The sequence below is a fragment of the Camellia sinensis genome, chromosome 5, assembly GCF_055761805.1.
Source record: "Camellia sinensis isolate YWXY chromosome 5, ASM5576180v1, whole genome shotgun sequence".
NCBI lineage: Eukaryota > Viridiplantae > Streptophyta > Magnoliopsida > Ericales > Theaceae > Camellia > Camellia sinensis.
Window position 1 is genome coordinate 114,272,632 of NC_138965.1, and position 72,089 is coordinate 114,344,720.

The following is a 72,089-nucleotide window of genomic DNA, read 5'->3' on the forward strand; positions in this document are numbered from 1 at the left end:
AGGAATGCAGTGTTTAGCTTTTTTGAGTATCTTAATGACATGGCTCCTTTACCGCCTTGCAAACCAGAAATCAAGGTCATGTCATTGGTTGTAAAGATCAAGTTCTTTTTACCAATTGTGAATGCTTTCGTTTTTTCATTATAATGTTGGATTATTGCAACTACATCATCATTAGATTTCCTAGACTTCCTTGGGTCCATTCTTCCAGTTTAGAGCTTGGATCAAATACCATAATGGAGTCTTTTAAAGCTCTTCAAGTTGGTTTGAATTGAATTTAAGTGTTTGAAAAAATGAGACAATAGATGGAAGGTTAGATCGGTATTGAATGCTGTAATGAGCTCTCTTTCTTTAGAGTTTAACAGGTTTTTTTTCCCTTAAGCTTGAGTCTTTTGAAGTTGGGGTATTCATCTTGATGCTTGTTGCTTCATCACCTTGGAATTCTATTTTTTGGTGAGGAGTTTGTGGTGTTTTGCTGCTTTTTGATCTAAAATCATAAGACTTAGAGAGTTTATGTTTCTTTCTTGGTATTTCTAGTGTTTTGTTGCTTTTACGTTTCGCCATTTATAGACAATGAAAACATAAAGACGTCAACATTAAATTCCAAAGAAAATTAAACATACTAGAGAAAATTGAACGTGTCAAAGACAATTACACATAAGAAAGAAAACTAAGGTGGCCAAAGAAAATTATAAATGTCAAAAAAAATTAGACACTGAAAATTAAATGTCAGAGTACTAATAAACATGGCAAGCCAGAGAAAATTTTCATTCCACAATTAGCAAGATAAAAAAATAAAAAAAAAAAGCAACGTAAACATGCCACAAAAACTTACAGAATAGAGAAACCAAGAATTGAACAAAATAAACATACCAAAGAAAATTTCAAAAAAGAAACGCAAATCTAGCAAGCCACATATCAAAAAAGAAACGCAAATCTAGCAAGCCACATGATATTAAAATGCTAGAGAAATTTACAGATACAACCAGAGAAAATTAAAAATGGTAGACAGACACAAGGGAAAAAAGTAATGTGGAATACATGCAGCCATAGTTAATTTCCATTCCCAGAGAAAATAAACAAAGCAACATAAATATGACAAAGAAATTTTTAATAATTGCTAAAAATTACATATATATGTAAAATATAGCCAAAGAAAATTCAAGAAAGAAAAATAAATCTAGCAAGCACAGAAAATGAAAATGACAGAGAAAATTACACATTCCAGAGAAAATTAAACATGGCAAGCTAGAGAAATTGACAAACACAACCAGAGAAAATTAAACATGACAGACACACATAAGGGAGAAAAGTGATGTAGCTAGAGAAAATCATAAATGCCGGAGAAACATAAACACAGACAAGAGAGTAAAATTACATATAGATGTAAAATATAATCAGATAAAATTCAAAAAAAAAACATAAATTTAGCAAGCACATAAAATGAAAAAGCTTGAGAAAATTAAAATGCCAAAGAAATTTATAGAGCAAAGAAATTTGAATGAATTGAATTTGAAAATTACACAGAGATATACAGAGAAATTAACCATGCCAGAGAAAATGGTGGAATAAACATAAACAAATGGGGAATAAATATGCCAAAGAAAATTCAAAGAAGAAACATAGATCAAACAAATGTCAGAGAAATTCTAAAACCAGAAAAATTTACAAACAAAATCACACAACAATCTTCAAGAATAAGTTCAAAATACAAATAAATAACATTTTTCAAACTCACGTAGCTTTTATTACGAAATTGAAACCCTAATTAATGGAAGGCTAATATAAAATGCAATTGACTATGTTTCTAGAGAAAAACTTGTTGGATTATAGAAAAACTTACCAGAGTGAATGTGAAACCCTAATTACGAACTGATATGCCCTGAGATGAAGATACACTGTGATGAAGATGAATTGAGATGATGATGAACAGTGAAGACGGGTCAGAAAAATTTTTGAGGAAGGAATGGAAAAGATTTTCGCAGAAGATAATGAAACCCTAATGTCAATAGTGAAGATGATTCAGAAACCCTAATTCTACTCTTTTCTTGCTCGTGAAGATGGTTTGTTACGACCCAAACCTGCCCCTAAAAGTTTGGACATGATCAGCTTGACCTTAGGCCTCAACTTAGTTATCTTATCTTAAGTTTAATTCAACACTGGGGCCTAAACGGAAGCAAAATAATAGAAGAATGAAACATTCATTGAGCTATGTCTAAATGCCAGGATCTTGATACATCACAATACAAAAGTACATAACCTTATATTTACATACAGTGGAAGGGGTAGCAACCTAGAAGTTAAGTGTTGATAATATATATAGGTACATGCTTGTTTCTCCAATTTCCAACAATACTAGCCAATATACTAATTTCCCCAAAATATAAGCAAAAGAGTCACTTTGGGTGACTCAGTAAAACGGGTGCACCGAACCACTCCTGGGCTGACCTACAATTGTCCCATGGGCTGATTACCTACAAAACATTCATAAGAAGAAATAGAGTGAGCAATGCTCATTGAATGACAGTAACACAAACAGGTTAAGAGCATGAGCAAAATTTGATAGTACATATTCATAATCAGAGGTTAGTCTTGTTCATATTTCCTTTTTTGAATGGCCTTGGGCCCACATAAGACAGAACGACCTTAGGCCCAACGAAATACAAAACGGCCTCGGGCCCAATGAAATACAAAACGACCTCGAGCCCATCATATAAACAAATAGAACGACCTCAGGTCCATATCTCATGAGTTAAGTTCAAACATATATCAAACATCTTTTGTAGCATGAGTTGTTTACGAAAAGAGTAAACAAGATCTCGATTAACATGTATAAACACAAGACACAAATAATACATGATATTACACTACTATCACTCACCGTAATACGGGTGAACGACGGTCCCCTCTTGTGGATGCCCTACACGTAGCACACAACTTGTAACCACATCAAGTATATCATTTTTCCTAACTTTTCTTTTACTTCGCAAATGTCCGATTCACTAAGTTACATATAATTAAACGTATTAAAGAAACATCAAATGGACATTTTATCACATTCTGAGGGTCAAACAGAACAAAAGGAGGTTACAGGATTTTTCAACCTTAACCGCACGTGCGGGCCGCACGTGCCTTTTTAACAGTATAGGTCCATCATTCTCCCCTGTTTTCCGCACGTGCGGTCGTCTACCCTGCTTGGCAGTCTGAAGCTTCCATAGATCAAAACTTGCAAGGGTTAATCACAAGGCCAAAAGCAAATGAAATTTACCTTGAAACCATGCCATATAAACTCATGAACATAACATTCTATTTCATTAAAATTAAGGCTTGAGTTATTTGGCTTTTACATCCATAATTTCCATGACTCCCCTAATTTCATTATATAGATTTTTATACACATATATATGTAACCATTTTCACATGAGTCAAGCATAACAAAAGAATGAGGTTAGGCCCAATTCTCTCAATTCCAAGAAATTAAACATGATATAGGGAGATCAAGGTTCTTAATGCACACACATCCTTGAAACACATAATTATTTATGAGACTTGGTTATTCACAATAGTAACCCTAGGTTTTATGGATGAATATCTCTTTTCAAGGCTTAATTCCAACTAATTAAAAAGAAATTGAGAGCTTGCTAGTGATTTACTCACCTTAAGTGTGAACTCCTTAGTTTCCTCTAGCAAATTCTTGAATCTCCAAACTTGCTTGATCTCTTCTCCCTCTCTCTCTCTTTCTCTCTTCAAACTTCTCTACCAGGAAATGTGTAGAGTTCCTCCACTAAGTCCCCCAAGGTCACACACATAAATATCTTATACCACTAAGGCTCTTTATTTGAGTTAATGGGCCCGAACTACGTCACTAAATTCATTTCGAATCAGATTTTTACAAAAATTAATATTATGTCTTAAAAATTATGCTAATCATAAATCTAAAATCAATTCCAGGTTATCACATCTCTAAGGCTTCCAATTCCCAATCCAAATGCCTCAATTTTAACAGATTTCCAATAACCAACTGATATACTACCATAATTAAATAATTCACACGTGTAAACATAACTCTACATAGAATTTCACATTAAATAAGTAATTATTCAAATAACTAAAAGAAAAAAGTAATGCATATAAGAGGATTGGGTTATTACATGGTTAGATGTGAAGACTGGAACTGATCAGTGGTCGAAATCTAGTTCAGCTTCCTCGTTGATTGTGAATGGTATTTTGGTCCAAGAAGTAAATAAAAAGCGCGCGTTTTTAGTCAAGGGACCTGAGACATCATTCTTTTTTTTGATGTCTTTTATCCTCTAAATTACTATTATTAGGGACCTTAAAAAAAAATTCCTAAAATAAAACTATAAAATATAGAGAGAGGAGAAAGAGAAAAACAAAACTGAAACAAAAAAACCAAAAAAAAATGAACTCTCATTTTATTAGTCGAAATTGAACTCAAGGGAAAGTATGTCATCATTATTATTTTGAAGATCGCCATGTCAAATTTTATTTGTCCTGTTTGGTTATAGAATTTTTAAAACAGTTTTCAAATTTTTGATTCGTATTCTTTTTTTATCTTTTGTGAATTTTTAAAATATTTTAATAAAAAAATTATATCTTTTAAATTCACTTCATCTAGGTATATTTAAAAAGTACAAAATTTTAAAAAAAAAAATCTTTACAAAATTCACTAAATACAAAAAATATATATATATTATTATAAAAATATATTTTATTTTTATTGGTATTTATTGAATTCTTTTTATTTGTTTCTCAAATATTTTACTTTTTTCACAAACAAATGCTATGTACATAACATAATATTCATTATATAATAATAATAATAATAATAATAATAATAATAATAATAAAGGATAATTGGTGAAAAATCTAATTTAAAGAGAGTATAGGACATTAGATAGAAGGAAAAAATTTATTTGGTGATAAGGACATTTGTTGGTTAAAAGGATATTAACACTTATCTGTTGAAATTTTTATATATAACCTATTTGTTCAAAAAATCTCTGTTGAAATTCTATCTATTGAAATTATATGTTAAAAAAATCTTTCTATTGAAATTGTTCATATTTTCCTTATCTTTTGAATTTTTACTCCAAATCCACCTTCTCTCTCTTCTTCTTCTTCTTCTTCTTCTTCTTCTTCTTCTTCTTCTTCATCATCTCTTGTACCTGTAGAATTAGAATTGAAATATATATATATATATATATTTATATGTCCACACCTACTTGAAGTTAGAGAGAGAAACTCTATAAGAGAAAGGGAAGAGAGTCAATAAAGTAATTTGGATAATGATAATTTTGTGTAGTAATTCCATGGATATGAACTTCATAGAATTTCTCTCTCTAACTTCCATATATATGAACTTCAAAGTCATAGCGGTGACAGTGAGAGTCGTGGCCAGAGCGGTGGGGGAAGTAAGTGAAGAAGGGCGGTGGCTGCAATGAAGGAGGAGAAAAATGAGGAAATTGAGGAAGAGAGAAAAAATGATGTAAAAAGAGATAGAGGTTTTCACTAATTCCAAGGCTACTCTTACGTCTTCATCTCCTTCATTAACCAATTTTTTGGATTTCGTGAGAACCATTTCTACATCTCTTCGGTCTCCGCTCAGATGCCCATGCTCCCAATCAGCAAATTCATGACTAACACTCTTCTAAACAAGCAGATTGGGGTTTCATTCATGCGTGAGAGAGAGAGAGAAAGAGGGTACTGGTTTGGAGCTTTGTTTGCACAGATAAAGAGTGGTGTCCTTATGGACTTAAATGTGTCCTTTTGGACTTAATATTTTAGAGTGTGGACTCTTGGACAAAAGAAGTCCAAATTTGGATTTATGAAAAGAACGCCTTTATAATAATAAAAATAAAATGTCTCATTTTTTTGTAAACATAATGACTTGTACTTATACATAAGGTTTATTGCATATATACACCTAAAAATTCAAAAAATGAATTTTTTTATTCAGCTCCCTTAAAAAGATTTTGTATTAGTTGAAGTACAACTAAAATATACTTACTAATTTAAGGACACTAAACTTTTTTTGGACAAAACTACCCTTAGTGTACTTTTATTACCCTACCAACCTTTGAACATCTCTGCTACCGTCGATGATCACCTCAGGTCTCTATCTACGACTATTGGTGATGACCACCAGCAACAGTTTTTTGGCAAAGATCACTGATTGTCGGTGATTATTTTTCAGCCACTCTCCGATGAAAACTGACAATGTGAAATTTCACTAATTTAGCATAGTCAAATTTTATTTCTCCAAAGATTCACTGGAAATTATAATTGTTGCAGGAAAATTTTACTGTGATAGTGAAATTTTTCTAACTTTCTAAAATTTTAGTAAAGTTAGTCAGTGAAATTTCTCTAACCAAATCTACTGAATTGTAGAAAGTTGGAAAATTTATACTAACCAAATCTAATGAAATTGCAAAAATTAAGAGAACTCACATTGACCAAATCTATTGAATTGTAGAAAGTCATAAAAATTCCAATAACTAATTTCATTCGAACTTAAACAAAAATGTAAATATTTTTATATCATTACAACAAACAATATCTATTAAACAACAACACAACATAAAAATCAAATAGAAGAAAGGGATTGAACAATATCAAATAAAGAAAGGGATAAAAGATAAATGAATCATAGAAAACATAAAGAGAGAGAGAGAGAGAGAGAGAGAGATGTTGGTATATTTCATAATAATTGAAAAATAAATTAGATAAAATAAAATAGAGAAGATAAAACAATCTTGTTTTTATTATTAAATAAAATAAAATAACATATAGAATTGGAGAACAAACCATAAAACTAAATATACATAATTGAACTAGATTACAACATGGAATTCAAATAAACCAAATTACTAGAACCAACTAGTAACATGGATAAATAAAAATTCAGAACAAAATTAATTATGAAAAAATGAAGAACAAATGATAAGGAATGCAAATCAAGACCCGTGTTTCACACGATGTTCTTAAAACATATTCGCCGCCTTATTGATAATATTGGAGGTCTGCTATCATACATCTCTTAAGATACAACTGTTGAATATCTACTACAGTAGCACTTACTAAAACAGCTCCAGCAAACATGAACATTCGTAGTACTCTCTTTAACAGGAACCAAAGAAAATGAATAGCAAAGGGAATATATTTTTGGTGTAAAAATCCATACCTATTTTTCATCTAAACAAATCCTCTCCATTTTCTATCTCTCAAAACCCTCTACAAATCATCTCCAAAAGATGAAGGGAAAAAGCCCCTTTTATACTTGTAAGGGAGGGTCTTAGCCATGAAGGCCAACATTAACCCTAGCATCAAATCAATGGTCATCAACTCTAGCCATTAGGGCTAGAGTTACAAAGGTCTAAAACTCTCATGTGCATTATATAAAAAATAAACATATATAGATAGCCAAGCCCCATCTTTTAGACAGCCATAACTTCTTTCCTTTGGAAATTTGGATGCCCAAAGGGCCCAAACTATAGACAAATCCTTGGCTTTATATATTCGTTAATGTTTTCAACATTAACTAATATGGGATAGGTGGTTTTTCACCTTCCCAAAACCCCTTTCATTAATGCCCACTTTATGAGATAATTTCTCATTCAAAACTTAATGATTTTGGCACATCCTTTTTGCATTATAATCTTCTCATTTAAGAGAATACAAAATTACTTGAACCTATCTCAACAGATGATTGGGTCCCACTTTAATAGTATCGAAATTGTCGAAAAATCATATTTTCCAACAATAGAGAGGGGAAAAAAATCAATGAGTGGAGTCGACGGTGGTAAGATGATCAAAGTGTAAATAGTGATTGCAAACAACAGACAAAAGGTTTAGATCTCGGTGGTGGTTATAAACGGCAACACAGTTAAGATCTATATGAGATGACGATAGAAGACGTAAATGTAATTGAAGGAGGTGACAACAGTGGAGATGGATGTAGTTGAAACGATCGTCCATTATAAAGAGAGAATATAAGGAAAGAGCAAGAAAAATAGAGAGCGTGGGAAATCTTAAAAAAAAAAAAAAAACATCATAGAAAAATTAAGATTATAAGTTGTAAGATCATTTTTGACTATTTATCTCAAAACATTTATTTATTATTATAGAATTTAAAAACTTAGAGACTTTAACTAATAACTAAACTTTTAGTAGTCGTTTGGGAAGTTGGGTTGGAGTTAAAATAGTTACAAAAAAACAAAATAGGTTTTTAGTTCCAAGTTAAAAGTTATCACATTCAAACTATAATCATTTCATTTTTTCTCTCACGAAAGTCAAAAAAACTAAAAAACCATCACAAATGACGTTTTTTAGCCTCAAGTTAAAATAATTACAAAGTCAAAAAACCAAAAACCAACCCATATCCCAAATGAAATCTTAATATCCTTAAACTCTTGCATAAATATTAGGATCTATTCCTAATTTTTTCAAAGATAAAATTAATCTTTTAACAATTTCTTGCATAAATATTCACTGTGTTTTGTTTGAGTTTTCTAGATTAAGTTTTTTGAAAATTGGATTTTTTGGTTTTCGTATTCTTTTGTTTTTAGTGAATATTTTTTAAATTTTAAACATTTTTTTTACTTTTTTAGATGCACTTTAGTTAGATGTATCTAAAAAGTAAAAAATTTGTGAAAAAATATTTTAAAAAATTAATAAATACATAAAAATACAAAAAATGTACTGAATTCTTGTATTTTTTTTATATTTTTGGTATTTAGTGAATTTTTAAAAGATTTTTTTTATAATTTTTTTATTTTTTAGGTGTATTTATGTTAGGTGTGTCTAAAAGTAAAAAAAAAAATACTTAAAATATTAAAAAAAGTCAATAAAAATAAAAAAATATAAAAAATAAAAAAATAGAATTTTCTGAAAAGTATTAACTGAAAAGAGAAAACAAGCAAGCTCATTAGGATCAATTTCTTAATTTTTTTCCTCTTTCCTTTTTTCTTTTTAGGGAAGCTCGATAAACAGCTTTAAAATTCCCGCGCTAGCGATGCCACGTCATTATTCACATGACCCACCTGAATCATATATATATAAATTTTATATATATATATATCCATCTGCTAGGGTTTAACAAACCCAAGAGCTCCATCATCTAGGGTTTAAAGAGAACCTCTTATTTGATCATTTGAACTTCAATCCAAACCCTACAACATTTCGCTCCACGAATGGCTTTCTGGGGTTAGCGCTCTCTCTCTCTCTCTCTCTATATATAAATATATATATACGTGTATACGCTTCTTTTTTCTTTTGTTCTTTCAACAAGCAATCAAAATGGAATCTCTGAATTGTAGAATCTTTTGTTTGATGTAAATCTAGATTGGTATGTTCTCTACTTACAATTAAATTTCAATTGGGGTTTCACTTTCAGGGGTTGAGGTAAAACCTGGAAAACCATTCACTCATTCATTTGATCGGATCAGAGGAAGGCTTCGCATTTCTCAGGTATTGATTCCCCAACAAAACCTGTATTTTCTTTTCCAAATTCCATTATTGGGGGCAATTGAACTGAATTTGAGGTTACTATGTATGTAAACTTGTCATCTCCAGCCCTTACTCAAATTTTAGTCAAAGGTTTATTTGATATGAACCACTCTAATGGACAAACTGAGATTTATAAATAAAATTGAGTAAAAGCTTCACTGATGGCAAGTGATAAGCTTGAGAGCCACAAATTTTCCTTGAAAATCTCGAGTAAACATTTGTGTCTCTCTTGATTTGGGTAAAATTTTGAGTAAAACTTCATTTGGTATGAGTTTTGGTCAAGGAGTGGAGGGTGTTTTGAGTATTTTTATCCTAATTTAAATTTGATATAGATTTGAGTTGAGGATTGGAGATGCCCATATGTAGAACTTTCAAGACTAGGTTGTTTTTGGTAATGGCTCATCAATGTGTTGTGATTTCTTAGGCAACGTTGGGGATTGGCTCATCTACAAAGACTAGCTTAGTTCAGTGTAATGTAGGAGATAAGAGTCCGGTTTTTCTATGTGCTTTGTTGCCTGATAAAACAGAATCATGCCATTTGGAATTGGAATTTGAAGAGGCTGGTGAAGTTGTCTTCTCTGTTATTGGTCCTCGAAGCGTTTACCTCACCGGTTACTATTTGGGTAATGGCCGACACTCAAATCTAAATGACGACACGTATCCTTGTGTTTCTATGTCAAATTTTCCCTCACTTGATCTCATGTAGTAATGCTATACAAACATTTTGTGCTTGCAAGAGTTGTTCCTGTCATATTATGTTACTGGGTCTTGTTTTTTATTCCAAAGTTCTGTTAATGTTTCTACATCTATAATTAAGGAAAATTATAAATTTGATATTTTATATAGCATTTTTCATATTTCCTTCCTGTCAGTGAGACAAGCAGTGAATTGTCACCTATGAAGCATAGATACGGGTACTGATACAGGATATGGGGTATGTTACAATATGGATATGGCAACACAAAAAAAATTAAATAAATAGAATACAGGAACGTCTAGTCTAGGATACTTTAGTAAAAAAAAATTCTATTATTGTTTTATTTATAATAATTTTTAGTATTTTTTTGCACATTAGCTCAAAGAATGTCCAATGACAATCACTTTACCAAAAAAAAATTTAGTAGGTCCTATGAAAATTCCATTGCAATATCAACTCTAAATTGTGTTTATTGCCCTTGTACCTTTTCCTTTCACACTTAAATGTGTTATATGCAAATGTGTTTTACTCAAATATACTTGTTTATTTAATTGTCGAAATCCAATTTTAGTGTCATTATATTTTCTTATTTATTCTTACTTTTTAGAAAGTATGGATATGGAATTCATATACTTTAATGGTATGCAAGAATTATTACAATCTCACTTTCATAATAATTCGGATATGTGACTTGGAGTATCCAAAAAGTATCTAATACTTCTCAAAATCAAGGAAAATTAATATCAAGTATCAGATATGTTTGAGAAGTATCAAATATGTATCTACTCTTACCAAAATATATATATATATATATATGTATGTATGTGCGAGTATTCGAGTATCAGTATCCGATATGGATAGGACTCTCTTCTAGAAGTATCCGTGCTTCATAGATTGTCACACCTCCTCATTATCATGATTCATATGACTGCCATCTCTTATTTCAGTGTCAAATTAAAGTAATTAACTTATATCTCTTTTATTTATAGAAGTTCCTTACCACATCTGGTGTGGGGAGTTTTTTGGCAATCCCACTGCCAGAAATATTTTTATCCTAACCACTTGGACTGTTTTGGACAAAAGCTGCTTTATATTTTGTTAGTTTAGTAGCATGAATCTTTCTACTTTCCTTCACTATGATGACAAAGAGATTCCTATGGGGAGGATATTGCAAACTCAGAGACAGAACGATCAACTCACTGCAGCGATGAAGATGAATATGAGGATAGTTTTATTGATGATGGTAATGTTGAAGTTTTTCCAGCTTCTCCTATTTCGAATGACAGAGGTATCTTTCTCATTCCTTATGCTTCATTTCTCCCTGTGAAATTTGTGAATACAATTTTGAGTCAACTCTATTTTAGTGGCTGCACAGTGCCTTTTCAATTTTAAACATTACATATAATTCACCTATTTTTGGCAACATTAAATTTGTCAATCACATAATTTTGTTTGTTTTTGCCGGGACTTGGTAGTATTCTGTGCGACATGTTGCCAAGTTGTGCAATCTTTATTCAGATTCAATCGAAGTGAAGAACTTTTTTATCAAATTACTGTTGATCTGACGTGAAAGTTTGTGGATTTATTTTACGGTGTTCACTTGCTAATACATTTGGAAAAAATAGTTTATGCAATTTTTTAAGTGAAGTGTATTCTGTTTGAAATTTGGTGATCTTGACTCCAGAGGTTGATGAGGAGATGTTGGATATGAAGAAGCCAAGGAGGAAAAGTATCCGTAAACGACTTAAGAAGAATTACCAGTCAATTGAATCTGACGATGATGATGACAATAATTCCCACCAAAAACATATTATCAATGAATGCACGGGTGTATCAGGACTAGTAAGTGAAGATGAAGACAACTTCCCAATTTCATTTCTACATAAAAGTAGTAGAACTGAAGCGGGAGAAAAGATTGACATGGAAACAAGTAAAACAGGCAACAAGAAGACAGAAGATGATGGCACTTGCATTATTGATCCAAAAAGTAAAGCTGATGCTGTTGTTGTAGATGGTGAGCCAGAAAGGTGAGAGTGTTGTATGACTGCTTATTATGGTAGTTCACATATGCCTCGGATGATTTATGTTAGTATCTACCTGTTGTAATTTTTGTTTATCCCAGATTTTTTCTGTGTAGTTAAAAAAAAAAAATCGTAACCACCAGTTATATATGCTACTCTTCGCCATTTAAGATTAAGACAATAGAAAAAACAGATTTCATAATTACACAAACGGGGATAAACTTTGTGTGATGAAGGAATCACCCTACTGATGCTTGTCTAGACATCGTTTATGTGAGGGTTTCATTGATGATTCTTTTGTTCTTTGTGTTCATCTTATTGGTATACTCAAGCAGGGGAATGGACCTGCCATCTGGTTCCTTCCTTTGCTCTGATGGAGTGGGCTCTGAGAACAGCTTTGAACTGAAGAGGGAAAGGAAAGAAAGGTCCAGTGAGGGGAAGACTCTTAAAACTGTTACTGTTTATTGTTACAATGCCCACAATGAGGAGAAATTGCAGTACACAGGAGAAAAGACTCAAAAGCCAGACACTGATAAGTCAGTATTATTGTCTTCTTTTGAGCTGTTGATAATGTGTGCATGTGTGTTATATTCTTGAACATTGGATCTTATTGGTTATCTTTTTTGTTAATTTTAATTTATGCTTGTTTCATGCTTAAATGATGTGTTCAAGCAGGGAATCTGACCTGCCATATAATTCCTTACCCCCTTCTAATGAAGTGGGCTTTGAAAACCACATGAAGTCAAAGAAGAAAAGGAAAGAAAGAACAAAGGGAAAAACTCTCATGTCGGGCGTTGTTAACCATAGTAATTCCCTGAAAGATCATGAAGTCCTGCAAGACAAAGCAGAGGATCAGAAGCCAGCCACTGAAAAGTGAGGACTATAATTTTTCTTTCAAGTGTTGGATGTGATTCCTGCATGCATGCATATGCTTGTAAATATGCACATGTTTTGGTTGATAATTCTGTTTTTTGAGCCTTAATTGTGTTCACGTTGTATGGTTTACTTGAACAGGGAAACTGACTGGTGTCTGCCTTCTACTGAAGCTGGCTCAGAAAATGGTGCAAAGCCTAAGAAGAGAAGGAAAGAATGCGCTGCTGACAGAAAAGCTGTTGAAGGCAGTGCAAACTATAATAATGTCCTTAAAGAGGACAAAATGAAGCAAAATGGCGCTGCTAGAAAAAGTGTTAGAAGTGAACAAGATGAAAAGTTTGCCAGCGTTAAGTGAGTACTTTGCCCCTAATATGTTAAATAGAACTGTGAAGAGCATTTTTTTTTTCTCCTTCCTAACTACTTTTAATTGCAACCCCCTTCACTGGTCAAGGGTTCAAGTCTCACCATAGGCTAGACCCTCCCCTTACTAGGCTATGGTATCCGATGTACCAGAAAAAAAGGAAAATACAATAAAAAAAAATCAAAAATAACCCTAGGATTTGATCCCTGTACTATAACACATTAAACTGAGGTTTTAATTCTTTTCAAATAAAACCCTGAATTTTTAAAATGAGTACAACACAAGTCATCTGTCTAAAAGAGTAGGGACAATTTTGTAAATTCCTCATTTCATCTTCATCATTAAAAAATACATACATATAGATACAATATATATACAAACTCACCACTGCCACCTCCTCTTATTGCAGCCACCCACATCCACCACCTTCTCCTACCAAAGCCATCCACCTCCACTGCGCTCACCACCACCCCCTGCCCCCTTCCCTATCACACCATCACACCCAGCCCCTTCCCCCATCACACTGCCACACCTAACCCCCTTCTCTCACCGCACCCCCACCAAATGATCTCGAGGCATTGGAGCCAGGAATTTTTAATGGTTGGGGGAGCACCAATTCATCTTCTCCCAAATCCAATTGCTGTAAATGGATAGGCATCACATGCAATTTGTCCTCAATTTCTGTAACTGGATAAGCATCCAATTGTTGGAGTTCAGAATTATTAATGGTTGGGTTGGAGTCAAGTTGGAGCTTTCAAGGCAGAAATTGATGGGTGAATTCTCTGAACCCTTAACGTCTTTGACAATTTCCTCCAAGGCTCATTACCAACAGCACCGTTCCATATGCCAAATTTAAAAGTCCTGTACGTGAGAAACAACAACCTGTCCTGCTCAATTCCAATAAATATGAAGCTGCCTTCGCTCCAAATTTTTAACATTTTTGAGGTGGAGCAGGGGAGGGGAGACGCAGGAGCAGGAGCTGAGCAGGTGGCTGTAAATAGGAGAGAGTGGAAGGGTTTGATTCTTGATGCTCAACTTCATGGTATAGTTGATGAGGGATGGTTTTGATCATAGATGGTTGATAAAAATAGTGATGATGATTTGGTGTGATCAAGTTCAAACACATGTCAAAAAAACAAGTCTGTTAGATAAGTAAATGGGAATAGATGAAGAGTTGGAATTGTGTATAATTTAAAAATTCAAGGTTTCATTTGAAAAAATTAAAAAACTTAGGATCTAATAATAATAAGCTACATGGGTCAAACCCTGGGATTATTTTGTAATTTCCCCCTCAAAAAATAAAGCAGTAGCCTTGATCTTCCAGTTTGGTAATCAGCTTTCTCCACTACTTGTCTCCTAATATTGTCTTCTGATTTTGTAGAAAATTTTGCTTTAAATTATGTGCAGGAGTATTGACATTGATTCCAATCGAGTAGCTGATGGAGATCAATCTGTGGACAAGAAAACTAAAAAGAAAAAAAAGAAGAGTAAAATTCAGGAGAGTGAGGGAAATATGAATAAAGATGCACCTTCCTTGACAACAGAAGAAAAGAACGACTCCATTATGGGATTTGAGGACAAGAATGTGGAAGCCAAGTCATCTCAAGTGAGGACCTTATCAAATGGATTGGTCATTGAAGAGCTAGAAATGGGTAACCCTGATGGCAAAATAGCTGCTTTGGGGAAAAAGGCAAGTATTTTGTTTTTAATCGATCAATAAATGAATAATTGTTGGTGGATGTGATCATCCCAGCCAATTTCATGAACAGGAAGTAATTTGAATTATATTATTGTAGTCCTATATGTTGTAATAGGTGAATATATGTTGTCAATTGTATCATATTTTGTTTGGCTTAGGTCAAAGCCTGTGAGTTTCTATATGTTTTTGTGGTGTTGCCTTTGTTGATTGAATTAACTTTTGTTTGGCTTAGGTCAAAGTCCATTATATCGGCAAGTTAAGGGAGAATGGACAAATATTTGACACAAATATCGGCAAAACTCCCTTAAAGTTTCGTCTAGGTATTTATCCAGCAAATAACATATTTTTTGTTTTGTTTTGTTTATTTTATATTTAACCCTAATCTCACCCCACTATATTGCTTCATGTAGGTGCTGAAGATGTTATAGAGGGATGGAATATGGGTCTTAACGGTAATTACCTCATGGACAATTTTTTTTTTTTGCAAGTGTTAAAGTTGATAATTTTGTTGTTGTTTCATTATTATTTTTGCTACCATCTTAGGTTTATATTTTTGCTAATATCTCAGGTATGCGAGTTGGTAACAAAAGAAGGCTCACTATCCCACCATCAATGGGGTATAAGATAAAATCCTTTTATTTATTTATTTTTATGTGAATATGTATTAAATTCCGCTTCTGTTTCTCTGCTTGTTTTTTCACTCCCTCACATAAACTTATCTTATCTTTGTGATGCAGTTATGGCAGTCAGGGAGCTGGTGAGAATATACCGCCAAACTCTTGGCTCGTATATGAGGTTGAATTGGTTGGCATCCGTTGATGGTTCTCTTCTCTGTTGTTTTCGTTGCCATCCTCGTCTTTATGTTCGAAACTTTATAAAGTAGGACAAAAGGAGTACCAAAGTAATCGTCAATCCACACCCCAAAAAACAAAAGGTGTATTTGTCAGTGTTTGAAAAGTTGTTATTTTAATAGGTTATTTTAATTTTTGACTATTTTAATACATTAAAATATTTGTGATTGGGAGAATGGTTAGATTTTTTTGTAGTTTGATGTAATATTTATGAGAGGAAAAGTGAAATGATTATGGGTTTGATGTGATATATTGTCTTATTGGTTATTAGTCTATTTTGTCTTTTTGTATTTTTTAGCCCAAAAAATAAAAAAATAACCTTTACCAAACAAGGCCTTTGTTGAAATTGGGTTTTGAATTTAAAGTTACGGTGATTTGGGTGAGCCGGCCCTATAGCATAGTTGGAGCAAATTTTGATCCGGATGAGAGCTGGTGTGACAAATTGATAAGAGTGATTTTTGTAAATATATTTAGTATCAATTAGCATTTAGCAATTTATATATGAATGCGTCTTTACATGTTTGTGAATTTTATTTGAAAAAATAGCATTGTGCACTCTGGTACTTTTATTTAAATTGTAGATTAGTCCATCATGTTTTATTTCTAATAATCTTAATTTTGTATTTTAAGGGGAGTTTCAATGTAATGTTTTACAAATTTTTCATCATGGCCATAGCTTTTCTCCGGTCCGAAATCAATTTGTACGGTGCTATTGGGCTATAGTGGGGTTGATTATGGGCCTATCTTGATCATTCAAACCATTCAATATGTAGAGCTTGTCGAGTTCATTATCTCTGAAAAAAATTACGTTAATTGAATATCAATAGTCATTTAATCTGTTTGTATTTATCTCAACGGTAATTATAATTTCAAAAATAAATCACCGACACAAATTCAAGCTAATCAAGTGGTTATCGCAATCTGATTAATGTGATTTTTTGTAGGAATGATATATTCGACAATCTCTACACATTGAATAGTTTGGATCATCGAGATGGGCCCAGAGTCGGGCCCATCGTGGCCCAACAACACCGTTTGTTTTCGAATTGTAGAGAAGCTAGATCCTATTATTATTATTAATTTGTTTTGTTAACCTGCATAATGAATACAAAAGATATGATCTCTATACATTGAATTATTTGGATCATCGAGATGTGTTCAAAGTCGGGCCCATCGCGGCCCAACAATATCATCCAGTCTGTTTGGAGAGGAGGTGTACCTTATTAATTTGTTCAGTTAACATGCATAATGAATACATAAGATATGATCTCTATACATTTGGGCCTCGATTTGGACCCACAGCGACCTAATAGTACTGTCTAGTCTGTTTCCAGATTGGAGAGGAGTTGGACTCTATTATTATTAATTTGTTTTGTTAACATCCATAATGAATACAGAAGATATGATTAGATAATATAAAAGACAGAAAAAGACTATGATACATATCCTTCTAAGAATGTATACTATATGCACTTTATAATTAAAGAAAAAAATTGCATATTTTTTAAGTCATAATTAAAAAGAAATACTAATAATAATTATGACCAAATATCACATATGACATAACTAAAAATCTCATGAATCATAATTAAAATATTATCATAATTAAAGAAGAAAATTATATAATTAGGGATGTATATGACACACTTTTTTTCAAGGGATGTGTATATTAACATTTCCTCAAAAAAAATCCACACACAAAATCTACAAAATACAGAATATGATTAGATAAAAAAATGCTAACAACATTACACAATTTAATGAAAGAACATTATGGTTAGGTAATTTTTTTTCCATAAAAATTAAATTAAATTAAAAAAAAATGCACACATTAATTAGTTAATGAAAAAAATAAGGGTAAATTACAAAACTCCTCATCTTTGTATAAAAAATTACTTACAAAGACAATTTCATACAATATTTATTTAGGATGGTGTGATAACCATTTTTTTAAAATTATGAACAAAATAATAATTTTAGATTTGAATGAAATGATTACAACAAGATAATGTATCATTATTCATGATATGAGAAACACTATGCTCTATACCTTTCGAAAGATTTGCATTATATGCACCTTATAACTAAAAAAAAATAAAAACATAATTTTGATTTGTTGAGTCATAATTATAAAAAAAATGTTGAAGCACTAATAAATCTCAAAATGTGATCTTGTGAACTGTTTAGTCCTTCATTCTTTTTTTTGTTTCATATGAACCCAAAGGTAGGGCTAAGCAAGGAATTTGTATAATCCGTAACCTAATCAGGTCCAGTCCAATCCAGTAGGATTAAATTGGTTTTTTGGATCTGTGGTTCGATTCCGGATTAGAAATTTAAAAATCCGTAGGCCACGGATTGGTTCTAGATTGAACCCCACGGTTCCTGATTGAAACCGATCCGGACCGTATATAAATAGTCTATATTTATACTATATATCCTCCCACATAATATCATTTCTTGTTTCATATAAAAGCTAAACACCAACCCTAATTCAACCTCACACACACGAATCCGGATCTTCGGTCGCCATTCCCTGTAGCCATCCCCTGTCGCCCCCAAAACGACGTCGTTTTGGGGGCGAATTTTCAAAAAAAAAAAACGCAGAGAAGAGGGAGGAAGGAGAGGAAGAGGGAGAGGGAGGAAGGAGAGGGAGAGGGAGAGGGAGGGGGAGGGGGCCTTAAATACAGGGGAGGAGGAGGAGGAGGCGACGGCGGCGAGGGACGAGGACGGACGGCAGCGAGGGACGAGGACGGACGGCAGCGACGGCGGCTGCGACGAGGTGGAGCTGCTGCGACGGCAGCGACGGCGGCTGCAACGGCGGCGAGGGACGAGGACGGACGGCGAGCTCGCAGCCTCCTCCTCCTCCCTACCCTCCCTCTCCCTCTCCCTCTCCCTCTCCCTCTCCCTCTTCCTCTCCTTCCTCCCTCTTCTCTGCGTTTTTTTTTTTCTGAAAATTGCCCCCAAAACGACGTCGTTTTGGGGGCGACAGGAAAGGGCGACAGGGGAAGGCGACAGGGTGATCCGGATTCCACACACACGCCGCTCATACTCACTACCTCTTACACTCTCATCTCTCTCTTTCGGTACTTTCTCTCTCTTCTCTTTCTTATACAAGTTCTCTCTCAGATCCTCCATCTCAGATCTTTAACCTCACACATCACTCACTCATTGCCTCTTACACTCTCATCTCTTTTTCTCAGATCCTCTATCTTATATCAGATCATATATCTTAAATTGGTAGTTGTAGCTCTCTTTCTCTCTCTCGGCACTCTCTCTTTCTCTCTCTCTTCTTTTTCTCAGACAAGTTCTCTCTCAGATCCTCCATCTCAGATCAAATCATCTATCTCAGATCATTAGTTGTAGCTCTCTCTCCCTCCCCTCTTTCTCTCTCTCTCTCTCTCTCTATATATATATATATATTATATTTTCTTTTTGTGGGTTTCTTCTGTAACCTGTTTGCTGATTTTTCCAACCCCAGATTTGTCACATTTGATAACTCTTATATTTTCTTTTTGTGGGTTTCTTATGTATATATTATATCTATCCAGATTTGTGGATTTCATTTGTGTTCTGTTTCTTTTTGCATTATACTCTCAGGTTTATGTTTGTTCTCTTTATAACTCTGTTTTTGCATTGTACTCTCAGATTAATTTTATATTTGTGTATGTTTTGTTTGATTGCTCTGTTTTTTAAGCCATATTTGATAACTCTGCTCATATATGATCTGTTTGATTTTATCTCAGATCATTCATCTTGTTGATTGTTCATTTCATCTTATCTACAATGGATTCGGTAAATCTAAATCTTTGATTACATGTTTAATGCTATTTAGTGTTTCTAGTTTTGCCCAACTGCTCAAAGTGCTAGTAATTCTTTACATTTGTGTTATAATCTGTGTTCTAAAACTGCTAAATCTCTGATTACATTTGTGCAAGCCTTTCTGTTATAATCTGTGTTATAATCTCTGTGTTATAATATTAATCCTATTTTTTTGATGTATTTCTTTTTCTTGTTTGTGTGCTTTGCCATTGCCACTTGAGATGGAAGAAAACTTTGCAGATTTGGAGGATATAGAAAGAAGTAATGGAATTTCAATATTCAATTTATCATTTAAATTACATTCATGTATTGTGTTAGTTTTTACTTTAAACTGAAATTAATTTCTTTGCAGCTCTAACCAATGTCAACATTGCTGCTAGAAAGTGATTTGGCTTGTTGTTGTATTGCTACTATTGTGCTGCTATGGTGCTTTTGTTTGTTGTTGCTGATGTGCTGCTGCATTCATGCTTTTGTTTGTTTTTTGTTTTGTTTGTTTTTTTTTTTTTTTTTCCCTGTTTATGGAGTTTGTTACATTCATGCTTTTATTTGTTTGTTGTTGTCTAAAACCAGTTTTCTTATTGCTTTTGTTTGATATTGTGTTTAGTTTTAATACAGAGGAGAACTTTGCTTTGTGTAATGTGTATCCAGTTTGTGAAATTAAAATGTTTTATATTTTTATTGTTATTTAATTATGTGAATTCGTGGTCCTAAACCGATCTAATCTGTGTTTAAACGGATTGGTTCCACAATTTAAATGAATTGGATTGGTTTCAATTTTTCAAGAACCGTAAATAACGAATTGGTCTTGGTTTTTCCTCAATCCGGACCAATCCGGATCATGCTCATTAAAGTGAAAATTACACAAAAAAGGTAATCACTTACATCTTTGGGTTTAATTTTCTAAGGATAAAAGTGAGTTTCTCTAAATGTAAAATTACACATTAGCAATTCGCATTATAGAGGTTTTAGATTTTCCCTCCTAGAACAAATCCAACATTACGAAAAAAATGTAATACTCCAATAATGTAACACTTGCATAACATCCAATGTAAAAACACTAAAAAACTTCTTAATGTACTTTTTCCAAATGTAACAACGTAACACTCCAATGTAACCAAAAAAAAAAAAATCCTTAGTGTACTTTTTCCGAACGTAACATTCCAATCAATGTAATCCCAAACGTAACACTCCAATGTAACACGCACAAAAATACTAAAAAATTCTTTAATGTAATTTTTCTAAACGTAACACTCACAATTTGAAATTATACATTTTCTCAAAACTTACTAAGGAATTTTTATACTCCTTTTTGAATGGTTTGAAGAATTCCACATCTTTTTGGAATGGTTTGAAAAATCTCATATCATTTTTTTGGAGTGTTAGACTGAAGTGTTACTGTTAGATTAGAGTGTTATGTTTGGAAAAAGTACACTAATGAGTTTTTGTGTGTTATATTGAAATGTTACACTAAAGAATGTTTTTGGAGTGTTGCGTTTGGAAAAAGTACACTAAGAATTTTTTTTTTTTTTTAGTGTTACATTAGAGTGTTACGTTTGAATTTTATATTGGAGTGTTACAGTTTGAAATTATACATTTGTCCAAAATTTACTAACGTTGTGTTTGGTTGGGGGATTTGGGAAGAGATTTGAAAAGGGGAAAGGAAAAGGTGTGTGAAACTAGGTGAAATATAGGTATGTTTTATTCATATTTCACGTATTTTTTTCATTTTCCTTTCCAAATCTCTCTTCAAATCTTCCAACCAAACACAACATAAGTGATTTTTATACTCCTTTTTAAATGTTTGAAGAATCTCATATCCTTTTAAAATGTTTGAAGGAATTTATATTTCAAGTCATTTTTGTACTCATTTTGAAATGTTTTCCAAATAAAAAAATTCTCATATAAAAATTCATCCTAAATTTGATTCTCATATATTGTGTATATTACCTTTCTAGTCTAAAAAAATAAAAAAAAATAAAAAAAATGAAACATAATAGAAATAAGGGTATAACCGTAAATCTAATTTCTAAATAATATATTAAATCTATGTGTCCAAAATCAATAGGACTAATTAGTTTATAAAAAAATCTTTAAGATTAAATAGATCATCATTCCTCAAAATGAGATTTACAGATAAATTTTTCTTAAAAAAATGTCATAACTAAACACAATATAAGACATAACTAAAATAATGTCATAACTAAAAAAAAGGAAAATTTGGCTATAAACCCCATTTACCTTCATTTCATTGTTAAAAGGACAAAGAAAAAAATTATACTTTATAAACCCCTTCATAATTATAAAGTTTTGCATAAAGGACAAAATCTATTATTTAAATATTTTATTAGACTATTATACCCTCAACTAAATTTTCCCACCTTCTCCACCCACTCTCTCCCCATCTTCTCTGTCTCTCTCCTCCCTCTCTCCCTTCTCTAACTCCTTCAAGCTTCATATCTAGAAGCTCAACTACCGCCTCTGGAACTCCTGCGTTGACCTCGCCAACGCCGCCAGCGTTTGATCCTCTTCCCCCGCTCCCTCCGGCGAACACGCCAAGTTCCGCCACGTCTCTGCTGATTTGCTCTTCCTATGTATATGTGTATGTATGTATTTATATATATATGTGTGTGCATGTATGTAGGTATATATGACTCATACATACATGTGTATATGTATATATATCAGTAAGTGAGTGTATGTATGTATATTACGCGATATTTTTTTAAACATAGATTTGAGTTTTGAATATATAGGTGTATATATATATATATATATATTTGTGTGTGTATGAGTGTTGTTGAACACATGTATTCTTTGAAATCAAAAGATAGAGAGATATTTGGATGTGTTCTCTGAAATGGTCACCTCAATCAGATTATGATTATGTTGATATTTAGATGTTTTTGTTTAGTTTTTGATCTGTATGTTTTGTGGTTATATATCCTTGTAATATAGATTTGTGTTTTTACTAGTTTTTGAATTGATATGTTCATACTCAGCTTGTTCAATGAATGATCAATCGATTAAAATGGATGATCTATTCAATTTCTTTCTCTTTCTCTCTCTTTGATAAGAATCTCTCTAATAAGAATTTCACACAGAAATTTTACTAATCAGAGTAAAGTTTACTCTGAATCAGAGTAATGTTTTACTCTGGTTAAAAAATATTGATTTGCTTAAAAATATAAAATTTTCTTTGAATCAGAGTAAAGTTTACTATGATTCAAAGTAAAACTTTACTCTGAATTTTTACTTTGGTTAAAAAACATATTGATTTTCTCAGGAACCAAACTATATTTGATTTTCTTGTTATGTTTCTGTGATTTTCTCAGCAACCAAACACACAAGGTTATTAATACATGACACTTAGTGTGATTCAAAGTGAATACTCTCCTTAGATCATAGTAAAATTGTACTTTCAGAGTAAAATTTTACTCTAAATCAAAATAAAGTTTATTATGATTCAAAGTAAAATTTTACTCTGGTTAAAACCATATTGATTTGCTTAACGATATAAAATTTTATTTTGAATCAGAGTAAAGTTTTACTCTGAATCAGAGTAAAATTTTACTCTGGTTAAAAATATGTTGATTTGCTTAACAATATAAAACTTTACTTTGAATCATAGTAAACTTTACTCTGATTCAGAGTAAAGTAAAGTTTACTATGATTCAAAGTAAAATTTTACTCTAAAATACACAGTGAAGATGGCTTAATAGGAGAGCTAATAGATATGAAGGTAATATAGTAAAAGAAACAAGTTTTAAAATACTAGGGGTTTTGAAAGTACCTATATAATTATTGTCCTTTTGAAAGACAAATTAAACAGTGAGGAGTCTATCACCAAATCTCCCTAAAAAAAATTGATCATAACTAAAAAATAAAATAATATAATTAAGGGTACATATGATACATTATTTTTAAAGAGGCGTGCTTTAGAATTTTCCTATGTTAAAAGCCAATAAAGAAAAATATTAAATAGAATAAAGCATTAGTTTTAGAGGACCTAATTATTTATATATTTGGTCTTTCTTTTTTTTAGTGGGTGTTTGGAGTAATCTAAACAAATATATTTTTAAATTTTTTATCAAAAAAAAAATGTGAAATATAAGTTAAGTTTGAAATAATGTAATAAAAAGATGATATAATTCAAATAAAATAATTATAAGTCAAATAAAATAATGTACTAAAATAACATGTATTATTTTAGCACATGTCAAACACTCTAAGTTAAAAAAAAGGAGTAAATTACAAATAGCCCCTTATTATCTCATGTGGTTTGAAAAATTACAAATACCCCTTTATTACAAATTTTTATTTGACAAAATTAACTAAAAAAATGAAATTTATAATTGCTCTCTAATATAATAATAAAATTACTTAAATTATTAATTGAAATATATTTTTAATATCATTAAAAATTATTAATTGACGTGATGATCTATTAATAAAATGAGTGATTTATTATGAAATTAGAAATCTCAGAAGTAAAATGTAATTTTCAAAATCACGAGAGGCGATTCGTATTTTAATCAAACCTTAAGAAATATATTTACAATTTACCCTAAAAACAATAAATAAATAAATAGACAGCCGAACTAGTCAAAATACAGGTGGTGCTAAAAAAACAATACGACGTCGTAATGGTATTTTCCAGTGGGATGAGTTTTTATATAAGAGAGAAACAGTTCTGCAGCGAGAGAGAGAGAGAGAGAGAGAGAGAGAGATTGAAGTACAGCAATGGCTTCAATGGCATCAGCAGGTACTTCTTCAATCTACTACAGAAGTTACCAGAAAGGGTCCATTAGGTCTCGTCATCCTCTCATCATCGTCTCTCAGCACCACAACAACAACAACAACGAATCCATCGAACCAATGGGGCGCAGGTTCCCTCTCTCTCTCTCTCTCTCTCTATCTTCCAATATAGGTTATATATATGTATGTATATATCTATTGCTGAAAGAATATAAAATGATTGATTGTAAAGAGAAATCGTACTGAGGAGCAGCGAAGTTGCAGTGATTGGGGCCATTTTCAACTTCAGGTACTACCTTCTCTCTTCTCCCTTTATTTTTCTGATTCTGCAATCAATCTACCTATTCAACGGTTTAGAATAACCTAGGGTTTCATTCTATTCTATATCTGGGTCAGCCTTGACAACTGTTGATTACGGTTAATTTCACTTTTATCCCCTAATTTTTCTTTTTTTCTGTTTCACAATTATTCTAGGGTAAATTACATTTGAAAAAAATATAATAAGCCCACAAGTTTGTTATAATTACACTGGGCTCCTTAGGTTTTAATTCATAGAATACTTAGGCCTCGTTTGGGAACAAGCTAATTTAGTAACTTTTTGGCTATTTGGCTAAAAAGGTAGGTAAAAAAAACTTGTATGTTTGGGATGACTTTTTGGCTAATTACGAAAAGATGTGCAAAAAGTAGAGAGAAAAGAGAATATTCGACTTTTTTGTATGAGTTGTTAGCTTTTTAGCTAATTTAGTAACTTTTTAACTAATTGGCTAAAAAAGTAAGTCCCCAAACGGGGCCTTAGTCCTCTTTTTATCAAAAAATTGTCAATCCTATGGATACAAAAATATGTTGTCATCTTTTTTACATTTAAATGTATATTTTATCTTGTGCATCTTTTTGTGTTCATACTATTTGTATTAGTTCTGATCTTTGTAACCTTATTAAAAGGAAAGTCAGTGTAATTATGTCAAAATTGAAGGAATTATTATATTTTTTATCATTTTTATTTATTTATTCCTTCATTTTTCCTATTCCACTTATTTTATTTCATATCCAAATTGAGAATTCCTGATTTCAGTTACATCCAAATGTACAAATACTAGAAACAACCTAACTCCTAAGGGCAAGTTTGGGAAGTTTGGATAATAGTCAAAAAGCCATTAAAAAATCAAAAAATCTAAAAATTATACAAAAAATTAAAGATTTCATTTTCTTTCTATTTTTTACAATTTTTTTTTTTAAAAGTCAAAAAATATCTCAAACATTAATTGTTTTCACTTTATATTTTAGCAAAAAGTAAAAAAGTCACCAAAAAACATATTCCCCAAAACAACCCTTAATGGATAAAAAAATAATTTTAGACAAACTAAATACCCATCTTCTTCCTAAATCCTCATTTCAAAATATTGAATAAAAAATTGAGTATTTTTTTCCTCCATTTTTTAAATTCATACCCAAATTCATGATCCAAACACAATTTCGTTATGAAATAAAGAAAATGACAAAAATATAGAGAATAAAATGAAATTAACTTCATGGTGTGAATTTTATGTGGGGGTTTTGGATTATGTGGTTTTGGTGATGCAGCGGAACAAAACCAGAGTACCTAGGGGTACAGAAGAACAATCCTGGACTCGCACTGTGCCCAGCCACCAAGAACTGCATATCAACCTCTGAGAACATTAGTGATCTCACTCACTATGCCCCTCCCTGGTAAGAATGCCTCTATCTATCTCTCTCTCTCTGATCTGATCTGATCTGATCTGATATTTGTTTTGATTTTGATTTTGATTTTGATTTGTTTGGTTGTCCAATAATTGAAAACAACTAAAAACTTGTTTGATATATCTATCATTTTCTTATATAACGTAAAAGCAACAAATTAGATTTCGTATCATTTATGTTTTTCTTTTTTTCTTTTTCATTTTTCTCTAACAAGTCCAATAACCTAGTGTTTAGTTAGTGATAAAGAAAAACAATAAAAGAAAAAATGAATTATTGGTGAAGAGTGGTATGAGTTCTAAAAATTTGGATTTTTTTGTTTTCAGAAACACAAAAAATAATTTTTTTTTTTAGAACAATACCAAACAAGTAATTCTAGCTTCTTGTCTATCATTTTTTCTTATATCAAATAAAAGTAACAAATTGGCTTCTTTCATATCATTATCTCTTTCTTTATTTCCTTCTTTTTTTTTTCTTTTTCTTTTTCTCTAACAAATCCAATAATTTAGTGTTTAGTTAGTGGGGTAAAAAAGCAAATAATAGAAGTAAAAATGAATTAATGTGTAGCTAGTATATTCTAAAGAATTGACTGATACATGTCGAGATGTTGGATTTTTGGGATTATTTAATTTATTTCTCATATTTGTTGAAATATTTATGGAATAACTCTTGGAATACAAAACTTGGATTTTTTTTTTTTTTTTATATTTTAATATTCTAAAAAAAAAAACAATTTAGAGAATTGACTCATTTTTTAAATTATTTAGAAAACTAGCCAACTTTTTGAAATCGCATTTTGAAAATGTAATTTCAAAGAGTGAAGTTCATGTTATCATAAATTGTATTTTTAACATGCGATTTTAAGGTGAAATTGCATGTTGAAAATGCAATTTCAATTTAAAATTATATTTTTAAAATAAGATTTTAAAAAGTAGGTTAGTTTCTCAAATAGTTTGAAAAATTGGTCAATTCTCTAATTGTTTTTTTTTTTTTTTAGAAGATTAAAAAAAAAAAAGGAAATTACCCACAGGTCCCATGTGGAACATGTGGACACCATTTAATCCCATAACTTTTTGGGTACACCTAAAAGTCCTTTCCTCTATCTCTCTGGTTTTTTCCTCGCTTTTTACGTTTTCTTCTTTCTCTTTTTTTCTACATTTTTCTCTCATCGTCTTCATCATAGACGATGGTGCAAGTGTTCATGTCTTTCTCCATTGATCGGGATTCACTGATAACCGCCAACCATCGAAATCAACTCGTGATTTCACTCTCACCGACGGCGAAGATATATATTTCCGACGAAAAAGATGAGTGGATCTACTTAGATCTGATGTAGATCTACTCAGATCTACATCAGATTTGACTAGATCTAAACAAAAAATAGTTGTCGGAGTATAATCCTCTCTCTACATCCGTCTTTCTTCTTCAATCTCTTTTTTTTTTCTCTGCTATACACTTCTGTTTTTCTGTTCTAATAGAGAAAATTTTCGAATTCTGAACAAGTAGTTTTCTAGTTTTAGTTACAGGCGATGAAAACTGTAAAATTTTGCAGTTTCAAAATTTTTTTTTGGTGCTGGAATGAATCATGGTTTAAAACTGTAAAATTTTGCAGTTTTATAATATTCTTTAGAACTGTAAAATTTTACAGTTTCATAACATGTTTTTTAATTTTTTTTTTCCGGCAATATTCTAGACATTCCGGTGAGTCTTCGGCGACCGTTAAATGGAAGTCCGACGGTAGTAAAATGTGAACAGTGTCTGTAAATTAAAAAAAAAAAATGATTTTTTGATAACAATTAAAAATGTATTGGACTAATTGGTGCAAGTGTTTTGTTTTGGTATTAGCTGGATCTTGTACATGGGACTTATAAGTAAGTTCCCAAAAAAAAAAAAAAAAAAAAATGTATATGCGTTTGTAGACGCAGAATTGGGCCTCACCAAATATTATGTAAATGCATATTTTGTATTCCTTCTCTATGTTTGACTCTTCGCCCTTTTTTCAAATTGGGCTATGGCCTTCATTGCACTTTCCTCACTGACTATTAAATTCAAAAGGGCGAATTACACGTTTTAGTGGGACCAAATGTAGACTGTACTGTAGTACACAAATCATTTTCGTGCAAGTTTGGACACCTATGAAAGAATTGCAATTCAAATCCCCAGTCTATTATTTTCTTTTGGGTACCCCACAAAAGCTAATGTTGGTAGATGAGTGGAATCTACTTTAGTCAGTGGTGGTGTACCGAACACAAAAAACATGAGGAAAACATTTTTATTCCATTTGATATGGCATATATCATTGTTACAGCATTTGCACAGTTTAATGGCCAATGTTTTGAAATATTAGATAAATGAGAAATGAGGAAATTAATTACAAATAAAAAAAAAAAAGTGCAATTGAGAACTGTGCCCCGGAGATGTAGTTCTCACTTGCACCATGTACATTTGATTGGTTAAATAAATGAGAAATGAATAAATTAATTACAAATTAAAGAAGTGCAAGTGTACATTTGGTTTGTAAGATAAATGAGAAATGGAAAGTTCATTTGAAAATTAGAGAAGTACATTTGAGAACTTTCTTATGGCATGGTTCTCACTTGCACTGGGTACATTTGATTTGTAATTAATTTCTTCATTTCTCATTTTTATGATTTCTCCTACATATGGACACTGAAACACTTGAAAAATGTGGCATTGGTGTACCCTTCTACAGGAACTACAACCCAGAGGGGAGAAGAGGAAATAAAAGCAGAAAAGACGCAATTGAGGAGCTTCTTCAAGTGGTAGGATGTTTATGTTACTCGAGCACAATAATAAACAGAATAATTAGCACTCATATTATCATAACAATGACAATAAATAATAATCTATATAGACATAAAAACAGGAGTATAGAACAATGGCTATGAGAATCTGAGAGTCGTGTTATCACTGTCCTAATTGTGAAGGTATAACCGGAGTAAAGCATTTCCAAGATAAAATTTAGTTTGCTCACAGCATCCTTCATATAGGGTTCATGACCATCAAGGGGCTTGAACCAAGCTATGAACCAGAGTTGTCCAAAATACAAAAATACGTAAAGATAACTCTTAGAAGATTCTCACTCTTTTTAGTTGTACGGATTATATACAATCTCTACCTCTCTATATCTCTACGCAACTCATGTAGCTATATATATAGATGAAGGGAAACGCTATGGTACGCACCCGTCAAAGGATGTTGTCTTGGGTTGGGTCCAGCATCCTGCCATGGTGTTGTCCGGGGTGTACCCTTTAAAAAAAATAAAGTTGTAACTTTATCATTACCTATGGGTTTTGGTGAGATGGTAAACGCTGTGTACTATTTGTACCTTATAATTAAATAAGAAAATGACATAATGTCATCTTTTTTTTGAGTCATAATTAAAAAAAAAAAATATTATAACTAAACACAACATGAGATATGACTAAAGATCTCACAAGTCATAACTAAAATAATGTCATAACTAAACACAATATGAAGTATGACTAAATATCTCACAAGTCATAACTAAAATAATTCATAACTAAAGAAGAAAATTTGTCATAACTAAAAAAAAAAATGATGTAATCAGGAGTGCATATGGTACACCTCTTTCAAGGATGTGTATATTAAAATTTTCCATAGATGAAGGATTAAACTCTATTAATACATATATTAAACATGACATAATTATAATATTAAAATCTAATAAAACTTATGTAACCGAAATATTAAAATCAATCATTAATGTTGAAATGGACAAATAAATTAAATAGTAATAATAATCCTAGTTTTATTAAAAATTCCTAACATTTTATATGATAATTAAGAGATTACACAATTTAGACCCATTACCGCTTAGCCAATTGTGTATGGATTTTAGATTTGTGAAATAAATATATGTATATATATATATATATATTGGAAAAGAAAATGGAGTAGAAACTTTCCTCTCTTGGTTGGGTTAGAAAAATGATAAGATAATGAATAAATATAGGTAAATTACAAATACACTTTCTGAGATTTATTTAAAATATAAATTGCGTCTTGTAATTCTAGAAATTTTATCCCCTCCCTTCAAGTTTTCAATTGTATAACAAATAACTTTTTTTATTAATAAATCACCAATTCAACTAACAATTTTTAATGATGTCAAAAATATATTTCAATTAACAATTCAGATAACTTTATTCTTGTATAAGAGAATAGTTAGAAATTTCATTTTTTTTGGTTAATTCTGTTAAATAAAAATCCAGGATATTTGTAATTTCTAGAACCATAAAAGGCAATTTATATTTTAAATAAATCTCATAGAGCGGATTTGTATTTTACCGAATAAATATTTGTTAAAAATTTACTTCCCTTTTTCTATCTCTTTCTCATTCCGTGCTCTTTTCCCTTCACAAATAGAAGGTCGAAACACCAAAGTGTTTAGATGATAGATTTGAATAGGGGTTTGAAAAGAGAAACTAAAAAGTGAACCAAAAAAAAAAAAAAAAAGGAGGTTTATATTTCAGTCAAATTTCTCTCGCTTTTTATTTTTTCTTTCTAAATTCCTATTCAAATTCATAATCCAAATATAGCCTAAAAGATTTGCAGCTGACAGTAGGATGAATAAAATTCCTAATTATACTACACTAACTTGCAGATACAATCAACAAAAGCGGACAAGTCGAAACCGCGAATTGCAGAGAAGAAAGATGATTATGTTCATGTGGAATATGAAAGCCCTATTTTTGGGGTAGGTGCTCCACGTACTAGAACCAATCCAAATTCTAAAACAATCTATTCATTTCAAGCACAATTTTGATGTTGTATTTTACTCTTCCATTAGCTTGTCGACGACGTTGAGTTTTGGTTCCCACCAGGCGAGAAATCAATCGTGGAGTATCGATCAGCATCTCGGTTAGGGAATTTTGATTTTGATGCAAATAGAAAGAGAATCAAGGTGAGAATTCTGACACCCCTACCCCCTCATTTGGTAACATTTTCATTTTTTGTTTTCTGATTTTTTTTTAAATTTTTTTTTTTTTTTTTGAAAACTGAACCTTGCTTCGTAAACTATTTTGTTTTCAAAACAATAGAACTGATTCCAAAATTTTTTGAAATGAAATATGGGTGTTTTCACTTGTTTACAAAGTATTTCACATCTGGCCACCACCCACCCACCATTCACCAAACATGTTTCTTCATCTTTGTTTTCAATTCTTTTTTTGTTTGTTTTTGTGTACACACAAACAAGTTTTTTCTAAACAGAAAACAGGAAAATGACACAAACTAGCCTAGTTGTGTTTTCATTTTATGTTTTTGTTGTTTGGAAAACACAAAATATTGTTTTTGAGAATTTTCTATAAACAACCTATGTTTAAGAAACAACACTAAAAAAGTGGTCTTCAAATTTTTTAACATTATTTTGGCACAAAAATGAAAATGATACAAGTGATGGGTGTTGTTTACCAACTTTTCATTGTTTTTGTTTTCAAAAACACAACAAAGCATATGATTTTGATACCTTGTTATAACAATGTCATAAGAGTGATTCAGTTTTCATAACTAGTGTTGGACCTTTTGTTAATTTTGCACAGGCGTTGCGATTAGAGTTGGAGAAGAAGGGTTGGGCTTCAGAGAATAGCTTTTGAGCAAACCTCAACTTCCAGACTATAAATTCTTATTTATGGTTATATGATTTAATCACTTCGGGGAAAAGAAAATGAAACAATGTTGTTAATTGGATAACCAGGATGTGGCTTCTTTTTACAAGGTTCGGGATTGCTATTGACTCCATTGATCACAATACACAGCTGAGAAAGATTAAAAAACCAAGATTGTTCTCTGTTTATACATTGAGAAATTAGAACAATAAACTATAAAGTCATGTTTGATTTATGTATAAAGGAGCATGATTTGACTATTTTATCCAGGATAATATTAGTTCGTCTTGTGTCTGATTCAAACTTTGCACCTCATATGTTGATTTTTTTGGTATCCTGCGAATGTAGAATTATTTTGTTTCATTTGTATCCCGCATTATTTTGTTCCCGTGGGCCAATTTATCCCATACTATTGTTGCATTGAGTTTGACAATATTGTCGTTGAGGAAATATGTTACATCAATTTTATTTTTCAATAATGCTACATCTTTACCTCTAAATAACCCTTAACAATGTGACATTCAAGTTAGATTTCACATAATAGAATGTTTTATTTGTCAGATACATAATTAGGGATGATTTTAAAAATGATAAATTTAATGTCTTAAATATTTTTTTATTTTATTTTTATCCAAACAACTAAAAAGTAAATTGCATATCTGAAAACCTGATCCAAATACATAAATTCATGTCCGGTAGAGAACCCATAATTGCAGCACTACAATTAAGCAGGAAAAATTACGGGTTCAAACTGGATTAATTGGAAAACAAAAGACGGTAATTGATGAGCATTGAGAACACAGAACCTTCCCAACAATTATCATCTTCATGCATACTAAGCATTCCTTAATCCCATACGCCAAATCAATCCTTCCTGAGTTCCATGAACTCGCGGCGAATACCATCAGCATTCAAGATGACCATTTCCAGCTTGTCCCCCTGCAAAACATAACGAGGACACGGTTGAAAAGGCTGATATCCAAAAAAATTTCCTTCTAAATGCATCTCTCACAATAGGAAAAAAATGTAATATCTTGTCTCATACCAAAGCCAAATAAAATGGTGTCCACCAGATGCTTCAAATTATCCTCAAAGAGGAAAGGATGGTTTCCAGACAGAGAACAGCTAATAAGAAATGAGGGCTCAAGATAAACAAACTTATATATTTGGTTGTGGATGAATGCAAGTGAGCTGGCCATAGTGAGACTTTCTAGGAAGAGAAGATGATGTGCACTGACATGGCAAGAGTACAATGGAGGTGAGGGCTGAAGCAGCCTTGCTAGGAGAAAGAGCGGGAAGCAGTGGAGAAAGAACTTCTTTTGCATGCATGGAGGTCCCCTTACATGGAGTTGTTGAACAATGGGGGTCGGCTCAGCCAAGCACAACATTCAATGTTGGGGGATAGGTGTCCCCTTTGTTTGACAATCAGGGGGTTTACCAATTACCTACTGCATCCATCAGAGGTCATATCATGGGACTGTAATGGGTAGGTATTGAGCCTCAGGAGCATATCACAGCTCTTTAGGAATTAGGTATGATACATTCTATGTTTTGGTCAACTCAATAAGGCTAGTCAAGGTGAATGCTAAGCAACCTTGACGATCCCCCAACTCTTAACTTCCAAGTCACATATCCACTGGTGATCTGACTGAGTTTTCTATGCCTTATTCCCAACCTTGGGATTGGATTAATAATCCAACAAAATACATAATCCAATGATTGGCTAAACAATTGGGGTCCAAAGTAATAGTCCATCCCGACATAGTATCCCCCACTTGGTCCATACAAGTGAAGTGTTACCAAGCAAAACAGAACAAAAATGGAAAATCTAGATCTAGTTTTGTGCTTTTCTCATATTTTCCTTGCAGCAATGTTAAGCAACTTGATGGCATATTTAATCCCACTACAGTTGGATAAGGTGCAAGCATTTAAAATTTGTCGAGAACATTGTCAGATTAAAGGGAGAGAAGTCCATCTCAAATTTTCAAACTCACTTTTGGAAATCTAGAGTTCCAACCCCAGTGGCATTTTGTGTTTAGACAGCCACTTTAGACTTCATCCTTACCACTAATGGATTGGTAAAAAGAGGTTTCAACTACCTAAAAGGTGTTTCTTATGTCATAGAGCAGAGAGGCAGTGGACCACTCACTGATTCATTGTATTGTTGCCAAAAAAATTATGACATCTATTATTGCCCATTTTTAGGTTTGTTTGGGTGACACAAACCTATGTTCTGAAGTTCAATGGAGTATTGGGGTAACAGATGTATGTTCAAGAGAAAGAAGAAAACTTCGATGGTAGCGCCATTATGTGTCATGTCATGTTTGTGACGAGAAATAAACTTATCGCTTTGAAGATTCAAGTATTGAAGATTCAAGTAGAGAATGCAAAGGGTTAAGATGTGTTTATTGCAGAATAGTTTATATTTGGTGCAAAAGTTTTTTATTTTTTTGGTAAATCCTTTTTTGGTCTTGTAGATTTGATAGGAGAGCTCGATTTTTGTGTTCAACATTTTTGATCTCATAGAGTTTTGTACAAAGGTAAAGGTTACATCCCATTTTTAGCATCTTCTACATTTTAATAAAATCCTTCCTGGCCCCCCACGGGTGCAAGCCAAATCATCAAATCAAAGCTAAATTTGGTATTTTTCTTCTACAATAATTGTAGCTATTGTCCACACATTGGTGTCGCCAAGTCAAAAAGGGTCCAAAGGCATGCTATATAATAAACAGAAAAAGGCAGCAGCAAGAACATCCTAAAACTGCAGAATTCAGCCACCTTGAAAAAGAGAACCAAATCAAGTGATGTAAAATGGACAGGTATAATAAAGATGGAAGTGGAAGTAAGAACTAAAATTGGTTTTTCAGTCTAACTTTCCTCGTGTTCTTTTTTCTCATTTTCGAAAAAGTAACCATGTTTTCTTGAAAAACTATTACTATGCTTTTAACTTATCACCATATTCCTCATTTAGTTTATGGAAGAGATTACCCAGTGATGGTTCTAAAGCAAAGCTTAGAAATTACAGACTCTGGCATAATCTTCAAGTTCTAGATTCACACAAAAATGATAGAAAAGTGAGGTGGCACAGAAGCTTACAGTGTATATATCCCTCTCTGTTGCAGATGCAAAACAAGTCTTCACCAAATCAATTGCTTCTAGTTCTGACAGTGGTGTAACAGCATCCTGCATAGTCATTCGGTTTAAACTGACATACAAAAGATAAATTGTGGAAGTAGATTTGTGAATTAATAATTAAAGCCAAAACCAGACCTGAGCAGGTAATAAAAGAGGGCTTGGAGACTTCAGTTGGTTGTCCAAAAAGGGCATGATGAGGGTGGAACCAGAACCTTGGGAACTGTATCCAACCCTCTCATAGGAGCCAACAGCATCATATGTGAAGACACAACCCTTTCCTTTAGAATCAGAAAGAAACATGTGATGTTAATATGAAATGGGGATAAAAACTGCACCTAAAGATCTAACTTTTACCTTCATTATCAAGTCCACCTAGGACATTGAAAGCATAATAGGGAAAGAAGCGTTTGTAGTAGAGGGTGTTTGAGAGCAATTGAGCCATTGCAGGGCAGCTCATCTGCTTGTTGTGTTGATGCTGATAGATCTGTGTTCCAACAAAAATAAGAAATGATAAGACACTTCCAGCACATTTTCCATTTCCTCAAACCTTGAGCAGAAAAATATATTTCAGAACCAGAAATAATAAAATCAATCCATCTTTAGTTATATCTCCAACAAATGGGGTTCTCACAAAATTTAACAACATATAATCTCCTTTCCCAGTTGATTTACATATACCATAGCTCAATACTTTTCAACTGAAAGTATCAGTCCACACCATAGTGATCTAAATTGCAATATGAATCAAATCATATGATCCAAGATTAATAGTTTGATCAAGATTTCCCAAACGATCCAAATCGGTGTAAAATCGGTAATATAGCTTAATCGACGTGGGATCGTGAATTGGATCATGTAATTATGTTGAATCATTCTGGAATGGAGTAGGATCACATTAGGATTGTTTAATGAGAATGTTGATATATCACATCAAGAGAGTACATTTGTTTAATGTTAGTGAATTCTTCACATTCATCATTTTATGAAGAACAGTAAAAATAAAATTAACAGCCAACAATTTCAAATCCTCACCAAGTGCCTGGCTGCCAAAACCTTTTGCAAAGCTCTAACGTCAGCCTGGAAACCAGATGAAGCCATCACAGATTTGTCCGCTCTGCAAGGTCAACAAAAGTAAGATTCAAATACATGACATTGTCTTGCAGAAAACTTTTGTTCAACAGATTAACTCCTCCATGAATAGATATACAGATATATAGAGGAGGGAACTCCAAGTAATAAGAGCAATGGCACAAGCATTTTAGTAAGTATAAAACCTGGCATAAACATTTTTTTTTTTCCTTTTTCCTTTTTTTTTTTTTTTTTTGATTAGTATAAAACCTTTGAACTCTCTGTACTTCAAAGAGTTATTTGTGCATTTTCATGGGTGAAGGAGAAAGCATTGATTATTTAATCTTTATGTGGGCAACTTATAATTAGGGGTTTACATGGGCCCAATGTCTTGTTAAGTTTGCCCACGATTTATAGGGCGTGATATTATATTTAGGCCTATATGCCCAGATTATAATGCAGTCAGTGCTTAGGAAGTGTGCTTCAAGCTTGGCCCAGCCCAAGTCCACCCATAACTGCTTTAACGATAAATTTAAAAAAATGGGTCGCTTCTAGCTATGACTAGGTCACTAGAGAACACTACTGTTGTATAACTGAGGTAGAAGATTGATGTCAAATAGTGACAACTAATGGGAAACAACATTCACCACATCTTGCCTATCTTGTTAACAAGACTGGCTTTATAAAAACGATGTACAGGTCCAAGAAATAATATGATTATGAACATAAAATCAAGTTTGGATACCTTGTATACCAAGATGTAACATGGAGTAACATTACCACTAGCTTCTAATTTATTTATTTTTATTTTTTCGTTAGAAATTCATTAAAAAAAAAAATATCTGATACCAAATACAGCTTTGTAGGAGTTTTATAATTCATATCCCTCTGTGACAGCCTAAATTACATTACTCTTTCAATTCTTTAGCCACAACTCACAAATCATCAAAAAAACAATTCTTTTATTTGTCTGGTGAATCATCACATTTCAAAACATTAATCCAAAAAGTGTGGGAATTGATAAATTGATAAAGGAAGTAATTCCAATTCAAAATTACTTTTTCTCTAAAAAAGGAAAGAAACTCAGAAGAATAGGCACTCAAATACACAGATCAATCAACATAATAAGGGATACGCAACAAAAATCATAAATAAACAAGGGAAGACCGTACAGTTTGCAGATTTTGGAGTAATCGCGAGTAAGAATGTTGTAACCAGTCGACATTCGTGTATCGGCCGCAATCACGCAGTAATCGCCACCTGCGATAGCAACGCAAGTTCTGCATATACATACATACAAACACAATCGAATATCAACACGAATGAATCACCAAAGCGAGATTGAAAATGAAGAAGAAACAAAAAAAAGTGTGTATATACAGATAATACATATAGAGAGAGATGAGAAGGGGGCTCACCCGCCATTGTTGTCGTAAGGAGACCAGTTTGCGTGCTGCTTCGTCATGGTGATTCGATCAGAGAGACAGAGAGAGAGAGAGAGAGAGAGAGAGAGAGAGAGAGACGATAACTAGGGCTAATGCACAGATCGATCGAGAAACGCTCTTTAATCTGTGAGCTCTCTCTGGTTTTTCTTTTCGCTCAAGATAGAGAAAGAAAGACCAAAGCGGCGTCGTTTAGCCCGACGTCCTCGAAAATCAACACAAGGGGCTCTTTGGTACTTGGCTAATTATGATTTTATATTTTTGTGTTATTTTTGTTTTTATTTTTTAAATTTTACATCACAATATATTTGGTGTAATTTTTTTATTTATAACTTATGAGTAAAAAAAATTGATTTATATGGTGTTTGGGACGATCTAAATTAGAAATGAGTAGCGGATATACCGATCCGTCCAAACTAACCGAACTGAACTGAACTGACCCCGTTGCATTTTGGACGGATGCATGATGATGAACAGACAGTCGCAGATTGATTTTTTCCAATCCACTTAGTTTTGGATGGATAGCAGGTTTGAGATTCCTTTGGTCACAATCGATCCACCAAACTGCGAGCACCCATAGTAATTTGTAACACTTTGTGTTTTCAATTTGTTTAGATATTCTGTTTGTGTTTTCAATTAAAAAAACGTTTAAATATTCTGTTGAAAAAGAGTTTTCAACTTAAATATATTTTTTAAATTAAAAAAATAAATGTATTATTTATCTATATTTTTTTAGTTGTTAAATCTAACTCTAAAAATAATAAATAAAAAAGATGATATATACTGGCTGGTTTTTATTTTAAAAAACAGATATAAATATAACTATACAAAGGCATACAATCTCTACTACTGCTTTGTTCATGGTTTTGATGGTTTGAATTGTTTTTATATTTTGAAAACCACAGATTGTAATACTTTATGTGTATGAGACATGCTGTGATTGTAATATGTGGATAAAGCATGCAGTGATTGTAATATTCTAAAGTTTCAAACTTTTTTTCTTTGAATGAGACATGCAGTGATTGTAATATTTTTTTTAGTCATTGATTGTAATACTTTCTCTTTTTTTTTTTTTTTTTTTTTGAGGAAGTGCAAAAGTTGAATTATGTTGAAAATTCATAAAATTTTAAACCGCCAAACCGATTTGCATCCATCTTCCAATCCACTAATCCGCTCAATCCACATCCGCCAAATTGGTGGACGGATGTGGATTGATTTTCTCCAATCCTCTAATCTGGCGAACGGACAGCGGATTGAAGGTTCCATAGCCACCTTTGCCCACCCCTAATCTAAATAAATATATTTTTTGATTTTTTACGAAAAAATATGTAAAAAAAAATAGAGAGGTGATGTGGCATAAAAATATAAAAAGATTAAAAAAAAATGTGTTAATATAGGGGATGTCAAATAGTGCCACCAAGTTAGAAATAGAAACTCTAATTTTAGCCATAAATATCAGTAGCTCGAAGCAAATAGAGTTAGAATTTAAGCAACTAATTGAAAAAATTCATAATCAGATAAATCAAATAGCTAGACAAATAGAACAGATCAACCAAATTCAAGATAATTTAAAACAGAAATTAGAAATTCTAGAACAACTAATAAGATCTTAATTTATGAGTAGTGATAAAAAAGCTAATAGAGACTACCAGATTATTTTAAAATAAGCAGAAGACTTTCATAATAACCCAGAGGGAATTAGTAGTTATCAAGGAATAAACCAGTCAGATAAAATATCAGTAAGACAAAATAATATAGAAATTTTATTTCTTATCCGATTGTGTGAAAAATTTGAAGAATTTTCAGAACAACTACACAGTTTAGAAATTCGTTTAGCTTCGCTGGAAAGATTAGTACTTCAAAAAGGAAAAAGAATAAAAGGATAAGCAAGTAAAACCCAATCTCGAAAGAGTCTAATTATGGAGTGCTAGTTTTTTTTTTTTTTTTCACCCATACATTCTATCTTCAAGATCTTCAAGATCTGTTACTGAGAGTTGATCGAAAAAATCGTCCCCGTTATCTAGTTTATTCTTCCATTGGTTACCTTCTTCTTCCATTTCTGGTGAATCATGAGAGATACTATGCTAATAGTTGGGGTACCAGCTCTCATCGACAAATGTTTCTTTGCTGAAGGGAAAACCTAGAATGGCTAAGTTACAGCATATCTTCTGATTTCTATCTTCGCGGACGAGATTACCATAGTTTCCATTATATGCTAATGGAGGATTACAAGCAAATTTCCTCTATTTATTGAGCTGATCTCTGAGTGAAAATTTTCTGCATAGCCAGGGTCTCCGATTAAGAAGTCCTGGGTATCCTGGAAATGTCAAAGTTCCTCTGAGGTACATTTTATGCTTAGCTGGAATGTACCTTATTCCTTTCCATTCTGGTAGCTTGCTATCAATTAATACTTCTACAAAATGATGATGCTCTTCCATTACACAAAGTACTAAATGAGCAAGTTTATTTCCAAAATTATATATCTGATCTGGATCTGAAAAATTATTCTAGAAACAAAGCTGTAATCTAACAATTGTGAGGCTGTTAGATGACACGTTTTGCCCCTAATCTCTATCTCCAATGGCTCAAAAGTTGCTAGATTTATCTGGCAAAGGCAGATGATGAAATCTAGATTACATTGACATCCTTCAAAATATTCTGGCCTATCTATACTTGCTTCTTGTAAACAGGGTTGTTCTTCATCCTTGTAGAGATAAGTCCATTGATATGCCATACCAGGGCATTGAACTCTTGCTATGGAGAGGTCTTGAAGAAATTGTTGTATAGTGAGTAATTCATTATTTCTGCTATCTTCGGCTAAGGTGTATATATAAGGTTTAAGGTCTTCTATTTCTTAGTTTTTTTCACAAAAAGATTGAATGATAGAATGCCTGAAAAAATACATTCTAGCACTCAATTGTTCAAATTCCTCACTGGTAATAGTTGTCTGATTTCTGGGTCAGGAAAGGAGTAAGTGCTTTTTCTAGAGTTAGTTTTTTAACTTGGTTGGTTAGGATGGTTGCTCTCAATTATTTTTCATTGACCTTTTTGCCTTTATCCATAATTTTCTTGAAATTTTTGGTAAGGCTTTCACAATGTCTGTACATTTAGAGAGGATTTTGAGAATCTAGCTGAGGGTTAGTACTACTGCTTCCTGTTATCTTGCTAATTGGAACTCCACTAGTAGCAAGAATAGTTGACTGCATTTTGCTCAATGTGTCCAGATAATCTTTAGCTATTTGACTGATAAAGTAATTGGTTCCTATTTGTCTGCGGGCATAGGTACTAGCTGACTCGAAATCATAACATCCTTTAAACTGAGGTACGGAAAATTTTTTAACTAAAGGTTCAATTTCTACCCAGTCATGGTAAATATTAGGCTTGGTTCCTTTAGCTACTACATAGAAAGAAAAACTTTTAGACAAAAGTTTATTCTAGATTTTTGAAAAATATATACTGAGAGAATTTAAAGCTGAAAAACGTTTAGCTGGGTGATTAAAGTTGTTCAACAAGTTATCTAAAAGACACTGTTAAACTGGGTCTAGCTCGATTCCTGTTAATGGTTTGAATTTGTTTCTGCCTTTACAAATGGGAAGAGCAAATCCCCCAACGTTTATTGTTTTGCTGTTTTCCATTATCTACACAAAAAATTAAACTGATTATTTTATTTTTCTAAATAAATTTTCCTACTTAGCCAATTTGTTAATTTATTATCACTCCCTTTAATATGTTCAAATTCTACTTTATATCCTTGTCTTACTATACAATCTAAAAGTTTTGTCCATTTTCTACTATTAAGTTTACGCTCATTAAGTTTATTATGAAATCTAACTATAGCTTCACAGTTTGTTCTAATTATAAAGGGTTTGTGTAAAAATAGTCTAAATTTGTTTATTGCATATACTATTCCTAATATTTCAAAATCTAAGCTGGTCATGGTTGTATATTTTTCTTTAAATTTTCCAGAACTATATCTACAAATGCGCTCTTTATTTTTACTATCAAACTTGCTAGGTTTAGCTAATAATACTGTTCCCCATCCTAATTAGCTTGCATTTGGTTCTACGACTATATATTCTGATTCTAAGGGAAGTTGTAGGTCGGGTAAATTTCTATAATTGTCTTTCATTCTTCTTACTAAAGCTATATCTTGTTGGTTAAAATATTTTTGTCTTGTGGGTGTGGTTTTGCTATATGGAGGTCCTATTATTTTACTAAGGTTAGGAATGTACATTCGTGCATTATTTAAAATTTTTAAAAATGACTGAAGTTGTTTTGTATCTTCCAATTTATCCCGGTAGTCTAAAATTTTGTAGGTGTTTCGGAAGTGGCTATTTTTCAATTTTTTGGCTTTTTGACTATTTTATGCTATTTTAGTTTTTGTGTTTGGGAAGATAGATTGAATTTTTTGTTTGATTGTTAGATTGAAAAATGCGTTTAAAATGATGTTGAGATAAAAAAATAATTAAATTATTCTCAAAAAGTTGTGCCTAATGTGATGATTGATTTGTTGGGATATGAAATGACTAAATTGCCCCTATGTGTTGGAATGCTAAGTTGGTGGGTTAATAAAAAATTAAAAGGGTAAAAACGTAATTTCAAATCTGCCATGCACAGTCATAAATTTGATGTGTCAGTTCTGATTAAAAAAAAAAAAAAAAAACTCAACTACAGTACAACTTTTTGGCTATTTGTTTGAATGAGGCTAAAATAGTCTCTCAACCTCTTTCCCAAACACCGCTTTTCTTAATTATGTGGGGGTTGTAACATGATTTTTCCATCTCCTAACTCCATTTCTAATTCTATATGAGGTTTATTTAATACTATTTTTCTCTTACTAATTATTATTCCATTGTTTATAAATTCTTCTAACACTATATATAAATGATCTATGAGACTATTTTTATCTGGGCTAAATACTAATATTTCATCTATATATGCCAGTATAAAACTATATTTATTAAATATACTAACCATCTTGCCCTGAAATATGGAGGGTGCATTTTTTAGTTCAAAAGGCATGACTAGCCATTCATAATGTCCTTGTGGGCAACAAAAGGTTGTCCAAGGTATGCTTTCCTTTTCCATTTTGATTTGCCAAAACCCTAACTTGCAATCAAATTTACTAAATATTTTTGCCGTCTGTATTTTGTTTATGAACTGATCTTTATCTAGTATATTATATTTATTATATTCTGTATTGTCATTTAATCTTTTATAATTTATAACCATTTTAGTTTTCCCTCTTTTTATCTCTGCATGGTTTCTAACCATAAATGCGGCGCTCCTATGTGGGCTATTACTAGGTCAAATTACTCCTAAATCTAATAATTCTTTAATCTGTGTTCTAAATTCTTCTATATCTGCTGGCGTATGATCTATTTGTGCTGATGTAATCCTATAATCTTTATTTTTTATATCTAAACTACCTAAAAGTTTATTTCTTTCCCAATGTTTCATGGGTTATTCTCTTAAAATTTCTATTGTTTAAGCTAATCTTATTATTTCATCTAAATCATTTTCTGTTCTCTTGTATATTGGTTTTTTCTTTAGTTTTCCTATTTTTGCGAAAATTAATTCTAGGTTAACAATTTGTTGGAATTCTTCTATACTCCAAGAGTCATATTTTTCTTCTAATTCAACGTCTTCTAAGTTTTTTTATTCAAAATCTTCTATGCCTAAATTTTCTAAAGAACTTTCTGCTATCTCTTCACTTGGTATATATTTTTGGGCTAGCTTAGGAAAAATGTTTCTACTAGGAAATAAAAAACTAGCGGGAACTAAATCTACTTCTATGGTACCACCACGCTTCGCACGCAACTCTAAGGAATGGGCAATGGTGCTAAGGGCATATGTTGTGGGTGTATGTACTGTTCATTTGAAGAAACTAATGCTGTTATGGCTGATAAACATGTCACCTTGTGGACTAAGTATGAAATTAAGGCCTAATATAAAGGGATGGTTTTGTCGAGTATTCCCAATCCAAACTTGGGGTAAAGGAAACCACTATATATGTTGAATTTGAGAGCCTATACGATGAAAACTAATTTGTACTCCATTGATGCAATGTGTATATGTTTGTTTAGTGCCATTGACTATACTGACTAAGGCTAGTGTTGTTAAAGCTGTACTCCATTCTGGTGGAACTATGTGTTGTTCAATATATAATTCACTGGCTCCTATATCTATCATGGCATCTATGCTAAGAGTTTTTGCTGCAAATTTGATTACACAAGAGATCTCAGCTAAATTTGGCGTAGGTATGATAGGGTAATTAAATGGTAAATATGTGTTGTCAGATTGTGCTTAGGAATATTGACTAAAGGATTGAGAATCAACTAGCTTGACTAATTAGAGTTCATATGTTCTTCAACAAGTTTATCTTTTAAGGGGTATTTAGTATGAAATTGTTCTATCTGTTATTTAAGCTGCTTATTTTTTGCTTCTAAACATTTTATGTCAAAATTAGCCTTAGTTTCTGTCTCACGTATTTGTAGTTTTAGTTCTCTTACTGGTATCTCTAATTCTCTAATAGTTAAGTGTAATTCTTTGTTTTCTATACTATGATCTTCTTATATCTCATCGTTACTTTCTAATGTTATCTTGTGTGTCATATTTAATTTTTCTAAACAAACTATACAATAGGTTATACTGCGTAATAAACATTAAACTTTCTTACATTTAGCAGGAAACCAATTACAATAACTGCATCTAGTGGTATCAAATCCTAATCCTATCTTGAAATTATTACGACATTCAATATCTGCATTGCATTCCATCATAAAGAAATTATCATGGGAAGGGGGTATTCTTATTTCTTGGTTAAGTTGTCCTAAAAGATTATCTATATCTATTTCACTTTCTGAATCACTATCTGAACTTATGACTTCTATTTGGTATCCATAATTACTGACTGTGCTATAGACTTCTGAGTCATCACTATTTATACTAACTATATCTTCTTCTAAATCTTCTATAATATGCAGTCTTTCTATCTGTTTATTAGTATTAGACCTCTGTCTTTTTGGACATTTTTTTTGCAAAATGATTGGGTTCTCCACATATAAAACAATTGCCTTTTTTACTACTAGGTTTCCTAACATATCTTTGTTTTATTTTATATTTTTCTTTCTTAGGTAGTCGTTTATAATTTATTCTATTAAAAGTTCTACTTTTTCTGGTGAATTTTTGTTTTTTCCATGGTTTCCTATATTTTTTCTTCCAATATTTTTCCTTTTTATATTTTTCATAATTTTTGTAGTTTTTCCTATTATATTTACCTTCATATTGCTGAGGAGTGTATATTATGCTGCTACAGAAACCATAGTTTTGTTTTTTCAAATATTTCTATATTTTGACTTCTATACATTTTCTTTAAGCTCGTGGAATGTAAAAACTATTGTAGGTCCTATTCCTAAAGCTCCTCTTATGTTTACTTCTCTTAATGCTATTCTTGCTGGTAAGTTTGCATAATAAATTGACCATTTATTTTCTATCTCTCTTCCCAGTTCTCCGGGTAATTTCCTAAAATATTTATTTCCTATTTCTTCATCAAAACTTTTTCCAATTCTGGCTGCTATGGCTAAATATTCTTTGCTAAAGTGTACAACATATTTCTAACTTCCTAATGTTATTTGATCTAACTCGGTTAATGTTATGCTTTTAGTATAATCATTTCTTCCAGAAGGGTCATATCCCATAAGTATTTCTTTTATAAAACTAGTAAATTTTCATGGGTTATCTCCTAGTCCTTTAAGCTGTCTAATTGTCTCGTCATCTTTTCCTTTAAAAGTTAAATATTTATTAAAAGCTGAATCTCCTAAAAGTGTTTCTATATATTCCCACATATCAGTTGATTCAAAGAGATTATTCATTCATGCATTTACCGCGTCTTTTTCCTATTTCTCTATTACTTCTTGACATAGCTGTGGATCGAATTTAGCTAAGTCTAAAAGGGTTCCTTGGTTGGTTGTTGACTGTAATTGTATACTCATGTCTGGTTGTCTACGCTTTCCATGAAACCTATACTTTTTATTCAGATTTGTTTTTCTACGTCCTGTATTGGTTAATAATCTTCTTCCTCCTACTTCATAATGCATTGGCTCTACTGGGTCTTCTACCATATGTTGTGGGTTGCTAGTTCCTGTGCTTTCCGTTGTTTGAGTGTTCATATAAAAAATGTCTTCTAAGTTAGATTGTTTTGGTATTTTAAATATTTTACTAGGATGTATTTTATCTTCTAAAATACCATCCACATATTCGGTATGAAATTCTTGATCTAAAAATGACATTGCTTTATGATGGGTATCTCCTCTAGCTATATATTCATAGCTTCTAGTATCTAATATTTTATTCATATCACTTAGGGCGAAATTTTCCAAATCTATTTCATCAATATTATATATCTTATTTTGTGATATTATTTTTTCTTCTGTCATTACATAAAGCTGATTTATGTCACTATGATTATCTTGATTTTCTTCCCTATCTATACTACTAAATTCATCATCTTCGAATTTTTTTGGTGCTACACATGTGTATTGAATAAATCTTACTACATAACTTCCATCTATTTTTTGATAATAAGTTATCTTGAGGGGCTAACCTCTTTTGTCCTAGAAAATCTCCTAAATTCCAATCTAGTGCTGCATTATCTTCAGAATTATATTTTTTAGCTGATAGTGCCTTTATTCCTTTTGCGCCTAATATCTTAACTGTGATGCCCAATTTTCTTTTGGAACATCATAAAATTTAAATAAAAATAACTTGCTAGATAAAATTTTAACTACTAATTAGGAAATTTTAAACTCTTATATACTCAACGTCCAACAACAAAATAAAATTACAAGTTCACATATAACGGCACAACATTGTTAAATACTAATACAAGAGATAATAGAATTTTATTTGGATAAAATCTTGACTCTAAGTTAGCCAAGGTTTGATATTAGCAGCAGCTCCGAATTCAGCCTCAGTCCCTTCTTTGACATAATCTGGCATGAAACGCCAGGGCAACAAAATATATGCTATGAGTTTTGCAACACAGTAAGAAAACATAACCAACCTACCATTCTTTTTGAGAGAAAAATAATGAGATTATAAACACGAGATAATAATATAATTGTAAACATAAATTACAACCATTAAAATAATTCAAATAATTTTAATAAATTAGGTGACCCTTGAAATCTCACCAAAGAGGTTTAACTTACCAACCACTAAGTCATGGCCACGGTTAATTTGGAAACCCCCCTTTGGTCAAATATTCAAGAACTACCAAAGATGCCCACGCCCAGAGTTATATACCCAAGCCGTGACATCCGTGGTTTGCCCCAAGGGAACGGTCTGCCAGGGGTACGTAACTTCCCTGTGTGCCACCCACACATCCACCCTGTAACGCCCTCAAATAATAACATTAAACCCATCAAATAAGACATGCATTTACATTTAAACTAACCGCATTCCTTTATTCATTCGAATTCCATTACAAAAGTATTACATGTTAACAGCATAACAAAATGCCCTACAGGCTTACAGCTTTCCAAGTTAACACTTGGTTACAACAAAGAGTTCTAACTCGTTTACACATTAAGCCCTTGGCTTGAAGTTACATGTAATACATCAAAAGTAAAACGACAAAACTATGCCGCCACTAGCCTCCCAGCTATGTCCTTGGAGGTGGCATGCTTCCTGCACCTGAAAATGATATTCCCATATAGGGTGAGCCACAGCCCAGTAGAAATACACTAAACCAACCATGGACAATGACTAAAATATTAGCAATTGATAGGTGGTCCACACTGATACAATCACATAAATCACAAATTTATGTCATACAACTTATGAGTCTAAGTTACCTTTCATTTTCCCTTTTTCAACAGATAAGCATGCTAGCTCTATCATCATTTCCACAGATATGTACAAAAACTATATCTCACATTCAGATAAGCACAAAAGCTATATCCACATTCTCAACAGATATGTATAACAACAATATCCACAGATAAGCATACAAGCTGTATCCACACTTCACAACAGATATGTATAACAACAATATCCACAGATAAGCATACAAGCTGTATCCACACTTCACAAAGATAAGCATATGAGCTCTATCTTCACTTCTCTAGACAAGCATATGAGCTGTGTCTACGGAGTTCATCCCCTATCTCCTCCCAATACTTATCCGGTTTAGAGGTACATCCCCTATCTTCCCCTAAACCGCGGAGTACATCCCCTATCTCCTCCTCTACACATAACGTATATAAACACATTGGTTCTATATACAATCACACAATACACACAATTAATGTATTCTATCAACCGTCAAGTTCCATGACACATTCCATTGATTAGTTTCCGTTTACCTAATCATCATGCATTGTCTACAACAATCTCGACTATCCTCCACCGATAGCCCAAAGCAGTTATTTCTAAAACAGAAAATAAATGCACAAATGGATATTCAATCAACATTTCATTTCCTCATTTCTCACCAATTAATTATCCCAATTAATTAAATAATGTAATTAGGCCATTTTCCGTAATTACTATTCCAACCCTTAGGTTCCATTTTCATCAATGATTCAACAATCATTCCATTTTTTTCTATGCCAAACATGCATCTAGGTTTATTATGAATAAAACTCCAACTTTTGTAAAATTACACAAAAGCCCCAAACTTTCACAAAATTACCAAACCAAGCCCAACATCTCAAAATACCAAAATTTAAAGACAAAACCCATAGAGAGGAGTAGGTTATCCCTACCTCAAATTCGGAGTTCCAAAGGAGAAGACGACAAAACCCAACGTGCTCCAAAACCCGTGATTTTCAGATTAAAATGAAGCCCTCGACGATCAACAACTTTTTTGTAAAGGCCAAAGGTGAGTAAATCACTCCTACTAGATCAAAACCTAGAGAGAAGGTAGAGTCTAGAGTGAGAGGCTCAACAATGGTGATTTTGGAAAAGTAAGAGAGAGAAGAGAAAGTGAAAAAGTGATTTGAAAAGTCACAATTTCGGGACTTAAACCCAGTCTTCCACTCGAGCGTAAAACACCCCGCTCGAGCGGCCACTCACAGACTTCCGCTCGAGCGGCCAACCTCCCGCTCCAGCGCAGAATGCTCTCGCCCAGCACTTTTGCAGAACCAGGCCTCCGCTCGAGCTCCCAACTCTACGCTCGAGCGGCACTCAGACAACCCCGCTCGAGCGGCCAATACCACGCTCGAGCGTACAACACTGCACAGGAAAATACTGAATGGGTGTAATCTCCGCTCGAGCGCCAACACCTCCGCTCGAGCGTACAGGCCAAAAATCTGGGCAACTAGTTTTGGTTTCTAAACTCAACCAACCTGTAACCAACCCGCCCAACACATCCTATAACTCAAATACAAAGTAAGAAAGGATGTAAACAAGATAATAAACAACTACCAACATCCACGGACACATGTCCGGATCACTATACAACAAGGGTAAACCCGGGATCGCTATACACCCTTATTCCAAAACCAAATACCGATAAGGGTTCAAATAAGCCCCGTGCCATCTTAGGGTTTCGCGACACAATTTACTTAAAAATTATTAAAAACTAGGGCTCACCCTGAATACTCGATATTAACCCTCTATCAGTAACTTTATATATACCATTAATCATTTCGGTTAATTTATATATTAAACACAATTTATTCAAATCTCAATCACCAATAATGTTATACCAACTCAAAAAAAAAACTCCCAACATAAAACATTATACATGTCACACAATAATAATTCAATGTACAAAATTTAATAGACAATTAATTTAAACCATGGTATGAACATAATAATTTAGATACAAGAAATAAACCATAATCACACACGTGCACAAATTTTTGATTTACAAAATTAGACTAGCACAATATTAAATAAATCACAACACACCTATACGTGGATTACTAATTTATAATAGTTGATGGATTAGACCAACACAATATTGAAGTGATGATTTTATCCTGTCCAGAAAATTCCAGATTGTAACTTAGGTATTAAAAATTATAAATAAATTATTTACACAATCCTAAAATTCGTGCAATTGAGCAGAATACTCAATAGGGATGTTTAGGTCATTTTTCAGAAAGAATTTCAAAAAAAGAAGATGCAAATAATCTTGTAAAATCTCCAGCAATTTTCATAACACAAATTTGTCACATTTCCTTAAATTAATTCCATGCTTAAATTTATAGATCAAATCCACAATCTAAAAATTTATTATGAAACTAGACTTATCAAATTTCATCTTTTAGTTAGAAATTACCAGATTTCGCTTAGTATAGAATTTTTAATAAATTTTCAAATATATAGTAAAATCTGTCTCACAGTTTCAGATTCAATTAAAAATTTGTATAAATTCTTAAAAAGCTCAAAAATTGTTGCCAAAATTCCTGGATGAACTAGATATCATTATCAACAACTTTGTAGAGAAATCATCTCAAAATTTTGAGTATAAAATTGTCTAGAAATTAGCACAAACATTCTGCCAGATTCAAGGACAAAAAGATTAATTTCAATCTTTTCTTTAATGGTATAAACTACACATGCAAGCCTATTTTCACAATAATACCATGATTTAAGACTATCAATATCTTCAAACATTTGATATACACATCACAAAATTCCTACACATATATATATATAATTTCTATCTATGAGTAGTCATTTTATCACATGAATCTAATCTGAAAACTTCATTAATAAAAAGAAATGAGAGGGTTGATGGGGTTTTCTTACCTAATAGTAGGATTGAAATGAAATAATGAAATGGTAGAAAAATTTTGCTTCCTTAACCTTCCTCTCTTCTTCTCCTTCTACTGTTTAGCTGAATTCCTTTCTTTCTTTCTTTTTTCTTCCTTACTTTCCCTCACTCATCCAAAAGAGCAGACATGTATATGTATAATAAGCTAAGCCTTGAAAATATGAACCCTCTGTGTATGAACACTAAGTGTATGAATTTATAGAACCTTCTCTGAGTCTCTCTCTCTCTCTCTCTTAATCATTCTATGTGGTCTAATCGTATCTCTCAATTCCAATGCATTTAATGAATACATTTGCATGCAATCCAAGTGTTGTTTATTTGCCACCACCAAATCTCTGCCGAAATCTGAATTATTATATTTTTATTTTATTTTATTTATTTTTATTATTATTATTTTTTGGTGTGTGTATTTGCATGGGTTTCTCAAAATTGATACACTAAGATTTTTAACTAAAGTATTTAGTAAGAATAATTATCATGCTAAATCCTAATTAAAATAATTTATAAATAATAAATATTGAATACCCACAAAATTATTATTCTTAATAAGGTCTTTGTTAGTTATTGAATTGGATTAATTTAAAACTAATTTTTATAGTATTATATATTTTAGGTAGATTCTGAATAAAATTAATTAATTAATTAATTTATTTATTTTCTTTTAAGAATAATTAAATTTGGGTTTTCACATCTTAACTATTTGATCATTTGTAAGCCTATAATGGGTATTGCATTCTGAAACCGCTAAGCCTAAACACCATGTGCAAACTAATAAATTCTTTTCTCCTTTTTCATTTTATATCCTCTACTTTTTATTCATATTTTTATCTTTTTATGAAATATCGAGGTTGGTAAAAGGAAATTTGGTGTAAAATAACTATTCCTCCTTTTGAATTCATATCTAATTCATAGTTGCCTAAGATACTTTGTCCTACATCATTAAACCTATCATCATAAAGACATACAAAAACTTCACTATAGGAAATATCTGTTTTGGAGGTGTATTTTTAACGGCGTTTTTTAAAACGCCACTGTTTGTAATATTTAACGACGTTTCATAAACGTCGCATTTTTCTCTAAACAAAATGGCGCCGTTTCAAGAATCGAAGACGTTTTTAAACGCCTTGGAATGGTTTTTGTCCACTGCCTTCCTTCTCTCCTGTCTCACCTTTATTTTGAATCTGATAAGCAAGTATAAGCAAAAATCTCACTCTCGCGCTCTCACTCTCACTCTCGCGCTCTCACTCTCACTCTCGCTTCCTCTCTCTCTCTCTCTCTCTCTTTCGCTCTCTCTATGCTGTTTAAGATCTTTCAAAATCAAAGTCAGAGCCATTTCGAAGATCTTACGTCGGTGATTCATCAGAGCCATTTCGAAGTTCTATCTCAAAATCGATTCAGATCGGTGAATCGATTCAGATCGGTGAGCTACTCTCTCTCTCTCTGTGTGCTGTCTAAACCCTAGTTATCTCTGTCAGTTCAACTCTATGATTCAGAGATTCAGCTCGGTCTCAGCGAAAAAAATCAGTGATTCATCAGAGCCATTTCAAAGTTCTCTCTTGAAATCGAAATCGAAATCGAATTTCATCTCAGCGATTCAGATTGGTGAGCTCCATTGTCTCTGTCTCTTGCTCTCTCAAGCTGAACTGATATTGTGCTTGATTTGTGTATGTCAAAACCAAAAATATGGTATGCGTAACAATTTCTTCTTGATAATGTCGGTTTTGACTATAATATCACTTATTTGTTAGATTGAAGTATATTACTCACAATTCCCTTGAAATACTTGATTTATAGCTTGCTCTGCAGCCTTTGATTTCAATTTTACTCACAATTCACTTGAATTTGTTGTTGCTTTGATTTTACAAGCTGATTTATAGTGGGCAATTTTGGAAATCTAACAAAATTAGTATCTCAAAATAGAAAGTGGACAAACATTTTTGGACGAACTAAAAAGGACAGGTGGACAAACAAAATTGGACAGAATAAGTATACAAATATATACATGATTAGAGCTATTTAATCTGTCAATAGAACACCATGACATATACTCATACAACAAGCACTGAAAAACTTAAATCTTCAAACTTGAAAAGATTGTTCCAGGATCTTGAAAGACTAACCTTTCCAATCAAAACAAACTTTGCCTTCTTGAAACTTGCACCAAGCTTCTCATACTCTGGAGCAAGTTTTTGACAATGCCCACACCTGCTATGGAACACAAAATTATAGGTGCCACCATCAGATAAACCAACCAAACATACATGAGATTAGGGGGGAAAACATTGCATAATAAATATTTGTTATAAAGAGAAATTAACAGAAAGAACCATATAAAAGTCAAATGTGAAACTAGTGTTCAGGAAAGTAGCCTAATTACAACCATATCAAATAAAATTGCAGAATCTTCTAGTAGAAAAATTTGGAAACAGGAGGTTCAGATAATATTCTGATAATAAAAATAAAAGATCATCGTGCTAGAATACAGCACAATCTCTCACTTCATTTTGTATTTTAACAACTGTAGCTAATTTAATGATTCACTAGTTGCCTCATGACTACCAATATCAAATCTCCCAAAAACACACTTTTTGATATTTAATTTTCCGATTCACCCTGGTAGGGGACCAAGTTTGTAAGATCATCATTTATCAGTGATGATGTGACGAAGGTTTCTAGTTGCCAGCTGCTATAGTAAGGCATGAATGCTCAAAACTGGGAACAAAGAATTAAGCACAGACAAATCATGTAGGTTCTAAATTTTACAATAGCAGGGTTTGAAGCAATGTTTAAAATTTCAATAGCATTTTGGCAACTTCTTAACCAAAAACCAAGGCTGATTGAGCTTCCATTCCAAGACCCAGGTTTAATTATATGATCTATCAATTTACACTATGTTTGGACCATTGATTTGGATCTATCAATTGCTTTGTTAAATTTGGGGTGTGGGTGTCTTCATAATGAAAATTTGTGCACCAATTATTTACCTATGGGAAATTCTGCATGATGTGAATTGTATATTTATTTCTTAATTTACTTGGGTTAAATTTGGGGTGTGGGTGTCTTCACAATGAAAATTTATGCATGATGTGAATTGTATATTTATATGTACATTCAATCGAATTATAATATTTCCTTTACTTTGGATACCAATTAAATGATTATTTCTTGGTGTTTTACATCCATTTATAATGTATTTTTTGTAATAGTTTTTAGTAGTGAATTAAACTTAAGAATTAATTTTTTAATAAAAAGATTATTACATTTCACTTTCATCATAATGAATCAAACAATACTCTTATTTTATCAATCAAAGCATTAAAATAAATATTCTAATTGAAAAATCATTCTATTCTGATTTTCATTATTGTAATATTTGCCAATGAGAGTGGAATTGGACACAAGAATAAAAATTGTTACTTGTAAGAACTATCAAGCATTTCAAAGAAACTAACCATTTTTTATTTTTAGTGATTTTTTGAGAACCTTCCTTTGTAAAGGTAAGTGCAAACATGTCCCCAAAATAGATAACAAGACCAGAAGTTATCAAGTAGAGGACAAGAAAATCTTAATTAACTAACCAAATAGCATTGTCATTATCACAAGAAAATTAAACTTGAGCACTAATGGCTGGAACAAAGTAAGATTGGGAAACTTAAAAGAAATAATATACATTTTGAAGCAGGAACAAAAATTCAAGTGGCTAACACATTAACTAGGGTACTGAGAGGGAAATTTATGATCTGGAATTGGGCCGAGGCAACGGCCGAGCAGGCTGAGAGCCCAACGGCGCATGGGGCCGAGATGATCAACTATCCGCCCGTAGATGGGCTGCCAGAACTCGGGCCGGGCAAAATTTGGGCCGAGTGTGTGCTGCCCCAGACTGTGAAGAGGCTGCTCGGCGAGAAAGTGCTCGGTCAGACCGAGTTGCTCGGTCAGGGGATGGCCGAAGCCGGACAAGCTGAGTGACCGGCGCCCGAAAAGGCGTGGTCAGCCAAGATAACTGGTTGACCGGCAGAGAGGCCGACCACAGGAGGTGCCTCGGTCCAGGCTTTGCCGAGATGCTGCCTAGCCCGGTCCTCCTTGGTTTTAGCCGGTGAAGTGCTTGGGTTTGTAGCACGGCACGGCATAGCAACAGATGGGGCGGCTCGGCCGCCGAGCTCCTGCTGAGTAGGCGGGCAGTTGAGATTAGGTGATGATCGGCAAGGTTTATGCTGACAGATGGGATAGTGGAGCCACGTGTCAGGAGATGACTGGGAGTGGATATGGGGCGCAGAGGGTGTATAAGCATGTCTGCGCCCCCCATACGCGACAGACGAACATCTCTGTAAGGGATTCTTACACTCAAACACTCTCTCCCTTCTCTCTATCCATCCTAAGGTGGTGCTAACTTGACCGTCGGAGGGTTTTTCCGGCCACACACCGCCGGGTAGCTCACCCTTATTGGCTCGCAGGTGATCGGACAGAGACGGAGCTCGAAAGAAAGGAGTACGGGCTCGCCGGAATATTTGCTCCCCGTACAATTGGCGCCGTCTGTGGGAAACCGACAGACAAAACCTTGTCTTCCAGGTTCATCTGGTCGCCGTCCATGGCAAACAACGACGAGTTTCCGTTGTCCGCCATCGACGGAGCCACCCCGGAGTATACCCGGAGGAGAGAGGGACCTCCTGCTGTCTATCCAATGGCTGACCTGGGGACGCCCACTGGAGGACAGTCAGTAGACGTGCGGGATAAGCGCGGAAGAAGTCATGGTCATTCGCGGAGTCCAGACGGTCACCGGCGGAGGAGCGACTCACACGCCAGGCGACTGGAAAATAAGTTGAGAGACCAAGATGCTGTCATCCAGCGAATGGCGGCGGAGATGGAGGATTTGAAGCGGCACGTCAAAGGGAAGGGTGTAGCTAGAGTGGGAGACCACAGTGAGCGCACCCCATCCCGCCGTTCAGGCGGGCAGAGTCAGCGACGTACTCAGTCCATATCTATTACCAGAAGTTTCTAGGTCGGTGATTCCGACGCAGGTGCAGAGAAGTCAAGCGCGCAAGACAGCACCTACAAACCCTCACGCCCGGAGACGACATCGAGGTACTCTTACTCCGCTCATTCAGAGGATTTGCGGGTAGTCCTCAAGGAGCGGGCACGCCGGCGAGAAGCCCAGAGAATACCGGCGTTCCAGCGGTTATCCTATGGGGTTCACGCCAGCGAGGAGGTCGGAATGCCTCCACCCCGCCAAGCAGTGCCACTCTTTGAAGATACAGACTTGGCCAGGCTGAGCGCCACACCCTTCTCCCTGGAAATAGAAACAACACCGCTTCCGGCAGGCTTCCACCAACCTAAGTTCACACTTTACGACGGAAAAACTGATCCTTACATGCATGTGAGCCACTTCCGACAGGTCATGGCCGGACATAGGCGCAATGACGGACTTATGTGCCTAATTTTCCCGTCAAGTTTAGGCGAGCTGGGCTTAAAGTGGTTCGAGAGGTTGCCGGAAGGGAGCATACAAAGGTGGCATTAGTTGGCCGAGGCGTTTGTTACGCGCTTCAAAACCAACACAAAAACCCCGAAGGAAGTTGATCACTTGCTAAGCGTCAAGATGGAGCCGTGTGACACACTGAAGGCGTACAACTCAAGGTACTGGGAAACCTTCAACGAGATCTTGGACTGCCCGGTCAACCTTGCGATCACACAGTATAAGCGTGGTCTCCCGGTCGGGCATAGACTGCGGGACTCGCTTACCATGCACCAGCCGACCTCCATGGGCCAGCTCATGCAGCGCATCAATGAGCACATCCGAGTGGAGGACGACGCGTCAGTTTCTACTGTGAAGGCAACTCCGGTAGCAACAGACAAAAAGACAGCAGGCAAAGTGCATGCAGCTGGGCAGGAGTCTAGCCGCTCAAATGACCGAGCAGAGGAATCAGACCGCGGCTCGAACCGCAAAAACCGGGGTAGAGGACGTCGGAATGACCGGGATGACTACCCCCGAGATGACGTAGCGGACGCAAACCGAAGGTTGAAGGCAAGGACTGGCATCACCACGGTCTTCAAGATTCCAATCTATCGCATACTTAGTGAAATCCGAGACGAGAAGTATGTCCGGTTTCCTGCTAAGTTGGGCGATGGACAAAAGGGCTATAATCCGCGGTACCGTTGCACATTCCACCGGGAGAGAGGCCACCGGACTGAGGATTGCTTGCCTTTGCGGCAACATTTGGAAGAACTGGTTGCGGCCGGGCATCTAGACCTCTACATTGATGGCGGGGTGAAGCTGAATCAGGCCCCGGTCGATCCCAGGGGACAGGATGACCGAGACGTGCCTCCGCAGGGAGTTATCAATGTCATCCACGGCATCGTGGAACTGGAGCGTGTTTGCGAACTCCGAGGCATGATAAAAAAGGCAGAACATTTGAGGGAAGTTTTGTCGGTACAGCCAGCCATCAAAAGGGGGAAGACAGAAAAAAAAGAAGTGATTAGTTTCACCTCAAGGGATCTAGAACGTATCCAGACGCCGCACAACGATGCCCTAGTGGTAACGCTACGCGTCAAGGAATTTGATGTTAAACGGATTTTGATCGATCAGGGAAGCTCGGTCGAGATCATGTATTATGATGCGTTCAAGCAGCTTAAACTCCGGGAGACAGACCTGGCTCCGGCAACTTCGCCGTTGGTTGGATTCAACTCACAACCAGAGTGGCCTTTGGGAAAGATTATCCTGCCGGTCAAAGCGGGATCCGTGGTCAAACAAGTTGAGTTTTGGGTGCTGCAAGTGCCTTCGACGTACAACCTTATCCTTGGAAGGGAATGGCTACACGCCATGCAAGCCGTGGCATCAACCTTTCACCAAGTAATGAGATTCCCCTCGGCTATGGGGGCAATCGAGGAGATTTGGGGCGATCAGGTCATGTCCAAGCAGTGCTTCGTGACGGTCAACGGAAGCCGGGCTGCCAAAGGATTCGTTCAAATGATTGAGGGACCAGAGGACCAGGGTGTTTTGGATGATGTGGGTACCAAGGCTAAAGACAAGGCTGTTGAGGAATTGGTGGAAGTTCGAATCGATACAGACCGACCGGACAAGTTCTTCTTGCTCGGCTCAAGTCTTACGGCCATAGAGAGGACCGAGATGGTTGACTTCTTGATGGCCAACATCGAAGTCTTTGCGTGGTTGCCTTACGACATGCCTGGCCTCGATCCAAGTTTTATCTGTCATCACCTCAATGTCTTCCCTGGGGCAAAGCCAGTCATCCAGCGAACAAGGAGATCGGCACTACATCACGCCGAGGTAGTTGCAGAGGAGGTGAAGAATCTGCTTGAGGCACGAGCAATTCAGGAAGTTCACTACCCTCGGTGGATCTCCAACACGGTAGTGGTGCCCAAGAAGAATGGAAAGTGGCGAGTTTGCGTCGACTATAAGACGGTCAACCGAGCTTGTCCCAAAGATAGCTTCCCTTTACCACGAATTGACCAGCTTGTGGACTTGACGGCTGGACACAACAGGCTCAGTTTCTTGGATGCCTACCGTGGCTACCATCAGATTGCCATGCATGGGCCTGACCGAGAGATCACCTCTTTCACAACTCCAAGGGGACTCTTCTGCTACCGAGTGATGCCTTTTGGTTTGAAGAACGCCGGGGCAACCTTTCAGAGGATGGTGACCAAAATGTTTGCTCCTTTGCTTGGCCGGACAATGGAAGCTTACATCGATGATATGGTGGTAAAAAGCCGACTTGAAACAAACCATTTGTCCGACTTAGCCAAGATGTTTGCCATTCTAAAAAAGCACAAGTTGCGCTTGAATGCGTCAAAATGTGCCTTCGGCGTGGGATCCGGGAAATTTTTGGGATTCTTAGTCACGAACCGAAGCATCGAAGCAGACCCTACTCAGATCCGAGCCGTGCAAGAATTGAAGCAGCCCAGCTCGGCTAAGGACGTGTAGCATCTGGCCGGGATGGCCGCCGCGCTTAATCGGTTATAAGCCGGTCATCAGATCGCTGCTGCCCTTTCTTTCAAGCATTGAAGTCAAAGTTTTCGTGGGACGAAGAATGTGACCGAGCTTTGGCTGAGCTCAAGAAGTATCTGTCTTCTCCGCCACTGTTGGTTACACCAGAGCCGGGCGAGGAACTCTACCTTTACCTCGCCGTTTCCCAGCACGCAGTCAGTGCGGTGCTAGTCCGCGCTGAAGGACTCAAGCACCTCCCAATTTTTTATGTCAGTAAGACCTTGTTGCCGACTGAGACGAGGTACTTACCGCTAGAGAAGCTTGCTTTGGCATTGATGATGGCTTCAAGGAAGTTGGCACATTATTTTCACGCCCATACCATCGTCATACTGACCGAGTTTCCCCTCAAGGCCTTGTTTGAACGAGCAGACTTTTCAGGCCGAGTTCTTAAGTGGGCGGTCGAGCTGGGACAGTTTGATGTGATGTTCCAGCCGCGCACCGCTATCAAAGCCCAGACCTTGGCAGATTTTGTCGCCGAGTTCTCACCTGGCACTCATCCGGTATGCCCGGTCGATATTACCGAGGTAGATGATGAGATGCATGAAACAACAACCAAGGTCCAACCAGTTAGAAGAGGTAGCGACGCGGAGTTTGTGCGCACCATCGACGCACCCTCAGTTTGCACGATTTTACCACCCGGTGATGCGATGACAGAGTTAAGTCTTCCAGACCCATCCGCTCTCACCGGTCCCGCATCACCAAGCGGGGAAGAAATTGAACCGCACAACTCAGAACTTGCGGCCGGCTTCACACCGCAACCTGGTGATTCGCCTACGGACTTGAGCACTACAGATCAACCTGCTGAGTCCGGTGCCGAATCACCAATGGGGGCTGAATTGGAACCGGTCGTCACAGAACTTAAAGCCGCCCAGCCGAGCAGTTGTGATCCCATTGCCCTTCGCAACTCTCAGGACCCATCAGACTGCTGGAAGCTTTTTGTGGGGGAAATGTGGAAGCTTTTTGTTGATGGAGCGTCCAACCGTCATGGTGCCGGCCTAGGTATCGTTCTTATCTCCCCGGATGGCCTGACCATTGAACATTCTATCACGCTTGGCTTCCCGGCATCTAACCACGAGGCTGAGTACGAGGCCCTTCTTGCCGGGCTAAAAAGCGCAATTCAAATGAAGGCTGCCGAGCTTCTGGTATACAGTGATTCCCAGCTTGTGGTTAACCAAGTCTCTGGGATTTACGAAGCAAAGGACGACAGAATGGCGAAGTACCAAGCTCTGGTCAGGGAGCATATCAAGCAGTTTGAGGCAATCAGAGTCCAACAAATTGGTCGTGACGAAAACAGCCGAGCTGATGAGCTGGCCGGCCTCGCCTCCATGGTCGATAGTACGTCTCCAAATCCCTTGTTGATTGACTTTCTTCCGCGGCCAAGCATCGAAGACGCCGGGCAAACGGATGTACTCTGCGCCGCGCTAGGTCCTTCCTGGATGGACCCCTTGATCTTATTCCTCAGAGACCGGACTCTACCTACCAACAAAAAAGAAGCCCACAAAATCCGGGTGAAGTCAGAGCGGTTTTGGCTCTCTCCATCTGGTGCGCTGTACAAAAATTCCTTCACTGGTCCTTATCTAAAGTGCGTGCACCCGAATAGTGTGGAGGCCTTCTTGTATGAAATTCACGAAGGCATTTGTGGCAGCCACATAGGGGGCAGGTCCCTGGCCTACCGAGCTATTTCGCAGGGATACTGGTGGCCGTGCATGCAAGCCGACGCACAAAAATACGTCCGCAAGTGTGAAAAATGCCAGAAGTTCGCCCATCAGATCCATCAGCCTGCTAGGGAACTTCTTCCCCTCACCAGTCCTTGGCCCTTCGCCATGTGGGGGCTAGATATAGTGGGGCCACTGCCAACAGCACCGGGCAATCAGAAATTCTTCATTGCGGCCACAGATTACTTCACGAAATGGGTTGAAGCTGAGCCCTTGGCAACCATCAAAGAAAAAGACGTGAAGAGGTTTGTCTGGCAGAACGTCGTCACGCGGTTTGGCGTCCCCAAGATCTTGATCTCTGACAACGGCACCCAGTTTGATGGTCGCCTATTCAGAGGATTTTGTGAAGATTTGAAGATAGAATTCTACAACTCCACCCCGGCTTACCCGCAGTCCAATGGTCAAGCCGAAGCATCGAACAAGACTATACTGGATGGGTTGAAGAAACGGCTGGAAAAGGCCAAGGGCGAATGGGCTGAGGAATTACCTAGCGTCCTTTGGGCATACCGAACAACCCCGCGACGTTCTACCGGGGAAACTCCATTTGCTTTGGCTTACGGCATGGAGGCGGTCATACCCTTGGAAGTTGAAATGCCCACCCTCAGAAGCGAGAGTTTTGAGCCCGAGCTGAACACCAAGGCTATTGCCTTGGAGCTGGACCTAGTGGACGAGCGTCGGGAGAAGGCCCTCATCCATGTGGCCGCCTACCAACAGGAGCTCTCAAAGAAGTATAACAAGACGGTGCACCCCAGACCGTTCAAAGTTGGTGATTGGGTTTTGAGGAAGATTATGGGCAACACCCTGGTGCCAGGAGAAGGCAAACTAGGGGCAAATTGGGAAGGACCCTACAAGATCACTGGTCTGGCGGGCAAGGGGGCTTACCACTTGGAGGATTTAGAGGGAAGAGCAATACCCCGGCCATGGAATGCGGCCAACTTGAAACTGTATTATTTTTAAGCTTCTGCTTTCTTTTCTTGTGCAAAGAAATTTTTTGGCTTGCACCACAGCATGTAATTCTTTTTTTCAATTTATAGAAGTAATTTTGCTTTAGCACTTGGACTGTTGTTTTAATATTACGGACCGTGATGATGTACTCCGGTTGGAAGAGTTGGTGTTTTGTCCAACTTTGGATTTCCAACCGAGATGATGTACTCCGGTTGGAAGAGTTGGTGTTTTGTCCAACTTTGGATTCCCAACCGAGATGATCTACTCTGGTTGGAAGGGTTGGTGTTTTGTCTAACTTTGGATTCCCAACCGAGATGATGTACTCCGGGTGGAAGAGTTGGTGTCTTGTCCAACTTCGCATTCCCAACCGAGATGATGTACTCCGGTCGGAAGAGTTGGTGTTTTGGCCAACTTTGGATTCCCAACCGAGATGATCTAATCCGGTTGGAAGTGTCGATTTGTTCAACTTTGTTACAACCGAGATGGTTATTTCGGTTCATGAATTTGTTGTGTCCAACTTAAGTACATCAACCGGGTTATGAGTTCCGGTCGACGAGGTGCTGTTCAAACAATGACTAATACCGAGATGCTTTGCTGAAAATGGAATTGATTGCAACCGCGCAAACACTTGGCAAAATTTGGCTTTTTCATTAATAAGAAAACCCTTACAAAAGGTGGGGACAGAGCCCGGTTACATCAAAAGTTTTCAAAGCAAAAATACAAAAAAGAAAACTAAACTAGGGGGGAGAGATTGGTGAACTCGTCCTCGCCAGCATCGAGGTTGATGGTTGGACTAACGTTTTGGGCGCCGGGCTCAGCATTGCCGGGCTGCTCTTGCACCTCGGCCTCCTCTTCCTCAGAATCTGTCTCACCGTCTCCATCTTCAAGTCCTTCCTCGGCCTCAGCTTGCAGAGCGCTGAAAACGTCGTTTGCATAAGGCACGAGGTAGACCGGTAGCGAAGCTGGAGGAGGGTTGGCAAATATGTCGGTGTCAGAGCCCTGGCCGAGGTGCTCGCAGGCAGACTTCCAGCCGGCCTTGAAGTAGATGTCTTGTGTTGCAAAGACTTGCTTTTTGTAGCTCTGCTCGGCCTCGTTAAAACCGGCATTGTTGGAAGCCCGGCAAGCTTTCTTCTTCGACTTCTTCAGAGTGTCCACCTTGGTCTGGAGCTCATCTCATTTTTTCTCGGCCGCATCCAGCTGGCCGAGCAGTCTGTTATTGTCGGAGTTGGCCATCTCAAGAGAAGACTTAGCCCGGCCGAGCTCGGCTTGAAGGCTTTCAACCTGGCTGGCTGTGTCGTTGGCTTTCTGCCTAAGCCGGTGGATGTGCTCCAAAACCAAGTGTTGTTTTTGAATGGCCTGCACAAAGAAGCAAAGTTGATCAGCAAGGGGACCGAGCAGAAAGGGAACCGAGCAAACACTTGTGAAATTTTCAAAGGAACATCAACTTACCCTGGCCATAGACTTCACTGACGATTTGACCAACCGGGTGTCGGGGACGTGGTCGCTGCCAACCACGTCGCTCGGTAGTAGCAGGGCTTTGGACAGATCGAAGGCGAGCAGATGCTCTTTGTCAGCCTTGATCGAAGCCGTTGCTGGGATATCTTGACCCCAGTGTTTCAAATGCGGGCGCCAGGCCGGCACCAGGGCAGGGGCGTCAGTTGGATGCTCGGTGGTAAGCTCGGTGACTAGCTCGGCGGATGGGTCTGCCCGAGCCCTTTTACCGGCACGTCGTGCAGAGGGTTCTCGGCTGGATTGCCCGGCGGATTGAGTGGCAAGGGCGACCACAGCGCCACTGGATTGACCGGCGGCTGGCGACCGAGTTACTACGCTCGGCACCTCGGCGGATGTGGCGGTGAGCAGGTTCTTGATTCTGTTGTGCTTGGCCATTTCTTGTTCCTCGGTCAGGCGAATGAGGGGAACGTCATGAAGGGAAGGATCTGGAGACGGCGAAGGAGCGCGGAGGAAGTCAGTTACTCTACTCCGGCGCGGAGCAGAATACCTGTAGGTCGGTGTGTAACCGAGTAACTCGTTGCAATCTCGGTGAGGATACCGAAGCACGGTCCGAATTGCTTCGACGTTGGGAAATTGATAGTTGGCTTGCAAGGCTTGGATTGCTGCAAAAGAAACAAGAAAACCGGTTAGTTACAAGGTAAAACGTTAAGCTAACCGAGCAAGTTTGAGTGGCTTACATGAAGAACCGAAGCCCTTATTTATAAACCAGCCCGAGACCTCGGCTGTTTCGTAATTGCCCGACACCCAGAAAAAATCATCGTCGTGAAGATCTTTATTCGGGGTGTCGGTCACAATTTTTTTCTTGCCCGGTCTGATCTTCAAGTAATAAGCCAAACCGTCCCCGGTGTGGCCCATTGTGTATTGCCTTAATATCTCGGCTAGACCCAAGTTGGTGCCTAGCCGATTGTTCAATTCGTGAACGCCGTTGATTATTCTATAGGTATTGGTTGACACTTGTGTGGGTGCCAGCCCGGTGCGGCGAAGGAACTCGGTTATAAGAGGGTTGAGCGGAAAACGGAGTCCCCCTTCGACAATTGAGAGCACGGTGAAGGGGCATTGGTCAAGTCTGCCCCAAGGCGTAGTCTCCTCTTCAGCCAGTTCGAGATGAACATCGGTCGGGATGCCGTAATCTTCTCTGAAAGCAGCTAGCGCGGCCGGAGTATCCACTAGGAAGCGGAATTTCCCCATTTGTGGCCGGCTTAGTTTTTCCCAGTTGAGGGGTTTGGCACTGGTTATTGGATGCTGCTCGGTCCTGAGAGCCTCAGGAATGACAGTGGTCCCCTTAGACTCTGCAGGAAAAGGATGGCAAGTGTTAAGTGTGAGCGCGGTCGCGCAAAAGGAGCTGGATTTTAGCTCGGTCATTTAGAGTGCCAAACCACCTTGGTTGTCTAATTCTATCTAAGGAGCCCGGTCGCCCAAGCAGACCAGATATTAGCCCGGTTGAGCGACCAAGTCCTTTTGTTATCTCGGTTTTTGCTGGGGTCGAGACAAACTTGTCATTTGCTCGGTTGGACTGGTTTTTTGGATCAAAAGAGGACCAGGAGCCCGGTTCACCCCAGTTTTTCAGTGTTCTTCATGAAGATGAAGAACACCAAGAACAATGGGAGGTTAGGTGCGGATTCTACGACCTATGCCCTAATAGCTACGTTTTTGTGCCCTAATGTGCGTATTATGAAAGAATATAGCTACTCTAGAGGGATTAAAGATCTTACCTGTGAAGGATTGGAGCTGTTCTTCCAAGAATGAGGAATGGCAGTCGAGTCTGAGGAAATGGCTTGAGCCTCTGAATCGACAGGTAGAAAAGCAGCAGTAGGAAAAAATGGTATGATAGGGGTCGTGTATATGTAAGCACGAGACCGCCCAAATTCAAATTCTGGCACTGACGGCGGGTTGGCTGCTCGATGACCAATGGCAGCCCGCCACGTGTCCCCATTTATGGCTACGTCAGGACTGAAGCGACGGGTTGAAGAGACGAAGAGCCAACCGAGCTACTTTCGAGGAAAATGATGTAAGCCGAGGAACATGACCGGGCAGGATTGCAGATTAGCCCGGTGAAGCTTTGGCATCTTGAAAATCGGAGAAACGTCATCTCGGTCGAAGTGAGTAATCCCAGTCGCGCTTTCGCGGACGGAATTAAGGGGCAATTGAGAGGGAAATTTATGATCTGGAATTGGGCCGAGGCAACGGCCGAGCAGGTTGAGAGCCTAACGGCGCATGGGGCCGAGATGATCAACTATCCGCCCGTAGATGGGCTGCCAGAACTCGAGCCGGGCAGAATTTGGGCCGAGTGTGTGCTGCCCCAGACTGTGAAGAGGCTGCTCGGCGAGGAAGTGCTCGGTCAGACCGAGTTGCTCGGTCAGGGGATGGCCGAAGCCGAACAAGCTGAGTGACCGGCGCCCGGAAAGGCGTGGTCAGCCAAGATAACTGGTTGACCGGCAGAGAGGCCGACCACAAGAGGTGCCTCAGTCCAGGCTTTGCCGAGATGCTGCCTAGCCCGGTCCTCCTTGGTCTTAGCCGGTGAAGTGCTTGGGTTTGTAGCACGGCACGGCATAGCAATAGATGGGGCGGCTCGACCGCCGAGCTCCTACTGAGTAGGCGGGCAGTTGAGATTAGGTGATGATCGGCAAGGTTTATGCTGACAGATGGGATAGTGGAGCCACGTGTCAGGAGATGACTGGGAGTGGATATGGGGCGCAGAGGGTATATAAGCATATCTGCGCCCCCCATACGCGACAGACGAACATCTCTGTAAGGGATTCTTACACTCAAACACTCTTTCCCTTCTCTCTATCCATCCTAAGGTGGTGCTAACTTGACTGTCGGAGGGTTTTTCCGGCCACACACCGCCGGGTAGCTCACCCTTATTGGCTCGCAGGTGATCGGACAAAGACGGAGCTCGGAAGAAAGGAGTACGGGCTCGCCGGAATATTTGCTCCCCGTACAGGTACCGATAATGAACTCTATATTATGAAATTTTGGACAATGATGTTCCAAAGTAAGGCTGTTTTACAATGTCTTAGATGAAGAAAACCAGTTAGTCTAGCAAGAAAACCAGTTAGTGTCGTGGCCTTAGGTGGAAGTCTTATTTGCCTAGCACTCAAGCCGCTTATGCATAATATGTTGTTAAAATGAATCAGAGACTTGTTTTGTGCTTTGTGAGATGGCTGATGTGTTGTGTTTCTTGCAATATTTTGAGTGACAATATGAGGATTGTACTAAGTAATCCTTCTCTCCCGATACGAATCACATACAATATGCATATAAAGATCTGTATATATTTTAGTATCTGGTGAAAATTTAGGGTTCTGGTATGGAATTAGGTTTTTTTTTCATTTGGTTGTGGAATTAGAACTTCCTGGATTATAGCAGTTTTTGTTGTTGTAGATGTTGTAGCTCTATTTCTTAAGTATATGCTATATCACAATGCATGAAGGGTAAAAGTGAGAGGAGCACATTTTCCCAACGGTATGCATGCTAAACTTGATAAGCATAAATTATAATGATTCAATATGAAACATGTAATACTTGTAGTGAAAATTATACGCAGCTCTATTCGGTTTTCCACTGAAATGAAATTATTGATTTAATGGATTTGCATATAAATGGAAACTTGCACAAGCGCGAATGGAACTGACACTATTACATATTTGTTTAAAATAATTGCTTTTGTCTTGCGTTTTCTTATAACAATCTAGTTATCAAAAGCTATAGTCTTGATGGTTGGTGCTTAAATTTTCCATTTTTGGGTTAAATTTAACATTTGGTTGTCAATCCTCTTTTTATTATGGACATTTTCTAGTGTATCAACAGATTTAGGCACGAGGAATACAAGTTCTTCATCAAGTAACCGTATCATGGTATGCTAAGCAAATTTGAAAGATTCTTACTGCTTGCTTGCTTAGTTACTTGATTTTTTTTGTTCAACTATTGATGTCTTTTCTTTATGACTTATCATCCTTCAATTATTCTTTGAAGCTATAGCAGCATAATATTTAAATCATGCATCCAATTATGAGCTTATTTGTACCATTATGGTTTATTATGATCGTGTTTTTACCATTGTTGGATATTAGGAGAATAGTTCAATTAGAAAAAAGAAGAAGAATAGTTTAATAAATTTTCCATGGACATGGAATGCTAACATCAGAACAGAGGTGAACTCATGGGAGGGTTTTGATAGATAGCCTATATATATATATATATATATATGCATGTTTCATTTGAAACAAAGTTTTGTTATGAACAAACCATTCATGTTAGATGATGGGAAGATTCAAAAATATATTTGTAAGAGGGGGAATCTGTTTTCTTATTTGAACAGGGAAAAAAGTAGTCTCATAGAGAGCACAGAGTAAAATCAAGAGAGAGCACTATAGGTCCCAAATACGGTTGCAACCGAACTACGTTGTTCACCTTTATTTTGAATTTGTTAAATGCTTACTTGATGCTGTGGGAGGTATCTCATGCAGGATAAAATATAGTTTGCAACTTTAGGCAACTCTTGCACTGTTTGATTGTCAATGATAAAATATGACAAGACAGCAGAAATAAGAAATTGTGATAAAATATTCTTACTGGATATTTTTTTTTCTGTGTACAGATTATTGGACATATCGGAAATAGGATTTAGCCAGTTAGATATGATGGCCAGCATCATCATTCTATCCAAGCAGGGCCTGCCTACTTGCAATCGAATTCCCAAAAATGTAAGTAGTGTGATTTTACTTGGCTATCTGTAACAACCCTCATACTGTTTACCGACTTATGACTGATTGATTACCGATAACCATCGATTACCGTTAAACTGAATTGATTATGACTGATAATTGAACTGATTAAAGTACTGAACTGACTGACTGAAATTGGAAACCGAATTGATTGAGTATATGTTAGTTAAATTGCATTTTATCTGTTTGACTGTATGATTATCTGTTCATGCTTATATGTTTAAACTGCTAATTGAAGGCCATATCGGCGGCCGAATTAGAAACCGATTGATGTTCCTTGACCCTCGTAATTAATGTGATTTTATGGTGTATTTACCTGAAAACTGATTAGGTATGATTAAATTAGACTAAAATAAGCTAATTAAAGAGTTTGACGTAATTACACTTTTGCCATCTAGTGGGGCCTTTGTTTACTCATATTTGAAGCCTTGTGTATGCTTTATCAAAACATTTCATCAGCCATTTCTTCTTGTTCTAGCCGAATTTAGAGAGAGAGGAAGTGAGAGTCTTGAGTTCACTTGTAGAATTGTTGGAAATTGAAGAAATTGTTAAGGAGATTGTATATTTGAGCTCCCTTCTTGAACTACGAGACTAAAGGTAGCTCCATTGTCTTCTTGTTCATGTTTTGAGTTGATTGTTGCATGGTCCATGTTAGATTGTGGAGCTAAGTCATGATTTGGGTCATTAATGGTGAATTGAAGCTCATTTCATGCATGCATGTTTGAATTAATGAGTTTTGAGTTGAATTCATGGTATAATGGTGCATGCATGTTCATAATTTTGTGGTACCCCATGAGTTCATCTTGTTTTTGAAGGTATAAACTCTTTTGAAACAGCATTAAAGCTTTGAAAATGATTTAAGATCATGCATGTCATGTTTGAGGATTGTTCTTGGAAATGGTTTGAAAATGGGTTTGAATATGGTTTTAATTGACTCACCTCTGGGGCTTGAATTCATAAATTGAGCTTTGAAACTTGTTATACATTGAATTTAGTTATGTTTTCCAGAATTTGGGCCCAAGAGGTCGAGTTTGGAGTGGTAGAATGCTTGGTTTGAGCTTGGGAGGCAAATCTGAAAATTCCAGATTTGGCTTCCTCGCTCGAGCGAAGGATTCCCCGCTCGAGCGAGAACCTTTGTCCAGGGCTCCGCTCGAGCGACCATCGAGCGACCATCGCGCGCAAAATCACAGCATCCAGTATTTTTTTACTGTTTCGACAGACCGCTCGAGCGAAGGATTCCTCGCTCGAGCGAAGCCTTTGATTTTGGACTTCCGCTCGAGCGAGGCTCCTATTTTCAGCAAAGTTTGCAAAATGTTTTCTAAGTGTATTTTTGCATCCTCATCCCATCCTAGGCATTCTTAGGCCTAGTTTAAGACATCTTGATGAGGATATCGTTGTAGAACACACCAAGGCAAATTAGGGATTAAGTTATGATATTTCCCAACTGTGTAGCTTAGTGTGTTCAACCTGTGAACTGTGTAGGGTTGGCGACTGGGGAGACACGCTCTAGCATACCGTAGCCCAAACTCTGTGAGTAACAATTGTGTAAAGATATGTTCAACTGATATCTTTTGAATACTGAACTGAACTATTTACTGAACTGGTATTACTGAATGAATGAATGTCCTTTATTTCTGAACTGTACTGTGGCATCCTTAGTACCTACTGTTTACTGTTACTGTTACTGTTACAGAGATCTCTGTCGGTTCCCTCGTGGAACCACTACTGTTTACTGACTGATGGCCATCATTACTGTTCGGTCTTTTAAGACCTACTGTTACTGTTATGCTAATGGATGTACCACATATGACTGTTTACTGTACTGAACAACTGAAATACTGATTGAATTGAACTGTTTTCATTACTGTAAGGACATTCATTCTAAACCCCTTTACGCTTTATGTTATTCACTGGGCTTTAGCTCACTGCTCATATATATATGTAGGTGTACAGGCACCAGATCGGAGCTAGGAGCGTTAGGGTAACTCCAGTTTTGTCAAGCCAGCCTTTGTGCCTCACTGCGAGGTTCCGAGTTGCCATGCTATGGCTTGGGGGTGTTTTGTTTGTTTTCCCCCGCCTGTCTTCATACTGTCTAACTGTTCTGTATAGACTGAATGTTTACCGTACTGTTATCAAGGGATTAGGTCCCTGTACTGTGTGACTGTAAATTCTGTATAGACTGTACTGTTTGTGTATGTATGAATGCATGAAAAATCTTTTTGGCATACAGACTGTCACAGCTCATTGGACATTGTTTAATTACTGTATTGGCTTCCGCCAGGCCCTGTACTCTGTTTTACTGTATTACTGTTAAGCAGGCCTTCGGTAATCTCGGATTACTGGCCGGTTACGGTGCTAAACCCATAGGGCCGGGTTTGGGTCGTGACACTATCTCTGCTGCGGGTTTCTTCCTAGTGGTTATTTTTTGTGTTGTGCAACAGGATCAAGAGATGTTTTAACTGTTTCATTGTCAATTGTTCATTGATTTTCTCAGGTAATGGTTGGACGATTGGGGTAGCTCATTTACATGCATCCATTTTCTCATGTAAGATATGATCATTTTTGTGAAACTTAAAAAGATCGCATAACAGACTATATTATACCAATTTGAAATTTTTAGTAATCGGACTAATGCAAAATAAAAGTACCTAGGACTGCTATAAAATCTGCATTTGGGTGTTCTCCCATGGTATGGTAAGTAATCAAATGCTGATATCAAGGGAGAAACTGCAATGAGGAAATTCTGAGTAAATGTTAGTTGACAAAATATTTTACTAACTAGACAATTACACTCACTCACTTTTGTTCAAATATATATATATATATATATGTATATTGTACTTACCTAATGTTTGTCCTGAGAAAGAGTTCTTGTTTTTACTATGAATATTAGTCTAAGAGTTCTTGTTTTTACAATGAATATTAGTCTAAGAGCTCTGCATTGAGTCTAGTAATTTAAACCTAGCGGCATCTGGTGAAAGAAAATCCCAAGGGCCATCAATATACCTTTATCCCCTGATAATGCAACCCACAATAATTTTTGCTAAATATTTATCCAAACGCAATCTCTCCGGAAAGTATTTCCTTATATCTTGTTTTAGTGCCTCATATCTTTAACCATGCAATATCTTGAATCCTTAATTGCCTTCTATGTCAACTTGAAGGATGTGAATCAGGATGTAACAGCTTTCTCTCAAGTTTCTAACCGTCACTGGCTGACTCCACATCAGGGCCATCTTCCTAAGCATCAAGGTATGAACACAATAAATCATGGTTGAATTATTTAAATATGTTATATAAAATCGGTTTACATCGATGTGATTACAATCTATAACCGTTAGGTTAATGAGGAATTTTTCAGGTCCTTAATAAATAAAGCAGCACTAATTTTATTTTATTTTATTCTATTTTATTTTATTTTATTATTATTATTATTATTTTTTGTGTGGTGAGGTTTGGATAAATTGAAAGACATGGCCCGTGATTTGAATGAGGTTTACTACTACCTTGTGTATCTGTTGCTTTGTCCCATTTTGTGCACATCAATTTTTGACTTTGCAATTCATACAGGAAATTGATAGGCAAGTTCCTTTAATGGACGGATTGACACTAAGGTTTGAGAACACATCCTAACCTAGTAATATCTGAAGCTACAAGTATTCTTAAATTATTAATGGTGTATTTTCACATCCTATAGGTCGACAATGCAGCATCTGACCTTAAGAACACCAATGTGAGACTTAAGGATACTGTTAACCAGGTGATTAAGCTGCCACTGTATTTTCTGTAGATTTGCATCACTTTGTGTGCTGCACAGAGAGAGAGAGAGAGAGAGAGAGAGAGAGAGAGAGAGATTCAACTATGCTATGTCGTAGATCTCTTTGCTGGATTTGACAGAAAGTTTTGATTTGTTTCAGCTGAGATCCAGTCGAAATTTTTGTATTGATATTATACTGTTGTGCATAATTCTTGGGATTGCCGCCTATCTATACAAGTAAGTTTCACTTTCTCAAAAAAATGGAGAGGAAATGTTTTATCTAATTCTTGGTAATAGCTGATATGCTTAATGGACTCTAGAAAATAATTTCATGCATGGGTGAAGTTATAGTTAGAAGCCAATAATTTAACTTATAAACTAAAGCTGAGTGCATGGTTATTCTGGTTTGGATCTTCTTCTTGGTTTATTATTATGTTTTATGATTGGTAGAGACCGAGAGGATTGAAGGCCATGGGAAGCAGCATGGAGAGCAATTCAGAATGACAATGAAGGATAGATGGGGGCTTTCCTTCGGATTCTTATTTCTCTTCTTTTTTCTTTTTTCTTTTTTTCCTTTGATTTGATTGGGGAGTTGGGTGTTTTGGTTCACTTTCTTCTTATTTTTTGTGTTAAATGGGGGAGGGAGTGGTGAGAGAGAGAGAGAGAGAGAGAAGATAGTAATATTATTTTGTGGCTTTGTATACAAAGTAGTAATTAATTTTTTGGTTGAGAATTGTGAATACAATTTTTGGATATGTTATTTTGGGGGTAATATTAAAATATCATTTGTGGATATGTTATTTTGTGGGTAATGGTGATTGGTGAATGGGAAAATGAATTAATGATGCATTTGCTATTTGAATGTAAGTTATTATTTCATATTAATGTTACTCAATTTTATTATATGTATTTTTTTAGTTTAATCACATAAATTAGCACAATTTCAAAAAAAAAAAGAATGAGATATCACGACGTTTTTTTAAAAACGCCACTTAAACCCTAATTATTGATGGTTAGATTTTTAAAAAAAGATATGACGC

The 72,089-nt window shown here is 35.7% G+C and overlaps 3 protein-coding genes and 1 long non-coding RNA gene across 5 annotated transcripts; 3 read left to right on the forward strand and 1 right to left on the reverse strand.

Moving 5' to 3' along the window:
• The first annotated feature begins 9,016 nt into the window (after positions 1-9,016).
• On the forward strand, positions 9,017-16,272 carry LOC114297400 (peptidyl-prolyl cis-trans isomerase FKBP53). The gene is made up of 13 exons (XM_028241817.2): positions 9,017-9,219; positions 9,410-9,483; positions 9,947-10,179; positions 11,368-11,507; positions 11,904-12,246; positions 12,576-12,776; positions 12,916-13,113; positions 13,255-13,464; positions 14,882-15,164; positions 15,406-15,493; positions 15,584-15,625; positions 15,742-15,790; positions 15,911-16,272. The coding sequence occupies exons 1-13, from the start codon at positions 9,207-9,209 to the stop codon at positions 15,990-15,992; spliced, it is 1,956 nt and encodes a 651-aa protein (XP_028097618.2). The 5' UTR covers positions 9,017-9,206; the 3' UTR covers positions 15,993-16,272.
• Positions 16,273-24,457: 8,185 nt separating this feature from the next.
• Positions 24,458-32,268, forward strand: LOC114297394 (DUF1499 family protein). The gene is made up of 7 exons (XM_028241806.2): positions 24,458-24,729; positions 24,831-24,887; positions 26,180-26,305; positions 29,028-29,097; positions 30,963-31,055; positions 31,149-31,262; positions 31,900-32,268. Exons 1-7 carry the CDS (start codon positions 24,584-24,586, stop codon positions 31,951-31,953), a joined length of 660 nt encoding a protein of 219 aa, XP_028097607.2. The 5' UTR covers positions 24,458-24,583; the 3' UTR covers positions 31,954-32,268.
• Positions 32,269-32,560: 292 nt separating this feature from the next.
• On the reverse strand, positions 32,561-37,750 carry PBF1 (N-terminal nucleophile aminohydrolases (Ntn hydrolases) superfamily protein). 2 transcript variants are annotated; one of them, XM_082869621.1, is made up of 8 exons: positions 37,676-37,727; positions 37,587-37,645; positions 37,341-37,448; positions 36,133-36,214; positions 35,455-35,584; positions 35,236-35,378; positions 35,062-35,148; positions 32,561-32,904 (listed from the first exon to the last, which is right to left on the reverse strand). In XM_082869621.1, exons 2-8 carry the CDS (start codon positions 37,631-37,633, stop codon positions 32,830-32,832), a joined length of 672 nt encoding a protein of 223 aa, XP_082725747.1. In that variant the 5' UTR covers positions 37,634-37,645; positions 37,676-37,727; the 3' UTR covers positions 32,561-32,829. The 2 variants fall into 2 exon arrangements, with proteins under 2 accessions (XP_082725747.1, XP_028097606.2); XM_028241805.2 differs by having other exon boundaries at positions 37,587-37,750.
• A 32,993-nt stretch (positions 37,751-70,743) lies between these two features.
• Positions 70,744-71,807, forward strand: LOC114297423 (uncharacterized). Its single transcript, XR_003641483.2, has 4 exons — positions 70,744-70,786; positions 70,863-70,906; positions 70,990-71,052; positions 71,210-71,807. It is a non-coding gene; the product is annotated as an uncharacterized LOC114297423 (long non-coding RNA).
• The last annotated feature ends 282 nt before the right edge of the window (positions 71,808-72,089 follow it).

Excerpts from the sequence above, each read along its gene's own strand:
- LOC114297400 (XM_028241817.2), top strand. Across the intron at positions 10,180-11,367 it reads TCAAATCTAAATGACGACAC|AGATTCCTATGGGGAGGATA; the intron begins GTATCCTTGTGT and ends ATGATGACAAAG. Across the intron at positions 15,165-15,405 it reads TAGCTGCTTTGGGGAAAAAG|GTCAAAGTCCATTATATCGG; the intron begins GCAAGTATTTTG and ends TGTTTGGCTTAG.
- PBF1 (XM_028241805.2), bottom strand. The coding sequence starts at position 37,633 with ATGACGAAGCAGCACGCAAACTGGTCTCCTTACGACAACAATGGCGG. Across the intron at positions 37,449-37,586 it reads CCTTACGACAACAATGGCGG|AACTTGCGTTGCTATCGCAG; the intron begins GTGAGCCCCCTT and ends ATGTATATGCAG. Across the intron at positions 35,379-35,454 it reads AGGTGGACTTGATAATGAAG|GAAAGGGTTGTGTCTTCACA; the intron begins GTAAAAGTTAGA and ends CTGATTCTAAAG.
- LOC114297394 (XM_028241806.2), top strand. The coding sequence starts at position 24,584 with ATGGCTTCAATGGCATCAGCAGGTACTTCTTCAATCTACTACAGAAGT. Across the intron at positions 24,888-26,179 it reads GGGGCCATTTTCAACTTCAG|CGGAACAAAACCAGAGTACC; the intron begins GTACTACCTTCT and ends TTGGTGATGCAG. Across the intron at positions 26,306-29,027 it reads ACTCACTATGCCCCTCCCTG|GAACTACAACCCAGAGGGGA; the intron begins GTAAGAATGCCT and ends ACCCTTCTACAG.